Source organism: Salmo trutta, unplaced genomic scaffold (assembly GCF_901001165.1).
Source record: "Salmo trutta unplaced genomic scaffold, fSalTru1.1, whole genome shotgun sequence".
NCBI lineage: Eukaryota > Metazoa > Chordata > Actinopteri > Salmoniformes > Salmonidae > Salmo > Salmo trutta.
This window is the reverse complement of record NW_021822911.1, coordinates 345541-412908: the sequence shown is the minus strand read 5'-3', so window position 1 is coordinate 412908 and position 67368 is coordinate 345541. Positions and strand designations below refer to the sequence as shown.

General features: G+C 42.0%; 1 protein-coding gene and 2 long non-coding RNA genes across 3 annotated transcripts; 1 reads left to right on the top strand and 2 right to left on the bottom strand.

Annotated features, from left to right (window-relative positions):
• Window positions 1-7261: 7261 nt before the first annotated feature.
• Window positions 7262-32572, bottom strand: LOC115186395 (NLR family CARD domain-containing protein 3-like; the record flags this gene model as incomplete). Its single annotated transcript, XM_029746040.1, has 5 exons — window positions 7262-7830; window positions 11240-11363; window positions 16740-16913; window positions 30181-31972; window positions 32353-32572. Coding segments are annotated over 5 exons (2826 nt in total), but the record flags the coding sequence as incomplete, so codon positions are not given.
• Window positions 32573-38158: 5586 nt separating this feature from the next.
• Window positions 38159-38416, bottom strand: LOC115186789 (uncharacterized). Its single transcript, XR_003875912.1, has 2 exons — window positions 38334-38416; window positions 38159-38234 (listed from the first exon to the last, which is right to left on the bottom strand). It is a non-coding gene; the product is annotated as an uncharacterized LOC115186789 (long non-coding RNA).
• Window positions 38417-47893: 9477 nt separating this feature from the next.
• LOC115186788 (uncharacterized) lies at window positions 47894-48113 on the top strand. Its single transcript, XR_003875911.1, has 2 exons — window positions 47894-47925; window positions 48020-48113. It is a non-coding gene; the product is annotated as an uncharacterized LOC115186788 (long non-coding RNA).
• Window positions 48114-67368: the final 19255 nt, after the last annotated feature.

Genomic DNA, 67368 nt, shown 5'->3' with positions numbered 1-67368 from the left:
CCGAACTGGAGGCCACCATGGACGGCAACATTTCAGGTGTGGAGGTGGGTCACCCTTGTATCTCCCAGCACGCGCTGGGCTCTCTCCTCTCTTTCCCTCGGCTGCCTTTTTACTCTTATCAAGTCCAGTCAGGCCTTTTGTGCTTTCCTCCGATCCTTTTTCAATATGTATTGTTGGAAAGCACGCATTCTTGTCCCAGGCAAGGTGTTGAGCTGCCTTATCCAGCCTATGTAGCTGTGAGAATTATAAATAGCAGATATACTGAAAAGGGTGGATAACAAATATTCAGATATATTAAATATAATGTTAAAACAAGTTACCTTCTTTGTTCACGGTCTGTAGAGTTATATACAGCATCGATAAAATTTCTATAGCCTGGCCTATTGAAAACTGTATCCATCTTGAATAAAATTTATTTGCAAACTGAGACTATCCCTGAGACTCTCCCAAACTTCAACAAGTGAAGGTGTGCAGCAACCAATCAGATTAGTGGGCGTTGATTGGGGGGCTGGGGGTGATTGACTCCTCTCGAATGTCTCAGTAGAACTTGCCTGTTTTTTCTGTGCTGCAAACAGTGTGTTTATTGAACTTTAAAGACAGTGTGTGACAATAAATCTAAATGAATTTCAAGGGAGAAAAAGTGCTTGTATTCAATTATTCACACGGAATGTCAAGTGTGAAACAACACAGCATAATACACACATACTTTGTTAACAAGTTAAGAATTTTAAATTAGCTAAAACGTACAAACAATCAATGTCATAAAAAAACAAAACAAAGAACATATGTACAAAAACTACATTACACAGTTTACTGGCCTTTGCTAGCACCATGCTGGGCCCTCATGAGTGCCAGCCACTCCTCAACAGTTTGGCCACCAGAGGTAGCAGCACAGAATCTCACAGTACCGTACATACTATGTCCATATTCTGAAGTTTTAGGCTTGCCACATTTGGAGCACTTATAGCCTTCCTATGGCTTGTGCGCTCTGACTGTAATGCCAGACTCCAACTTCTTCTTCCTCCTCCATTCGGTGGTCCTGGATACCTTGGGTCCAGCAGGAGGAGGGGGAAGAGGAGTGGAGGTCGAGGGCAGCTCTTGGGAGACTGGCGTTGTAGGGAGGGAGGTGGTAGGCAGACTGGGTGGCAGTAGAGGTGGCAGTGGCTGACTAGTGGCTACTCTGCCACGCTGTGTAGCCCGCCCCGTTCTGTCCTCTGGCAGCTGGTAGGTGCTGCTGGTTGATGGGCCTGGCAGCGGTGAAGTGCTCCTGACTGCAGCGTGGAAGGGGCTGACTCCTTCCTCTCTGCAGTCATGCTGTCCCGGGTCTGGTGCAGGGCCACTCTCTCCATAGAGGATATCCACCTGTTGTACCTGTGTGAAAAACATGGAATATGTTAATTGTTATCAGGAACACTGTCAACCAGTGAACTACACATAAAATATACCAACATATTTTTTTAAACTTACCACTGTGTCAAGGTCAGCTTGTTGACCACGAACAGTTGCAGCCTTGTGTGGGTATTCAGGTTTGGGCTGCCCAGCACCATGGTCCTGATCCTCCTGTAGTCCCCCAGGATAGCACCCCACCTGTTGACCCGGTTACCAAGAACCATCTTGCCAGCAGGGTGCTTGTGGCAGGGGCTCCACAAAAATGGCCTCCACTGTCCTGCTGGTGTTGGGCCACTGAGCAGGTCCAGAGCCTTGGCCAAGCAGGGAGCTGAAGGTAGATTAAGTTAACAAAAGGAAACATCACGTTAATGAGAAATACACTCATGTCTTTATGTGTGTAGTGAGTTTAGAACAATGTGTAGTACGCACCGCTTCATACTCTCTTCCCCCTTCACGGTGGAGTTCTTGGAATTTCTAAAGTGCCCCAGCAGCCGCCTTGTCTCTTTCCGGGAGATTTCCCCAGAGAGCCATGATCTCCTCTATTTGCCTGTTCGAGATCCATGGCCCCTCCAGGAGCCTCACCAGACTCTTGGCAAGGAGGACCACGTGCTGGTATCCACTAACCCCATCAGGTCCTATGTACTCCTGGAAATAGAAGAGTCATAGGGAAGGGTTGGATTAATAGTCAGATTAATTGTCATGAATGGAAAGAAACTTGAGAGTGAGCTCTCCTCCCTCAAATACATCAGGAGTCCCGTCTGGGACATCCGGGTCCTTACCGAGGTTGGTCTCCAGCCTCTGGTCACCATGGGTCTGGGAGAAAGAGGTACTCGACCCCAATGAGTTCCCCTTAAACAGAGAGACAACAAAAAAGAGAGTAGTACATAAACAGACTGCACATGTTTTAGTGTGTGTGTATATAATTGTATAATTTATAAATACATACCAGTGTACTTTGCAGGGTGTGATTTGGGATAACTCTTAACTGACTCATCTTGGGGATACCTAGACAGTAGGCTACTATGGGCTCTGGTCAAAAGTAGTGCACTGTAGGGAATGGGATGCTGACTATGTACCCCATGTACCCTCCTCTCTTTCTAGGACCCTATGTTGTCTTTTTAGGAGTCCTGAGGTTCCTTCAAATCTCATTCCACCCTAGTCCCTACCTCCTTGGACAGTGAAGAATGGGCAATATCGTTGCTTCACAATTTCTCTGTTCCAAATTGTTCCAAATGTCTCCTCCAATCAGAGCTTCAGCGTGTTCATAATTGGAGAAAGAGAGCAAAAATTCACCAATGAGGAGCCTAGCTTGTTCCAAAACTTTTTAACCGACTACAGGGGCTACCCGAACTGTGTAATTAAACAACGGCTGTAGATAGCTAGCTACTGTAAACAAGGTTTGCAAAGCTCACAAACTTCATTTGACCGCTGACAACCCTGTAAAACCTTAGCTAACATTTATATCAACTCAAAGTTGGAATTCTATACTATTTAATTGTCTATTTTCCTACTTTTTTTTATGGCATGCGTTTGAAGTGTATGTAGTTGAATGCACTGTATACGTGACAACCTGATTGTCATATGAATTTAACTCAACTGAATTTAACTGCATATGAGTTAATAATCAACCTAATAATCAACCTAACCTTAACCTATTTCTCCTAACTTTCTACGTGTATTGAAGTGGCGTGAATTTATATTTGACTTCATAGCCAGTCACTAGCCAGCTGTTGGCTTGTTGTGTAATTTGGATATATGTATTGCTAAAAGTGACCATTTTCGTTGCAACACAGTTTGATGGCATCGAAAATTCCTAGATGGGGACAGAATACGTGTAAGTTATTTTCCCTTCAGTTTCTACATTCACACAACTCGCCTCCACCACAAGCCTCCGGGATTGCAGTGTTTTCGGTGTTTGTCTTGTCATTCAACAACAAAAATGCAACTAGTAAGCATCTTGCCTCATAGCCTGGAAACTCGATATTGAATTATAGGTCAGGGAAAAAATAAGCCTTTGGAAAGTATAATTACTTTGTTCCCAATACTCTGGTAGTGCATTATGAGAGAACCCCCACATCACTAGCTTCTCTTTATTCAACCTGCCATCTACCCACCTGGGGACTGAGGGTTATGAGAGAACCCCCACATCACTAGCTTCTCTTTATTCAACCTGCCATCTACCCACCTGGGGACTGAGGGTTATGAGAGAACCCCCACATCACTAGCTTCTCTTTATTCAACCTGCCATCTACCCACCTGGGGACTGAGGGTTATGAGAGAACCCCCACATCACTAGCTTCTCTTTATTCAACCTGCCATCTACCCACCTGGGGACTGAGGGTTATGAGAGAACCCCCACATCACTAGCTTCTCTTTATTCAACCTGCCATCTACCCAACTGGGGACTGAGGGTTATGAGAGAACCCCCACATCACTAGCTTCTCTTTATTCAACCTGCCATCTACCCACCTGGGGACTGAGGGTTATGAGAGAACCCCCACATCACTAGCTTCTCTTTATTCAACCTGCCATCTACCCACCTGGGCACTGAGGGTTATGAGAGAACCCCCACATCACTAGCTTCTCTTTATTCAACCTGCCATCTACCCACCTGGGGACTGAGGGTTATGAGAGAACCCCCACATCACTAGCTTCTCTTTATTCAACCTGCCATCTACCCACCTGGGGACTGAGGGTTATGAGAGAACCCCCACATCACTAGCTTCTCTTTATTCAACCTGCCATCTACCCACCTGGGGACTGAGGGTTATGAGAGAACCCCCACATCACTAGCTTCTCTTTATTCAACCTGCCATCTACCCACCTGGGGACTGAGGGTTATGAGAGAACCCCCACACCACTAGCTTCTCTTTATTCAACCTACCATGTACCCACCTGGGGACTGAGGGTTATGAGAGAACCCCCACATCACTAGCTTCTCTTTATTCAACCTGCCATCTACCCACCTGGGGACTGAGGGTTATGAGAGAACCCCCACATCACTAGATTCTCTTTATTCAACCTGCCATCTACCCACCTGGGGACTGAGGGTTATGAGAGAACCCCCACATCACTAGCTTCTCTTTATTCAACCTACCATCTACCCACCTGGGGACTGAGGGTTATGAGAGAACCCCCACATCACTAGCTTCTCTTTATTCAACCTGCCATCTACCCACCTGGGGACTGAGGGTTATGAGAGAACCCCCACATCACTAGCTTCTCTTTATTCAACCTGCCATCTACCCACCTGGGGACTGAGGGTTATGAGAGAACCCCCACATCACTAGCTTCTCTTTATTCAACGTACCATGTACCCACCTGGGGACTGAGGGTTATGAGAGAACCCCCACATCACTAGCTTCTCTTTATTCAACCTGCCATCTACCCACCTGGGGACTGAGGGTTATGAGAGAACCCCCACATCACTAGCTTCTCTTTATTCAACCTGCCATCTACCCACCTGGGGACTGAGGGTTATGAGAGAACCCCCACATCACTAGCTTCTCTTTATTCAACCTGCCATCTACCCACCTGGGGACTGAGGGTTATGAGAGAACCCCCACATCACTAGCTTCTCTATCTTCAACCCGCCATCTACCCACCTGGGGACTGAGGGTTATGAGAGAACCCCCACATCACTAGCTTGCATGTTCTGCAGCCTTGTAAAGATAAGGAGGGGACGACTTGGATTGGCATTTATTGTCATGAATCTTGTTCTGGAGGCAGGTTGGCATTTATTGTCATGAATCTTGCCCTGGAGGCAGGTTGGCATTTATTGTCCTGAATCTTGCCCTGGAGGCAGTTCAGCAAAGTGGTTACTAGCTGGCACAGGCACAAAGTAATACAATCCGATTTTAATCCTAACCTCAACCTCACTGCTAATCCTTCCCTTAAATTAAGACCATAAAACAACATTATTTTCCACAGCCAATTCTGACTTTGCAGCTGACATATCTAGAGGAAATCGCACAGTTCTGCCTCCAGGTCAAGATTCATGACAAACGTCAACATGAGACAGGGAGAAGCAATGTAAAATCAATAACGAAATTGTTTTCACAATTAACATGCTTTTTCTTGTTTCAAGTATGTTTTATTATGAAAAGTACAATATATCCATGTATACTTGTACAACTATGGAGCGTATGTCTACATATAATTGTACAATTGGTTTTTCCAACATAAAAGACAAGAAATGATCACATTGGTATTTTAACGGTGTTATTGTCAGAGTTTAAATGTTTAAACAGAGGATACATCTAAAACAGGATAAAACAAGTGCAGTATGTTGTGAGAATGTTACTTTAACGTCGACTCATAACGTCACACTATAACTTCATGGGAGTCTTGTGGAAAGACTGCATGTTGTTTTGGGTGGATCGAGTGACGTCTTCATCAACATTTTGCAGAATATTCTGGTAATATTTTCACCTCTTGTCGGCTGCAGACATTCATAAGGAGTTCCAGTAGTTTATTTGCCATTTGCAGGTATTAAAAGTAATACATACATTGTAATTCCTTGTTGGATCTCTCTCACATACAGGACAGTACATACCAGAGGAGGCTGCTGAGGGGAGGACGGCTCATAATAATGTCTGGAACAGAGTGAATGAAATGGAACACATGGAAACCACGTGTTTGATACCATTCCACTTATTCCACTCCAGCCATTACAAGCCTGTCCTCCCTAAATAAGGTCCCACCAACCTCCTGTGGTACAAACACAAACAGTAAAATATATCATAAAAAATGCAAAGTGGTAAAAGATCAGAAAATATTACAAGCCTGTCATGTGTGAGTGTCCAGTGTGTGTGTTCAGTGTGTGTGTTTCAGTGTTTGTGTGTCAGTGTGTGTGTGTGTGTTCAGTGTGTGTGTGTGTGTGTGTGTCAGTGTGTGTGTTTGTATGTGTGTGTCTAGAGTGTGTTTGTGTGTGTATCCAGTGTGTTTGTGTGTGTGTATCCAGTGTGTGTGTGTGTGTGTGTATCCAGTCTGTGTGTGTGTATCCAGTGTGTGTGTGTGTGTGTGTGTATCCAGTGTGTGTGTCAAGCGTGTGTGTGTGTCAAGTGTGTGTGTCAAGCGTGTGTGTGTCAAGCATGTGTGTGTTTCCAGTGTGTGTGTTTGTCCAGTGTGTCCAGTGTGTTTCCAGTGTGTTTGTGTGTATATGTGTTTGTCCAGTTTGAGTGGGTGGCCAGTGTGTGTGTGTGTGCCTAGTGTGTGTGTCTGTGTCCAGTGTGTGTGTGTTTCTGTGTGTGTGTGTGTGTCCAATGTGTGTGTGTATGTCCAGAGTGTGTGTTTGTTCAGTGTGTGTGTGTGTGTTGAGAGTGTGTGTTTATGTGTCTGTTCAGTGTGTGTGTGTGTGTGTGTTCAGTGTGTGTGTGTGTCCAGTGTGTGTGTGTAAGTGTGTGTGTGTGTCCAGTGTATGTCCAGTGGATGTCCAGTTTATGTCTGGTTTGTGTGTGTGTGTGTGTGTGTGTATCCAGTATGTGTGTGTGTGTGTGTTTGTGTGTGTCTAGTGTGTGCGTGTGTGTGTATCCAGTATGTGTGTGTGTGTGTGTGTGTGTGTGTGTGTGTGTGTGTGTGTGTGTGTGTTTGTGTGTGTCTAGTGTGTGTGTGTGTGTCCAGTGTGTGTGTCCAGTGTGTGTGTGTGTGTGTCCAGTGTGTGTGTGTCCATTTTGTTTCCAGTGTGTGTGTGTCCAGTGTGTGTGTGTTCAGTGTGTGTGTGTGTGTGTGTCCAGTGTGTGTGTCCATTTTGTTTCCAGTGTGTGTGTGTGTGTCCAGTGTGTGTGTAAGTGTGTCCAGCTTTTGTCCAGTTTGTGTCCCGTGTGTGTGTGTGTGTCCAGTTTGTGTCCAGTGTGCGTGTGTCCAGTTTGTGTCCTGTGTGTGTGTGTGTGTGTGTGTGTGTGTGTGTGTGTGTGTGTCCAGTTATTATTTCAGGGACACTGAGTCACCATCATCCCAAACCTCAAATCCTGGATAGAGGGGCTCAGTGAATGTGGAGGTGAATGTGATCAGGTGGGTCAGTGTGTCAGAGGAGGCTCTATAGAAGGACAGAGTGCCGGCTGGCCAGTCCAGATACACTCCTACTCTGTGGGAGCTGGAGGAGGGGACGTCTATGGTAGTGAGATTATTATTGTGCCTGGCAATGTATCTGTTGTCATCGCAGAACAGACTCCAGGACTGGTCATTGTATCCAAGACAACAGTCATCACCCCTTCCTCTCCTGCTGATTCCTTTATATGTCACTCCTATATCAGCCCCCCCACTCCACTCTACCTCCCAGTAACAGCGCCCAGTCAGACCCTCTCTACACAGCACCTGTCTACTGTCCTCAAATCTCTCTGGGTGATCAGGATACGGCTGCTCCTCTGTCCTACATGTCACCTTTCTGTTCTCCTCAGACAGAGAGAGATGTATGTTTACTGTGTTTAGGTCCAGTGTGAGATCACAGACATCTGATGGATGAAACCAGACACAATATTAGAAATCATCATCATTCACATTAGAATGTTAACTCACTTTTCACTAATTAATTTAATGTAGATGTTTCTAGGTATCAAAAGGAGAAGTTAAGGTCACTTGAGACTTGTTGAATGATCACGTTATACTGTATGGTAATATAATACACACTTATTCACATTAATTACACACACACACACACACACACACACACACACACACACACACACACACACACACACACACACACACACACACACAGTCATAGCAACTCTTTGTAAACGTTGGTGTCCCTGATTTCTGCTTCTGTAGAACTACAGCTGATATTTAATATGACCAAGTCAGTATGATGGTGGTCTTTGACTTAACTTGAATTAAGACTTATTCTTAGTCATATTCTTCACAGCAGTCAACACTCACATTTTCTAAGTCCAGGTTTCATTCTGTTCTCTCCACCATGTTCCACACTGTAGCGGTAAGCAGAAGAACAGACAGTCATTGAGGGATACACCTGAACGAACTCACACACACACACACACACACACACACACACACACACACACACACACACACACACACACACACACACACACACACACACACACACAGTCAGCATATAACTTTGTCCAAGTGGTGGTCAGAATGTTTGTCTTAACCAGCCTGAAAAGTCAAACATGTCTGATATGAACATTGACATAAACCCTCTACATACTTGAGTTTCTCCAGTCTGCAGTGTGGATCCTCCAGTCCAGCAGAGAGCAGTCTGACTCCTGAGTCTCCTGGGTGATTGTAGCTCAGGTCCAGCTCTCTCAGGTGTGAGGGGTTTGACCTCAGAGCTGAGACCAGAGAAGCACAGCCTTCCTCTGTGACTAGACAGCCTGACAGCCTGCAAAGAGTCAAATCATATTAAAATCACACTGCTATTCTTTGGTGGTGAAAATAGTGGCAGTACATTTTTCAACTTTCAACATTTTCAGATATATCAGTGACCTGAAACCTGCCATATCTATTAATAAATGAATGTATCATCATTAAAAATGACAAATGATCAAAGTATTGCTTATAGATAGAAAAATATATAGTACAAATATTTGAGTAGACTGACCAGACCAGTTTAAAATCAGTATCAGTCAAAAGACAGACAGTGAGGAATCAGATTTAGATTGTATTGAGTATACAGTCCACACCATATCTATTTTGACAGTGAAGATAACATTTTAAATGTGGCTCTAAACTCCAACATTTTGGATTTCAGATCAAATGTTTCATATGAGGTGACAGTATATGATGTCACCTTTTATTTGAGGGTATTTTCATACATTTCTGTTTCACCATTTAGACAAATAAAAGCACTTTATGTATCTAGTCCCCCCATTTAAAGAAGTCATATGTTTTCTGACCAATTAAATCATAGTGTATTAAAGCAGTCAAAAGATTAGTATTTGGTTGTAAACTAGTTGGTCACATTTGCAGTTTGTTTTGCCCAATAATAAAATGGTGGATGATGACTGGATAATTTTCTGTCTAAGTGAGTAGATAACATGTTTCTAAACACTACTAAATGAACCCTGATGATAACATGATTAATACAAATCATGAATGAATCATGAATAATAATGAGAGAGAAAGTTAGAGGCTACAACAAAACATGCTAACCTCTCACCATTACCAATAACAGAGGCTACAACAAAACATGCTAACCTCTCACCATTACCAATAACAGAGGCTACAACAAAACATGCTAACCTCTCACCATTACCAATAACAGAGGCTACAACAAAACATGCTAACCTCTCACCATTACCAATAACAGAGGCTACAACAAAACATGCTAACCTCTCACCATTACCAATAACAGAGGCTACAACAAAACATGCTAACCTCTCACCATTACCAATAACAGAGACTACAACAAAACATGCTAATCTCTCACCATTACCAATAACAGAGGCTACAACAAAACATGCTAACCTCTCACCATTACCAATAACAGAGACTACAACAAAACATGCTAACCTCTCACCATTACCAATAACAGAGGCTACAACAAAACATGCTAACCTCTCACCATTACCAATAACAGAGGCTACAACAAAACATGCTAACCTCTCACCATTACCAATAACAGAGGCTACAACAAAACATGCTAACCTCTCACCATTACCAATAACAGAGGCTACAACAAAACATGCTAACCTCTCACCATTACCAATAACAGAGACTACAACAAAACATGCTAATCTCTCACCATTACCAATAACAGAGGCTACAACAAAACATGCTAACCTCTCACCATTACCAATAACAGAGACTACAACAAAACATGCTAACCTCTCACCATTACCAATAACAGAGGCTACAACAAAACATGCTAACCTCTCACCATTACCAATAACAGAGGATACAACAAAACATGCCAACCTCTCACCACTACCAATAACAGAGGCTACAACAAAACATGCTAACCTCTCACCATTACCAATAACAGAGGCTACAACAAAACATGCTAACCTCTCACCATTACCAATAACAGAGACTACAACAAAACATGCTAACCTCTCACCATTACCAATAACAGAGGCTACAACAAAACATGCCAACCTCTCACCACTACCAATAACAGAGGCTACAACAAAACATGCTAACCTCTCACCATTACCAATAACAGAGGCTACAACAAAACATGCTAACCTCTCACCATTACCAATAACAGAGACTACAACAAAACATGCTAACCTCTCACCATTACCAATAACAGAGACTACAACAAAACATGCTAACCTCTCACCATTACCAATAACAGAGACTACAACAGAACATGCTAACCTCTCACCATTACCAATAACAGATGCTACAACAAAACATGCTAACCTCTCACCATTACCAATAACAGAGGATACAACAAAACATGCTAACCTCTCACCATTACCAATAACTGAGGCTACAACAAAACATGTTAACCTCTCACCATTACCAATAACAGAGGATACAACAAAACATGCTAACCTCTCACCATTACCAATAACAGAGGCTACAACAAAACATGCTAACCTCTCACCATTACCAATAACAGAGGCTAAAACAAAACATGCTAACCTCTCACCATTACCAATAACAGAGGATACAACAAAACACGCTAACCTCTCACCATTACCAATAACAGAGGATACAACAAAACATGCTAACCTCTCACCATTACCAATATAACAGAGGCTACAACAAAACATGCTAACCTCTCACCATTACCAATAACAGAGGCTACAACAAAACATGCTAACCTCTCACCACTACCAATAACAGAGACAACAACAAAACACTTGTTGACCAACTACAGGAATACTGACCTCAGAGTCTCCAGTCTGCAGTGGGGATTCCCCAGTCCAGCAGAGAGCAGCTCCACTCCTGAATCCTTCAGGTCATTGTTACTCAGGTCCAGCTCTCTCAGGTGTGAGGGGTTTGACCTGAGAACTGAGGCCAACACTTTACAGGATGTGTCTGTGAGTTTACAGCCAGTGAGTCTGCCAACATAGGAGAAATACAATGACAGACAGGTTGTATTAAAATGATACGCTTAGCTTTCTCTGTTTACGCTGTTACCCGTTTACAAATAATGTGTTGGGTTTGACCTCAGAGCTGAGACCAGAGAAGCACAGCCTTCCTCTGTGACTAGACAGCCTGACAGCCTGCAAAGAGTCAAATCATATTAAAATCACACTGCTATTCTTTGGTGGTGAAAATAGTAGCAGTATATTTCTTCAACATATTCAGATACATCAGTGTCCTGAAACCTTCCATATCTATTCATAAACTAATGTATCACAATATAAATTACAGATTATTAAAGTTTTGCCTGCAGATAGAAACATGTATAGTACAAATATTTGAGTAGACTGACCAGACCAGTTTAAAAGCAGTATCAGTCAAAAGACAGACAGTGAGGTATCAGATTTAGATTGTATTGAGTATACAGTCCACACCATATCTATTTTGACAGTGAAGATAACATTTTAAATATGGCTCTAAACTCCAACATTTTGGATTTCAGATCAAATGTTTCATATGAGGTGACAGTATATAATGTCACCTTTTATTAGAGGATATTTTCATACATATCTGTTTCACCATTTAGAAATGAAAGCACTTTATGTATCTAGTCCCCCTATTTAAAGAAGTCATATGTTTTCTGACCAATTCACTCATAGTGGCTTAAAGTAGTCACAAGTTGAGTATTTGATCCGATATTCCTTGAACGCAGCGACTACATCAAGCTTGTGACTCAAACTCGTTGATTGATTTTGCAGTTTGTTTTGGTTGTGTTTTGGGTTGTGTTTTGCCCAGTATTAAAATGGTGGATGGTGTAATGTCTGCTTCCAGCTCACACTCTCAAACACGTAGATCCCCCCTGAACGCAGCTCACTCTCCAGATCCCAGTCACCTGAATTCTGATCACCTGTTCACACACCTGTATGTCATTATCAAACTCTATTTAGTTCAGTTCTTTGCACCCCCATCATTGTGAAGTGTTGTTTGTTTTGTGACACAAGGCTATTCGGAGTGCTGCATTTCCTGTAATTTACGCCTCCCGTGAATGATAGTTTTTGCCTGCCTCACTAATGATGCCTTTTGCCGTTTCCCTGCCTGTACTGTTGCCTTTTTGGACCCCCTGTGTATGACCTTCTGCCTGCCCCTGGACCCAGCTACCTGCCTCCTCCTGTGGTCCTTTACAATAAACACCTGCTGAGCCCTGCGCTTGAAACCAGCTCTCTGTCTCCCATCGTGTTCATTACAGATGGTGACTGGAGTCATTTTATTTACAAGTGAGTAGATAACATGTTTCTAAACACTATTAAAAGCATCCTGATGATAACATGATTAAGAAAAATCATGAATGAATCATGAATAATAATGAGTGAGAAAGTTACAGAAGCTACAACAAAACATGCTAACCTCTCACCATTACCAATAACAGAGGCTACAACAAAACATGCTAACCTCTCACCATTACCAATAACAGAGACTACAACAAAACATGCTAACCTCTCACCATTACCAATAACAGAGGCTACAACAAAACATGCTAACCTCTCACCATTACCAATAACAGAGGATACAACAAAACATGCTAACCTCTCACCATTACCAATAACAGAGGCTACAACAAAACATGCTAACCTCAGACCATTATCAATAACAGAGGCTACAACAAAACATGCTAACCTCTCACCATTAACAATTTATTTATTTATTTCACCATTATTTAACCAGGTAGGCAGGTTGAGAACAAGTTCTCATTTACAATTGCGACCTGGCCAAGAAAAAGCAAAGCAGTTCGACACATATAACAACACAGAGTTACACATGGAGTTAAACAAATGTAACCCTCTCACCAGGCTTGAATATGACTCTCACAATATTAACATATGTAGAGTATCTCAGCAGCATGGGATGTTAGGTGAGAAGGACATCTCCAATAAGAATTCCTATTGTAAACTATCTAGGGTTATGACAATAGGGTATTAACTTCAGATTAAATGATTATAGGTTTCTGTTATTGAATCAGGATAAACCATCCCATGCATTAAATTGAAACAATTATGTATCAAACAAGGGTATTACACAAACATACAGTCAATAATACAGTAGAAAAATAAGTCTATATACAATGTGAGCAAATGAAGTGAAATAAGGGAGGTAAAGGCAAAAAAAGGCCATGGTGGCAAAGTAAATACAATACAGCAAGTAAAACACTGGAATGGTAGATATGCAGTGGAAGAAAGTGCAAAGTAGAAATAATGGGGTGCAAAGGAGCTAAATAAATAAATACAGTAGGGGAAGAGGTAGTTGGGCTAAATTATAGATGGGCTATATACAGGTGCAGTAATCTGTGAGCTGCTCTGACAGCTGGTGCTTAAAGCTAGTGAGGGAGATAAGTGTTTCCAGTTTTAGAGATTATTGTAGTTCGTTCCAGTCATTGGCAGCAGAGAACTGGAAGAAGAGGCGGTCGAAGAAGGAATTGGCTTTGGGGGTGACCAGGGAGATATACCTGCTGGAGCGCGTGCTACAGGTGGGTGCTACTATGGTGACCAGTGAGCTGAGATAAGGGGGGACTTTACCTAGCAGGGTCTTGTAGATGACCTGGAGCCAGTGGGTTTGGCGACGAGTATGAAGCGAGGGCCAGACAACGAGAGCGTACAGGTCGCAGTTGTGGGTAGTACAGTGGGGGGAAAAAGTATTTGATCCCCTGCTGATTTTGTACGTTTGCCCACTTACAAAGAAATGATCAGTCTATAATTTTAATGGTAGGTTTATTTGAACAGTGAGAGACAGAATAACAGCAAAAAAATCCAGAAAAACGCATGTCAAAAATGTTATACAATTATTTGCATTTTAATGAGGAAAATAAGTATTTGACCCCTCTGCAAAACATGACTTAGTACTTGGTGGCAAAACCCTTGTTGGCAATCAGAGGTCAGACGTTTCTTGTAGTTGGCCACCAGGTTTGCACACATCTCAGGAGAGATTTTGTCCCACTCCTCTTTGCAGATCTTCTCCAAGTCATTAAGGTTGAGGCTGACGTTTGGCAACTCGAACCTTCAGCTCCCTCTACAGATTTTCTATGGGATTAAGGTCTGGAGACTGGCTAGGCCACTCCAGGACCTTAATGTGCTTCTTCTTGAGCCACTCCTTTGTTGCCTTGGCCGTGTGTTTTGGGTCATTGTCATGCTGGAATACCCATCAACAACCCATTTTCAATGCCCTGGCTGAGGGAAGGAGGTTCTCACCCAAGATTTGACGGTACATGGCCCCGTCTATCGTCCCTTTGATGCAGTGAAGTTGTCCTGTCCCCTTAGCAGAAAAACACCCCCAAAGCATAATGTTTCCACCTCCATGTTTGACGGTGGAGATGGTGTTCTTGGGGTCATAGGCAGCATTCCTCCTCCTCCAAACACGGCGAGTTGAGTTGATGTCAAAGAGCTCCATTTTGGTCTCATCTGACCACAACACTTTCACCAGTTGTCCTCTGAGTCATTCAGATGTTCATTGGCAAACTTCAGACGGGCATGTATATGTGCTTAATTGAGCAGGGGCACCTTGCGGGCGCTGCAGGATTTCAGTCCTTCACGGAGTAGTGTGTTACCAATTATTTTCTTGGTGACTATGGTCCCAGCTGCCTTGAGATCATTGACAAGATCCTCCCGTGGAGTTCTGGGCTGATTCCTCACCGTTCTCATGATCATTGCAACTCCACGAGGTGAGATCTTGCATGGAGCCCCAGGCCGAGGGATATTGACAGTTCTTTTGTGTTTCTTCCATTTGCGAATAATCGCACCAAATGTTGTCACCTTCTCACCAAGCTGCTTGGCGATGGTCTTGTAGCCCATTCCAGCCTTGTGTAGGTCTACAATCTTGTCCCTGACATCCTTGGAGAGCTCTTTGGTCTTGGCCATGGTGGAGAGTTTGGAATCTGATTGATTGCTTCTGTGGACAGGTGTCTTTTATACAGGTAACAAGCTGAGATTAGGAGCACTCCCTTTAAGAGTGTGCTCCTAATCCTAGTTCGTTACCTGTATAAAAGACACCTGGGAGCCAGAAATCTTTCTGATTGAGAGGGGGTCAAATACTTATGTCAGAAATGTTATAAATTGATTTGCATTTTAATGAGGGAAATGAGTTTTTCTGGATGTTTTTGTAGTTATTCTGTCTCTCACTGTTCAAATAAACCTACCATTAAAATTATAGACTGATCCTTTCTTTGTCAGTGGGCAAACGTACAAAATCAGCAGGGGATTAAATACTTTTTCCCCCCACTGTATATGGCGCTTTGGTGACAAAACAGATGGCACTGTGATAGACTGCATTCAATTTATTGAGTAGGGTATTGGAGGCTATTTTGTAAATGACATCGTTTGGCAGCATGAGTGAAGGATGCTATGTTGCGAAATAGGAAGCCAATTCTAGATTTCACTTTGGATTGGAGATGCTTATAGTGAGTCTGGAAGGAGAGTTTACAGTCTAACCAGACACCTAGGTATTTGTAGTTGTCCACATATTCTAAGTCAGAACCGTCCAGAGTAGTGATGCTGGACAGGCGGGCAGGTGCAGGCAGCGATCGGTTGAAGAGCATGCATTTAGTTTTACTTGTATTTAAAAGCAGTTGGAGGCCACAGAAGGAGCGTTGTATGGCATTGAAGCTCGTCTGGAGGGTTGTTAACAGTGTCCAAAGAAGGGCCAGAAGTATACAGAATAATACCAATATCAGAGGGGGTCTGATCTTTGTGCCTCTGTAAATTTCTCATTCATCATCATTAACGATTCATTCATGATTATTCATAATCATGGTAGCATCCACATTAATGTACAAGTGTTCAGAAACATCTTCTATTCTTACTGACAATACAAGTGAAGTGACTCCAAAATGACAGGACATTATTCACCATTCAGTTTCTATTAGGAAAAACATAATCCAAAACACAACCAAGACAAACTGCAAATGCATTCAACAAGTTTGTAGAATCACAAGCTTGATGTAATCACTGCAGGCATGGAACATGGGACTAAATACTAAACTTATGGCTACTTTAATACAATATAAGTGAATTTGTCTGAATATGTACAACTTTTTCAAATGGGAGAACTAAATACATAAAGTGCTTTCCTTTCTTAACAGTAACACAGCTATGTATGAAAATACCCTCAAATTAAAGGTGACATTCTGTACTGTCAACTAATATGAAACATTCTATGTCAAATCCAAAATGCTGGAGCATAGCACCACATTTAAAACTGTAAGCTTCACTGTCCAAACACATATGGTGTGGACTATGTGTGTCTGGTAAACACATGTGGATCTGTTGAACAGTTATCACTTGTTGACCAACTACAGGAATACTGACCTCAGAGTCTCCAGTCTGCAGTGGGGTTTCCCCAGTCCAGCAGAGAGCAGCTTCACTCCTGAATCCTTCAGGTCATTGTTACTCAGGTCCAGCTCTCTCAGGTGTGAGGGGTTTGACCTCAGAGCTGAGACCAGAGAATCACAGCCTTCCTCTGTGACTCCACAGCCTGACAGCCTGCAAAGAGTCAAATCATTAAAATCACACTGCTATGCTTTGGTGGTGAAAATAGTGGCAGTATCATTTTTCAACATATTCAGATATCAGTGTCCTGAAACCTGCCATATCTATTCGTAAATTAATGTATCATCATTAAAAATGACAAATGATCAAAGTATTGCCTGCAGATAGAAACATGTAAAGGACAAATATTTGAGTAGACTGACCAGACCAGTTTAAAAAGCAGTATCAGTCAGAAGACAGACAGTGAGGTATCAGATTTAGATTGTATTGAGTATACAGTCCACACCATATCTATTTTGACAGTGAAGCAAACATTTTAAATGTGGCTCTAAACTCCAACATTTCAGATCAAATGTTTCATATGAGGTGACAGTATATAATGTCACCTTTTATTAGAGGATATTTTAATACATACAGTTGAAGTCAGAAGTTTACATACACCTTAGCCAAATGCATTTAAACTCAATTTTTACAATTCCTGACATTTAATCCTAGTAAAAATCCCTGTCTTAGGTCAGTTAGGATCACCACTTTATTTTAAGAATTTGAAATGTCAGAATAATAGTGGAGAGAATGATTTATTTCAGCTTTTATTTCTTTCATCCCATTCCCAGTGGGTCAGAAGTTTACATACACTCAATTAGTATTTGGTAGCATTGCCTTTAAATGGTTTAACTTGGGTTAAATGTTTCGGGTAGCCTTCCACAAGCTTCCCACAATAAGTTGGATGAATTTTGGCCCATTCCTCCTGACAGAGCTGGTGTAACTGAGTCAGGTTTGTAGGGCTCCTTGCTCACACACGCTTTTTCAATTCTGGCCACAAATGTTCTATAGGATTGAGGTCAGGCTTTTGTTATGGCCACTCCAATACCTTGACTTTGTTGTCCTTAATCCATTTTGCCACCACTTTGGAAGTATGCTTGGGGTCATTGTCCATTTGGAAGACCCATTTGTGACCAAGCTTTAACTTCCTGACTGATGTCTTGAGATGTTGCTTCAATATATCCACAATTTTCCTGCCTCATGATTCCATCTATTTTGTGAAGTGCACCAGTCCCTCCTGCAGCAAAGCACCCCCACAACATGATGCTGCCACCGCCGTGCTTCACAGTTGGGATGGTATGACGGCAGTGTGGTCCCATGGTGTTTAGACTTGCGTACTATTGATTGAACAGATGAACGTGTTACCTTCAGGCATTTGGAAATTGCTCCCAAGGATGAAGCAGACTTGTGGAGGTCTACAATTTTTTTTTTCTGAGATTTTGGCTGATTCCTTTTCATTTTCCCATGATGTCAAGCAAAGAGGCACTGAGTTTGAAGGTAGGCCTTGAAATACATCCAAATTATGTCAATTAGTCTATCAGATGCTTCTAAAGCCATGACATCATTTTCTGGAATTTTCCAAGCTGTTTAAAGGCACAGTCAACTTAGTGTATGTAAACTTCTGACCCACTGGAATAGTGATACAGTGAATTATAAGTGAAATAATCTGTCTGTAAACAATTGTTTCAAAAATTACTTGTGTCATGCACAAAGTAGATGTCCTAACCGACTTGCCAAAACTATAGTTTGTTAACAAGACATTTGTGGAGTGGTTGAAAAACACGTTTTAATGACTCCAACCTAAGTGTATGTACACTTCCGACTTCAACTGTATGTGTTTCACAATTAAAAACGACATTCTGATGATGCCATGATTAAGAAAAATCATGAATGAATCATAATGAGTGAGAAAGTTACAGAGGCTACAACAAAACATGCTAACCTCTCACCATTACCAATAACAGAGGCTACAACAAAACATGCTAACCTCTCACCATTACCAATAACAGAGGCTACAACAAAACATGCTAACCTCTCACCATTACCAATAACAGAGACTACAACAAAACATGCTAACCTCTCACCATTACCAATAACAGAGACTACAACAAAACATGCTAACCTCTCATCATTACCAATAACAGAGGATACAACAAAACATGCTAACCTCTCACCATTACCAATAACAGAGACTACAACAACAAAACATGCTAACCTCTCACCATTACCAATTTATTTCACCTTTGTTTTAAAAGAAATACAAAAATAATAATCCCCAATGAGTCGTGCACAACCCGTGTCCAAATTAAGCACTTCACATTGTGGTTACTCACGACTTGGTAGATATTCCCTCAGCGAAGTATGGCAATTCCATGCAGGTTTCCTCACCAAGTCCAAGGCAGCACAGCTCCCCATGCAGACAGTCCTCCTTAGTAACCGATATCCCCATGGCAACACAGCTACCCATGCAGACAGTCCTCCTTAGTAACCGATATCGCCATGGCAACACAGCTACCCATGCAGACAGTACTCCTTAGCCGTAACCGATATCCCCATGGCAACACGAACTCGTTAAGCTTCCCAATCAATTATCTCTCGGTGTCACACGATGCTAGGCTAACCTCTAGGCTGGCTAATACCTCCACGACGAGACGGTAGCTTCAGTCTTTACTAAGTTTTAACTAAATTATAACAACTCTTTTATTAAATAAAACATGTATTTCCCTTCATGTCTTAGTAGCTATGGGTTTTGTTGTAGTTCTGTCGTCTTCTTTTATAATTTTTCTTCACCAACCGTCCTGAGGTAAAACGTCCATCCTTTCACCAACGTCTTTTTCCCTCCCGTTAACCAGGTCAACTCCCATTGGCCACAACTTAACAAGCGACCTTATTGGTCAAAACTTAAACTTCAAAGTAAAACAAACTATTCACTTATACATTAAATAAATATTTCTTCAAAAAGCATAATGCATTAACAACATTACAGCTTAGGAGCAATTCAATCATCTTTTAAATATAATACCAATTAATTATAACAAATAAACTCAATACTTGGTTCAAACAAGGGTATTACACAAACATACAGTAGAAAAATAAGTCTATATACAATGTGAGCAAATGAGGTGAAATAAGGGAGGTAAAGGCAAAAAAAGGCCATGGTGGCAAAGTAAATACAATATAGCAAGTAAAACACTGGAATGGTAGATATGCAGTGGAAGAAAGTGCAAAGTAGAAATAATGGGGTGCAAAGGAGCTAAATAAATAAATACAGTAGGGGAAGAAGTAGTTGGGCTAAATTATAGATGGGCTATGTACAGGTGCAGTAATCTGTGAGCTGCTCTGACAGCTGGTGCTTAAAGCTATTGAGGGAGATAAGTTTTTCCAGTTTTAGAGATTTTTGTATTTGGTTCCAGTCATTGGCAGCAGAGAACTGGAAGAAGAGGCGGCCGAAGGAGGAATTGGCTTTGGGGGTGACCAGAGAGATATACCTGCTGGAGTGCGTGCTACAGGTGGGTGCTGCTATGGTGACCAGCGAGATGAGATAAGGGGGGACTTTACCTAGCAGGGTCTTGTAGATGACCTGGAGCCAGTGGGTTTGGCGACGAGTATGAAGCGAGGGCCAGACAACGAGAGCGTACAGGTTGCAGTGGTGGGTAGTACAGTGGGGGAAAAAAGTATTTGATCCCCTGCTGATTTTGTATGTTTGCCCACTTACAAAGAAATGATCAGTCTATAATTTTAATGGTAGGTTTATTTGAACAGTGAGAGACAGAATAACAGCAAAAAAATCCTGAAAAACGCATGTCAAAAATGTTATACAATTATTTGCATTTTAATGAGGGAAATAAGTATTTGACCCCTCTGCAAAACATGACTTAGTACTTGGTGGCAAAACCCTTGTTGGCAATCATAGAGGTTAGACGTTTCTTGTAGTTGGCCACCAGGTTTGCACACATCTCAGGAGGGATTTTGTCCCACTCCTCTTTGCAGATCTTCTCCAAGTCATTAAGGTTTCAAGGCTGACGTTTGGCAACTCGAACCTTCAGCTCCCTCCACAGATTTTCTATGGGATTAAGGTCTGGAGACTGGCTAGGCCACTCCAGGACCTTAATGTGCTTCTTCTTGAGCCACTCCTTTGTTGCCTTGGCCGTGTGTTTTGGGTCATTGTCATGCTGGAATACCCATCCACAACCCATTTTCAATGCCCTGGCTGAGGGAAGGAGGTTCTCACCCAAGATTTGACGATACATGGCCCCGTCCATCGTCCCTGTGATGCAGTGAAGTTGTCCTGTCCCCTTAGCAGAAAAACACCCCCAAAGCATAATGTTTCCACCTCCATGTTTGACGGTGGGGATGGTGTTCTTGGGGTCATAGGCAGCATTCCTCCTCCTCCAAACACGGCGAGTTGATGCCAAAGAGCTCCATTTTGGTCTCATCTGAACACAACACTTTCACCAGTTGTCCTCTGAGTCATTCAGATGTTCATTGGCAAACTTCAGACGGGCATGTATATGTATTCTTGAGCAGGGGGACCTTGCGGGCGCTGCAGGATTTCAGTCCTTCACGGCGTTGTGTGTTACCAATTGTTTTCTTGGTGACGATGGTCCCAGCTGCCTTAAGATCATTGACAAGATCCTCCCGTGTAGTTCTGGGCTGATTCCTCACCGTTCAAATGATCATTGCAACTCCACGAGGTGAGATCTTGCATGGAGCCCCAGGCCGAGGGATATTGACAGTTCTTTTGTAATTCTTCCATTTGCAAATAATCGCACCAAATGTTGTCACCTTCTCACCAAGCTGCTTGGCGATGGTCGTGTAGCCCATTCCAGCCTTGTGTAGGTCTACAATCTTGTCCCTGACATCCTTGGAGAGCTCTTTGGTCTTGGCCATGGTGGAGAGTTTGGAATCTGATTGATTGATTGCTTCTGTGGACAGGTGTCTTTTTTACAGGTAACAAGTTGCGGTTAGGAGCACTCCCTTTAAGAGTGTGCTCCTAATCTCAGCTCGTTACCTGTATAAAAGACACTTGAGAGCCAGAAATCTTTCTGATTGAGAGGGGGTCAAATACTTATTTCCCTCATTAAAATGCAAATCAATTTATAACATTTATGACATGAGTTTTTCTGGATGTTTTTGTTGTTATTCTGTCTCTCACTGTTCAAATAAACCTACCATTCAAATTATAGACTGATCCTTTCTTTGTCAGTGGGCAAATGTATAAAATCAGCAGGGGATCAAATACTTTTTTCCCCCACTGTATATGGGGCTTTGGTGACAAAACGGATGGCACTGTGATAGACTGCATCCAATTTATTGAGTAGGGTATTGGAGGCTATTTAGTAAATGACATCGCCGAAGTCGAGGATCGGTAGGATAGTCAGTTTTATAAGGGTATGTTTGGCAGCATGAGTGAAGGATGCTTTGTTGCGAAATAGGAAGCCGATTCTAGATTTAACTTTGGATTGGAGATGCTTATAGTGAGTCTGGAAGGAGAGTTTACAGTCTAACCAGACACCTAGGTATTTGTAGTTGTCCACATATTCTAAGTCAGAACCGCCCAGAGTAGTGATGCTGGACGGGTGGGCAGGTGCAGGCAGCGATCGGTTGAAGAGCATGCATTTAGTTTTACTTGTATTTAAGAGCAGTTGGAGGCCACGGAAGGAGAGCTGTATGGCATTGAAGCTCATCTGGAGGTTAGTTAATACAGTGTCCAAAGAAGGGCCAGAAGTATACACAATAATACCAATAACAGAGGGGGTCTGATCTTTGTGCCTCTGTAAATTTCTCATTCATCATCATTAACGATTCATTCATGATTATTCATAATCATGGTAGCATCCACATTAATGTACAAGTGTTCAGAAACATCTTCTATTCTTACTGACAATACAAGTGAAGTGACTCCAAAATGACAGGGCATTATTCACCATTTAGTTTCTATTAGGAAAAACATAATCCAAAACACAACCAAGACAAACTGCAAATGCATTCAACAAGTTTGTAGAATCACAAGCTTGATGTAATCACTGCAGGCATGGAACATGGTACTAAATACTAAACTTATGGCTACTTTAATACAATATAAGTGAATTTGTCTGAATATGTACAACTTTTTCAAATGGGAGAACTAAATACATAAAGTGCTTTCCTTTCTTAACAGTAACACAGCTATGTATGAAAATACCCTCAAATTAAAGGTGACATTCTGTACTGTCACCTAATATGAAACATTCTATCTCAAATCCAAAATGCTGGAGCATAGCACCACATTTAAAACTGTAAGCTTCACTGTCCAAACACATATGGTGTGGACTATGTGTGTCTGGTAAACACATGTGGATCTGGTGAACAGTTATCACTTGTTGACCAACTACAGGAATACTGACCTCAGAGTCTCCAGTTTACAGTGGCGATTCCCCAGTCCAGCAGAGAGCAGCTTCACTCCTGAATCCTTCAGGTCATTGTTACTCAGGTCCAGCTCTCTCAGGTGTGAGGGGTTTGACCTCAGAGCTGAGACCAGAGAATCACAGCCTTCCTCTGTGACTCCACAGCCTGACAACCTGCAAACAGTCAAATCATATTAAAATCACACTGCTATGCTTTGGTGGTGAAAATAGTGGCAGTATCATTTTTCAACATATTCAGATATCAGTGTCCTGAAACCTTCCATATCTATTCGTAAATGAATGTATCATCATTAAAAATGACAAATTATCAAAGTTTTGCCTGCAGATAGAAACATGTAAAGGACAAATATTTGAGTAGACTGACCAGACCAGTTTAAAAGCAGTATCAGTCAGAAGACAGACAGTGAGGTATCAGATTTAGATTGTATTGAGTATACAGTCCACACCATATCTATTTTGACAGTGAAGATAACATTTTAAATGTGGCTCTAAACTCCAACATTTTGGATTTCAGATCAAATGTTTCATATGAGGTGACAGTATATAATGTCACCTTTTATTTGAGGGTATTTTAATACATACAGTTGAAGTCAGAAGTTTACATACACCTTAGCCAAATGCATTTAAACTCAATTTTTTCAATTCCTGACATTTAATCCTAGTAAAAATTCCCTGGTTTAGGTCAGTTAGGATTACCACTTTATTTTAAGAATGTGAAATGTCAGAATAATAGTAGAGAGAATGATTTATTTCAGCTTTTATTTCTTTCATCCCATTCCCAGTGGGTCAGAAGTTTACATACACTCAATTAGTATTTGGTAGCATTGCCTTTAAATGGTTTAAATTGGGTTAAATGTTTCGGGTAGCCTTCCACAAGCTTCCCACAATAAGTTGGATGAATTTTGGCCCATTCCTCCTGACAGAGCTGGTGTAACTGAGTCAGGTTTGTAGGGCTCCTTGCTCACACACGCTTTTTCAATTCTGGCCACAAATGTTCTATAGGATTGAGGTCAGGCTTTTGTTATGGCCACTCCAATACCTTGACTTTGTTGTCCTTAATCCATTTTGCCACCACTTTGGAAGTATGCTTGGGGTCATTGTCCATTTGGAAGACCCATTTGTGACCAAGCCTTAACTTCCTGACTGATGTCATGAGATGTTGCTTCAATATATCCACAATTTTCCTGCCTCATGATTCCATCTATTTTGTGAAGTGCACCAGTCCCTCCTGCAGCAAAGCACCCCCACAACATGATGCTGCCACCGCCGTGCTTCACAGTTGGGATGGTATGACGGCAGTGTGGTCCCATGGTGTTTAGACTTGCGTACTATTGTTTGAACAGATGAATGTGTTACCTTCAGGCATTTGGAAATTGCTCCCAAGGATGAAGCAGACTTGTGGAGGTCTACAATTTTTTTTTCTGAGATTTTGGCTGATTCCTTTTCATTTTCCCATGATGTCAAGCAAAGAGGCACTGAGTTTGAAGGTAGGCCTTGAAATACATCCAAATTATGTCAATTAGTCTATCCTATGCTTCTAAAGCCATGACATCATTTTCTGGAATTTTCCAAGCTGTTTAAAGGCACAGTCAACTTAGTGCATTTAAACTTCTGACCCACTGGAATTGTGATACAGTGAATTATAAGTGAAATAATCTGTCTGTAAACAATTGTTTCAAAAATTACTTGTGTCATGCACAAAGTAGATGTCATAACCGACTTGCCAAAACTATATAGTTTGTTACCAAGAAATTTGTGGAGAGGTTCAAAAACACGTTTTAATGACTCCAACCTAAGTGTCTGTACACTTCCGACTTCAACTGTATGTGTTTCACAATTAAAAACGAAAATCTGATGATGCCATGATTAATAAGAATCATGAATGAATCATAATGAGTGAGAAAGTTACAGAGGCCACAACAAAACATGCTAACCTCTCACCTTTACCAATAACAGAGCCTACAACAAAACATGCTAATCTCTCACCATTACCAATAACAGAGGCTACAAAACATGCTAACCTCTCACCATTACCAATAACAGAGGCTACAACAAAACATGCTAACCTCTCACCATTACCAATAACAGAGGCTACAACAAAACATGCTAACCTCTCACCATTACCAATAACAGAGACTACAACAAAACATGCTAACCTCTCACCATTACCAATAACAGAGGATACAACAAAACATACTAACCTCTCACCATCACCAATAACAGAGACTACAACAAAACATACTAACCTCTCACCATTACCAATAACAGAGGCTACAACAAAACATGCTAACCTCTTACCATTACCAATAACAGAGGCTACAACAAAACATGCTAACCTCTCACCATTACCAATAACAGAGACTACAACAAAACATGCTAACCTCTCACCATTACCAATAAGAGACTACAACAAAACATGCTAACCTCTCACCATTACCAATAACAGAGGATACAACAAAACATGCTAATCTCTCACCATTACCAATAACAGAGGATACAACAAAACATGCTAACCTCTCACCATTACCAATAACAGAGGCTACAACAAAACATGCTAACCTCTCACCATTACCAATAAGAGGCTACAACAAAACATGCTAACCTCTCACCATTACCAATAAGAGACTACAACAAAACATGCTAAACTCTCACCATTACCAATAAGAGACTACAACAAAACATGCTAACCTCTCACCATTACCAATAACAGAGGATACAACAAAACATGCTAACCTCTCACCATTACCAATAACAGAGGATACAACAAAACATGCTAACCTCTCACCATTACCAATAACAAGAGGCTACAACAAAACATGCTAACCTCTCACCATTACCAATAAGAGGATACAACAAAACATGCTAACCTCTCACCATTACCAATAACAGAGGCTACAACAAAACATGCTAACCTCTCACCATTATCAATAACAGAGGCTACAACAAAACATGCTAACCTCTCACCATTACCAATAACAGAGCCTACAACAAAACATGCTAACCTCTCACCATTACCAATAACAGAGGCTACAACAAAACATGCTAACCTCTCACCATTACCAATAACAGAGGATACAACAAAACATACTAACCTCTCACCATCACCAATAACAGAGACTACAACAAAACATGCTAACCTCTCACCATTACCAATAACAGAGGCTACAAGAAAACATGCTAATCTCTCACCATTACCAATAACAGAGACTACAACAAAACATTCTAACCTCTCACCATTACCAATAAGAGACTACAACAAAACATGCTAACCTCTCACCATCACCAATAACAGAGACTACAACAAAACATGCTAACCTCTCACCATTACCAATAACAGAGGCTACAAGAAAACATGCTAATCTCTCACCATTACCAATAACAGAGACTACAACAAAACATGCTAACCTCTCACCATTACCAATAAGAGACTACAACAAAACATGCTAACCTCTCACCATTACCAATAAGAGGCTACAACAAAACATGCTAACCTCTCACCATTACCAATAAGAGACTACAACAAAACATGCTAACCTCTCACCATTACCAATAAGAGGCTACAACAAAACATGCTAACCTCTCACCATTACCAATAAGAGACTACAACAAAACATGCTAACCTCTCACCATTACCAATAACAAGAGGCTACAACAAAACATGCTACCCTCTCACCATTACCAATAACAGAGGCTACAACAAAACATGCTAACCTCTCACCATTACCAATAAGAGGCTACAACAAAACATGCTAACCTCTCACCATTACCAATAAGAGACTACAACAAAACATGCTAACCTCTCACCATTACCAATAACAGAGGCTACAACAAAACATGCTAACCTCTCACCATTACCAATAAGAGGATACATCAAAACATGCTAACCTCTCACCATTACCAATAACAGAGGCTACAACAAAACATGCTAACCTCTCACCATTATCAATAACAGAGGCTACAACAAAACATGCTAACCTCTCACCATTACCAATAACAGAGCCTACAACAAAACATGCTAACCTCTTACCATTACCAATAACAGAGGCTACAACAAAACATGCTAACCTCTCACCATCACCAATAACAGAGACTACAACAAAACATGCTAACCTCTCACCATTACCAATAACAGGGGCTACAACAAAACATGCTAACCTCTCACCATTACCAATAACAGAGGATACAACAAAACATACTAACCTCTCACCATCACCAATAACAGAGACTACAACAAAACATGCTAACCTCTCACCATTACCAATAACAGAGGCTACAAGAAAACATGCTAATCTCTCACCATTACCAATAACAGAGACTACAACAAAACATGCTAACCTCTCACCATTACCAATAAGAGACTACAACAAAACATGCTAACCTCTCACCATTACCAATAAGAGGCTACAACAAAACATGCTAACCTCTCACCATTACCAATAAGAGACTACAACAAAACATGCTAACCTCTCACCATTACCAATAACAGAGGCTACAAGAAAACATGCTAATCTCTCACCATTACCAATAACAGAGACTACAACAAAACATGCTAACCTCTCACCATTACCAATAAGAGACTACAACAAAACATGCTAACCTCTCACCATTACCAATAACAGAGGATACAACAAAACATGCTAACCTCTCACCATTACCAATAACAGAGGATACAACAAAACATGCTAACCTCTCACCATTACCAATAACAAGAGGCTACAACAAAACATGCTACCCTCTCACCATTACCAATAACAGAGGATACAACAAAACATGCTAACCTCTCACCATTACCAATAACAGAGGCTACAACAAAACATGCTAACCTCTCACCATTATCAATAACAGAGGCTACAACAAAACATGCTAACCTCTCACCATTACCAATAACAGAGCCTACAACAAAACATGCTAATCTCTCACCATTACCAATAACAGAGGCTACAACAAAACATGCTAACCTCTCACCATTACCAATAACAGAGGCTACAACAAAACATGCTAACCTCTCACCATTACCAATAACAGAGGCTACAACAAAACATGCTAACCTCTCACCATTACCAATAACAGAGACTACAACAAAACATGCTAACCTCTCACCATTACCAATAACAGAGCCTACAACAAAACATGCTAATCTCTCACCATTACCAATAACAGAGGCTACAACAAAACATGCTAACCTCTCACCATTACCAATAACAGAGGCTACAACAAAACATGCTAACCTCTCACCATTACCAATAACAGAGGCTACAACAAAACATGCTAACCTCTCACCATTACCAATAACAGAGGCTACAACAAAACATGCTAACCTCTCACCATTACCAATAACAGAGGCTACAACAAAACATGCTAACCTCTCACCATTACCAATAACAGAGGATACAACAAAACATGCTAACCTCTCACCATTACCAAAAACAGAGGCTACAACAAAACATGCTAACCTCTCACCATTACCAATAACAGAGGATACAACAAAACATGCTAACCTCTCACCATTACCAATAACAGAGGCTACAACAAAACATGCTAACCTCTCACCATTACCAATAACAGAGGCTACAACAAAACATGCTAACCTCTCACCATTACCAATAACAGAGGCTACAACAAAACATGCTAACCTCTCACCATTACCAATAACAGAGGTGGTTTGATCTTTGTGCCTCCGTTTCTCATTTATCATCATTCACGATTCATTCATGGTTATTCATAATCATGGTAGCATCCACATGAATGTAGAAGTCACTGACAATACAAGTGAAGTGACTCCAAAATGACAGGACATTATTTACTATTCAGTATCTATTAGGAAAAACATCAAACTGCAAATGAATTCAACAAGTTAGTAGAATCACAAGCTTGATGTAATCACTGCAGGTGTCAGGAACCCCGCTTCCTGAGTCTGTTTCTGCCTGACTGTTTTTTGTTTGGTGTCTAAGGGTGTGTTCAGAAACCTGTCTGGTTGCCAGGCGACGAAGTTAGGCGGGAGTCCTAGTGATTACCCGCACCTGCATCTCATCAACCTTCTGCACACCTGGTCCTGATCATCACCTCTTCATAAGCCCTGAGCTGACATCCCTGCTGGATCGTTAGCAACGAACAGTATGTTGTGTCAGCCACATGTTTCCTGAGCTAGTCTTGTTGTTTTGTTCTTGTTACTGGTTACTCACCCCTGTTTACTCTGTCTACAGATGTTAATTCATTCAACTCCCTTGCCTGGCCGTCGGTGGATACAGTGACATCATTGAATCCACCCATCTACTCTCATCAACTCACCTCCGCTCTGTCTCCTGGATCACTCAAAGTACACATCAAGACCACCAATAAATACTCACCTTCATTTTACTCACCTTGTCCTGGTCTGCTTCTGGGTTCTGTCTTAGAGAAACGTGACAGCAGGCATGGAATATGGGACAACATGCTAAACTTATGACTACTTTAATACACTATAAGTAATATGTCCGAATAATTTAGACTTCTTCAAATGGGAGAACTACATGCATAAAGAACTTTCATATCTGATAATACTGACCTCAGAGTCTCCAGTTTACAGTGGGGATCCTCCAGTACAGCAGAGAGCAGCTCCACGCCTGAATCCTTCAGGTCATTGTTACTCAGGTCCAGCTCTCTCAGGTGTGAGGGGTTTGACGTCAGAGCTGAGACCAGAGAAGCACAGCCTTCCTCTGTGACTAGACAGCCTGACAGCCTGCAAGGAGTCAAATCATATTAAAATCACACTGCTATTCTTTGGAGACAAAGAGATCATGACTTCAAACACATTGTTAATTTAGTGTAGAAGGACAATGGCAGATGCATTTGGTTAATTATCCCAAACAACATATAGATTCTTCTTCTGTCTCCTAGAATTGTATGGTCATATTGTTATACTAATGTGAAAATCAATGCATTTATTCAATGTTTTCAATATAATATTATACACATATTATAATACATATTTTTCTTTAACCTGAATATTTCTTCCTGATGATTAGTTCTTATATGTCATTTTATGTACTCACAGAACAGCTCTGGAGGCTTTGACCACTGGCAGCAGCCTCAGAAGACCTTCCTCTGATCTGGAGTATTTCTTCAGGTCAAACACATCCAGCTCCTTTTCTGAAGTCAGCAACACAAAGACCAGAGCTGACCAATGTGCAGGTGACAGGCTGGGTTCTGAGAGACTTCCTGATCTCAGGAAGCTTTGGATCTCCTCCACTAGAGAATGGTCATTCAGTTCATTCAGACAGTGGAACAGATTGATGCTCCTCTCTGGAGAGGGATTCTTCCTGATCTTCTCCTTGATGTACTTGACTGTTTCTTCATGGGTCTTTGAGCTACTTCTTGTCTTTGTCAGTAGACCTCGGAAGTGCTTCTGATTGGACTTCAGTGAGAGACCCAGAAGGAAGCGGAGGAAAAGGTCCAGGTTTCCCGTCTCACTGTGTAAGGCTTTATCCACAGCACTCTTGTAGAAAGAAACTTCAGACTTGTATCTGAACAGCGCAGAAAGGTTCCTGGACGTTGATTGCGGTTCGGCCATTAGATTCTCATTGTTGTTGATGAATGAGAGGAACACATATACAGCAGCCAGAAACTCCTGAATGCTCAGATGAACAAAGCAGTACACCTTGTCCTGGTACAGCGAAAATTCCTCTTTAAAGAGCTGTGTGCACAATCCTGAGTATACCGAGGCTTCATTGACATCAATGCCAGCCTCTTTCAGGTCTTCTTCATAGAAAATCAGATTGCCATTCACAAGCTGTTGAAAAGCCAGTTTTCCCAGTGACAGAATGCTCTCTTTATTCCAGTGTGGACCTGTCTCTTCTTTCCCAAGATACTTTTCATTCTTCTGTTTGGTATAAAACTCCACAAGGTGTGTGTACATCTCAGTCAGAGTCTTGGGCATCTCTTCTCTCTTATGTTTCAGCAGGTTTTCAAGGACTGTTGCAGAAATCCAACAGAAGACTGGAATGTGGCACATGATGTGGAGGCTCCTTGATGTCTTTATGTGTGAGATGATTCTGCTGGCCAGGTCCTCATCACTGAATCTCTTCCTGAAGTACTCCTCCTTCTGTGGGTCATTGAACCCTCGTACCTCTGTCACCTGGTCAACACACCCTGAAGGGATCTTATTGGCTGCTGCAGGTCGGGTAGTTATCCAGAGGAGAGCAGAGGGAAGCAGATTTCCCTTGATGAGATTTGTCAGCAGAACATCCACTGAGGTTGACTCTGTGACGTCACAACAGATCTTGTTATTCTGGAAGTCTAGGGGCAGTCGGCACTCATCCAGACCATCAAATATGAACACAACTTTGTACTTGTTGTAGATGGAGATTCCTGATTGTTTGGTTTCCATTGAGAAGTGATAGAGAAGTTCATTAAAAGTGTGTTTGTCCTCTTTCATCAAATTCAGCTCCCGGAAAGGGAATGAAAATACAAATTGGACATCCTGATTTGCTTTTCCTTCAGCCCAGTCCAGAATGAACTTCTGCACAGAGACTGTTTTTCCAATGCCAGCGACTCCCTTTGTCAGCACAGTTCTGATACGTTTGTCTTGTCCAGTTAAGGGTTTGAAGATGTCGTTACATTTGATTGCAGTCTCTGGTCTTGCTTGTTTCCTGGTTGTTGTCTCAATCTGTCTCAGCTCATGTTCATTATTGACCTCTCCTGTTCCACCCTCTGTGATGTAGAGCTCTGTGTAGATCTTATTGAGAAGTGTTGGGTTTCCTTGTTTAGCGATACCCTCAAATACACATTGAAACTTCTTCTTTAGATTACATTTGAGTTCACGTTGGCAAATCACAGCAAGCTCATCTGAATGAAGAAATAACACAGAGGATATTAATATTACGTCTGTTTTAATGCCTACAGTATTATAGGACTGTTATAACATTTTAAATTATAATCATTTATTCTCTTATCTGACTGTATAAATGTATAAATGTTTTCATAATGCATTACAGACTGGTGTGACTGATTATATTATTATTGGTATTATTGATGGTATTATTAATGTTGTCTCTCTGTCTCTCTAAATTAATCACCACAACACATCCCTGCTGCTACTTGATGAGGTCACTAAGTGTTGTGTTAAGGCTACAATATCTTGAGTTACACAGCTATTTTAGCTGTACTTTAGCTACAGCTTTTAAATGTTTTAAAACAGCATTCAACATGAGGCAGACAGATCTTACAGTTCTCCAGTGTGTCAGCGAGCTCCTTCTGGTTCATTTTCCTCAGGATGTGCAGTGTGATCTTCAGAGCCCCCTCTCTGGCACTGCTCTCCTGCTTCTCATCTTCAGCATCCACCACTTCCTCATCCTGCTTCTGACTCTCAAAGCCTTCTGGGAGTTCAGGACTAAGAATCCTCTTGAACATCTTCAGCTCGTTCTTCACAAATGTCATCATTTTCTCTTCAAGCAACTGAAATAAATCAAGTAAATAAGTTAAGCAAGAGAATAAATGCTTTCTCATTAACACATTAATGAATGATTGACAGATCAACTTTACTTGAGGTAATCTAAAACAAATGTACATAACAGGATCACATACACTGAATATAGAGTCCAGGTCTGTTTGATGACTCTGGGAAGACTGACCACTGAGAATCTCTGACTCTGATCTCTCCTGTTGGTTTCTGTGGACAAAACATGAGATTACATCTCCTCATCCAGGGGGCGCGCGTACGCACGCGCGCACACACACACACACACACACACACACACACACACACACACACACACACACACACACACACACACACACACACACACACACACACACACACACACACACACACACACACACACACACACACACACACTGTTTTAGGACTATGAAAATGGACTAAAGGATTAGCCTATGGATTATGAAAACAACAAAAAGAAATGTGAAAATGGGAGAGGAGAAATGACTAGAGACAGTGTTGTTTAACTCACTGACCATGACCCATGAGTTCTTCTTACCTTTGTTCAGTAGAAAAGTCTCCCTCTCTAAACCGTATAGGAAGTTCCATAGACCAGTCACTCTTCATGGACACACAGCTGGGAACAGGGGAGGCTGGTCTCTCCTGCTTGATTGGTCTTCAACACAACAGAGACAAACATTACATCTCTCATCTACTCTGATCTCAGATGGGAAACATAAGAAGAGTTTCATTCCAAAATGCAACATATCACTTTACAGAAATGAGCTTTTATTGTTTAAAGAAATTATGTATTAATTATTACATCTCTCATAGACAAGGATTTGTTTAAAATCTATCACTTGATGATTTCATTTCAGAGAGACAAAAATCATGTTTTTTATGCAAAATGCTATATATCTGCCTCACTCTCAAATGTGACCGACCGGCTCAATTTGGTAATTAACTAAATAACTACATATATAGTGATTTTGGTTTATGTCAGTTTAATTGTTTGTTATGGTATAAGTTGTTATTTTATGATTGTAAGTGATAAAATTAACTAGTAATTCTCAGTAATTACTACTTTAGTAAGGAATAACACATTTTTCAGCACTACTGCAGTTGTTACATAATTCCAATAGATGGCAGCATAAGACCACAATGACATTTCAGAATATAAGTTTAGTTTTCTCCCTGGATACACCACCACTCCCCGCGCTTCCTGCAGAACCCCTGCAGTACCTCCACAGACCCCGGATTGAGAACCCCTGATTTAGCAGATGCTCTTATCCAGAGAGATTTACAGTAACTGCATTCACCTTAAGATAGCTATTTATTTAGGAAATAAACTTAATTCATTATTCATAAAATTGTCATCTTACCTCTTAGCTTTGGTGTCATGTCCCCCAGAGAGATGCATTTTGGAGGCAGGGCCCCCCTCCTCTCTCTCCCCAGAGAGACTCATTTTAGAGGCAGGGCCCCCCTCCTCTCTCTCCCCAGAGAGACTCATTTTAGAGGCAGGGCCCCCCTCCTCTCTCTCCCCAGAGAGACTCATTTTAGAGCACTGACCCCTAAACAGAGATCCAGCATGTTGGTTGTGGTCAACACAGTGACAACTAAACAGAGATCCAGCATGTTGGTTGTGGTTAACACAGTGACAACTAAACAGAGATCCAGCATGTTGGTTGTGGTTAACACAGTAACAACTAAACAGAGATCCAGCATGTTGGTTGTGGTTAACACAGTGACAACTAAACAGAGATCCAGCATATTGGTTGTGGTTAACACAGTGACAACTAAACAGAGATCCAGCATGTTGGTTGTGGTTAACACAGTGACAACTAAACAGAGATCCAGCATGTTGGTTGTGGTTAACACAGTGACCCCTAAACAGAGATCCAGCATGTTGGTTGTGGTTAACACAGTGACAACTAAACAGAGATCCAGCATGTTGGTTGTGGTTAACACAGTGACAACTAAACAGAGATCCAGCATGTTGGTTGTGGTTAACAAAGTGACAACTAAACAGAGATCCAGCATGTTGGTTGTGGTTAACACAGTGACAACTAAACAGAGATCCAGCATGTTGGTTGTGGTTAACACAGTGACAACTAAACAGAGATCCAGCATGTTGGTTGTGGTTAACACAGTGACAACTAAACATAGATCCAGCATGTTGGTTGTGGTTAACACAGTGACAACTAATTCTTGATTGTCAATTGTTCTCATGTATTAATTATCTCTTTGAGAAATAAAACATTTACTAACAGACATAGAAACAGTCAGGTGATTTAATGCATCACATGAACATGTTGTTGTGACATTTCATCTCCATGGTAACTGTCAATAATAATAATAAGTCACGGTTTGTTAAGGTAGTTATAGACAGAACAACAACAACAATAATAATAATAACAATAATAATAATAATAATAATAATAATAATAATAACAATAATAATAATAATAATAATAAGTCCCTGCTTGTTAAGGTAGTTATAGACAGAACAACAACAATAATAATAATAACAATAATAATAATAATAATAAATAATAATAATAATAATAATAATAATAATAATAAGTCACTGTTTGTTAAGGTAGTTATAGACAGTGCAGCAACACAAGGCCATGTCTCACACGTATTTGTATTCACTAACAGTAGGATATTTATTGTCTTTCAATCTGTTCTTTTCTAAACGTATCTGAGAATATAGACAGAAGGGCTAAAACGGACATGATTGATCTGAGGGGGAAATCATTATATTATGTAAAGTAGGCTAGGTTATAATGTATAATAGCAGTTTGTTAGTGATATGCAGATCAAGGTCTATACCTCGGCTATAACCTACATATCATAGATGACCAGTCTAAACCTGTTCAGATCAACATAATGTTATAGTCCTACCAGTAGCAGGACAGAGAATGTACTGTATATAACCTACATATCATAGATGACCAGCCTAAACCTGTTCAGATCAACATAATGTTATAGTCCTACCAGTAGCAGGACAGAGAATGTACTGTATATAACCTACATATCATAGATGACCAGTCTAAACCTGTTCAGATCAACATAATGTTATAGTCCTACCAGTAGCAGGACAGAGAATGTAGTCGAGGCCTGATATGTTTTACTACATTTTCATTTTCAACAGAGACCATCAGGTTACACTCCAACCACAGCTGTAACTAACCTGATTTATCTTATAAACCAACTAATTATCTTAATCAGGTGACTAGTTTTGAATAGGAATGAAAACCTACAGGATGGTATCTCTCCAGGAACAGGATCGGAGAGCCCTGTTTTAGAAGATGCATAAAATCCATCCTCCAATTTGTTCTGACTATTCAGCTTCAGCTAACCGTGCTAAAATCTTATTAGAAATCAGTATTTTTTTGTAACAGTAACGTTACCATTTACCTGGTAATTAAATATAATTTATTTAGAATTGATCAGAATAATGTTTATTGTATTCTCAAATTGAAAGTGCTCCCTCGCGCTCCTCAGCACTACACCCGTGGTGATAAGAGATCATAGATCAAACCTACTCTTGACTATTAAATGTCTGACTACGACCTAACTTATAGTAGTGTGTAAGTAGCTTCTAGACTTACCAGTCTGCTCGTCTTTCCTTCAAATCAATACTTTTACCCGACTTCTAATGTTGCTGAGAAATTGCGCCACAGTTTCAACATCCCTTTTGTACATCAGCCCACAAACTTCCTTTCAACTTCATGAGGAAATGACATAACAGAATTCCTAAACCCAGAGACCAACATCCCGAGTCTACCGGGACCGCTGGGGAAGCAGACTGTAGGAAGTAGACCGATGCTGTGATTTGGGGTTAGAGAAGTCAGAAGTGAAACATTCCTCCTTAGTTGTACATTTTCTCTAAATCTAAAGGCAAAACCCAGATTCCAGCCAATGTCTTAAGTATTTGAACATGTTATTACTCCAACTTCGTGAAAGAGACAAACTGACACGTTATTATTTTAGTCAAAAACGACTTTAAATCGAAGGAATGTCTTTGGTTTGACGCTCTGCACATGCGCAGTTCGGCGTGAAGCGACCGTTAGACCCGACGGTGTGTTTCTACCATCAGTTTAGCAAACCAACGTCTCCATGACATGTGCGTATGTGTCTAGTTAGTATAAATGTATGTGTCTATGGTTTGACGGCCTGCACATGCGCAGTTCTACATACTTTTGTATATCTAGTGTGTGTGTATATATATATATATATATATATATATATATATACACTAGATATACAAAAGTATGTAGACACCCCTTCAAATTTGTGGATTCGACTATTTCAGACACCTGTTGCTGACAAGTGTATAAAATCGAGCACACAGCCATGCAATCTCCATAGACAAACATTAGCAGTAGAATGGCCTTACTGAAAAGCTCAGTGACTTTCAACGTGGCACCGTCATAGGATGCCACCTTTCCACAAAGTCAGTTCATCACATTTCTGCCCTGCTAGAGATTCCCTGGTCAACTGTAAATGCAGTTATTTTGAAGTGGAAACATCTTGGAGAAACAACGGCTCAAGCGTGAAGTGGTAGGCCACACAAACTCACAGAACGGGGCAGCCAAGTGCTGAAGCGCGTTATCTGGAGTAATGAATCACGCTTCAGCATCTGGCAGTCCGACTGTCACGTCTGGGATTGGCGGATGCCAGGAGAACACTACCTGCCCCAACGTATACTGCCAACTGTAAAGTTTGGTGGAGGAGGAATAATGGTCTGGGGCTGTTTTTCTATGGTTCGGGCTAGTCTCCTTAGTTCCAGTGAAGGGAAATCGTAACGCTACAACATACAATTACATTCTAGATGATTCTGTGCTGGCAACTGTGGCAACATTTTGGGGAAGGCCCATTCCTATTTCTGATTGACAATGTCCCTGTGCACAAAGCGAGGTCCATACAGAAATTGTTTGTCGAGATTGGTGTGGAAGAAATTGACTGTCCTTCACAGAGCCCTGACCTCAACCCCGTTGAACACCTTTGGGATGAATTGGAACATCAACTGCGAGCCAGGCCTAATCACCCAACATCAGTGCCCGACCTCCCTAATGCTCTTGTGGCTGAATGGAAGCAAGTCCCCGCAGCAATGTTCCAACATCTAGTGGAAAGCCTTCCCAGAAGAGTGGCGGCTGTTATAGCAGTAATGTTCCAACATCTAGTGGAAAGCCTTCCCAGAAGAGTGGCGGCTGTTATAGCAGCAAAGGGGGGACCAACTCCATATTAATGCCCTTGATTTTGGAATGAGATGGTCGGTGAGCAGTTGTCCACATACATTTGGTCATGTAGTGTATATTTGATGCTGTTTGTAAAAATCATGCCACCATTTTAGTTATAGTTATAACATACTGTAGTCTAAAACCATTTTAGTTACAGTATAACATACTGTAGTCTAAAACCATTTTAGTTACAGTATAACATACTGTAGTCTAAAACCTTTAACTGGTACATTTGGGAACAGGACATAATGTCATATTTTCCAAATGGTTTCATTATCAGAAATGACCAACTTCATGACATGACACTTACTTGGGTGACTTCCTCATGTCTCCTTTTCCATTAAATTCGTAATCTATGCTGGAGATCCCCCTTAACAAAGCCTTGCCTTAGTCTATCCAGTGGACAAGCCTTCTGCCATGCCTGGATATTTTCAGAAAAAAGTACCAACACTTCAAAATTAAATATCACTTGGGATAATCTTCCAAAGACATTGACTTTTATTCAAATAACAGATTGTACCTGTCCAGCTCCAGGTTCCCCAGAAGGACCAGACACCACCATCTCCTCAGACCAGGCTGAAGGACCAGACACCACCATCTCCTCAGACCAGGCTGAAGGACCAGACACCACCATCTCCTCAGACCAGGCTGAAGGACCAGACACCACCATCTCCTCAGACCAGGCTGAAGGACCACACACCACCATCTCCTCAGACCAGGCTGAAGGACCACACACCACCATCAACTCAGACCAGGTATATCAGGCTGAAGGACGAGAACAGTCACAATGTATTTCCAATTGCTCATTTTGAGCATCTGTAAATACTAAATTAATACCTTTTCTGCATTTGACATAATACCACTTACGATCGAGTAATCAAATGGAGTGTCTGTGGCAAAATATCATGTGTACTGGAAAGAAAACACATAATGAATAAAACACAATGTTAATTATTCATTATAAATGTATGTTAGTGAAACATATTGTAAAGGGTGCGTGTTGGTGGCAGGGAAGTCAGGTGCAGGAGAACGAACTTGGTATAAACGGAATCGTTTAATAAGTGCTCACAAATTCCGAAAACCAACATATACAAAATAAAGGAAGTGGGTACCAAACCCGTCGCACACCAGAGCATAAATGCACCATTACATACAACAAACAATCACCGACAAGGACATGAGGGGAAACAGAGGGTTAAATACACAACATGTAATTGATGGGATTGGAACCAGGTGTGATGGAAGACAAGACAAAACCAATGGAAAATGAAAAGTGGATCAGTGATGGCTAGAAGGCCGGTGACGTCGACTGCCGAACACCGCCCGAACAAGGAGAGGGACCGACTTCGGCGGAAGTCGTGACAATAATGAATAAACAATGTTAATAACTCATTATTAATGTAGGTTAGTAAAACATAATGTTAATTACTCATTATAAATGTCTGTTAGTAAAACATAATGTTAATTACTCATTATAAATGTAGGTTAGTAAAACATAATGTTAATTACTCATTATAAATGTATGTTAGTAAAAAATGATGATACTAGAACAGTGAAATCTGACCATGAGCATAAAGACACCACAATCACTGCTTTATGGTTTCAGGAAGTCCCTGTTTCAAGAGATAACGTTACAGTTACAAAATATGCAACAAAATATTTGAAATCAAATAATAACATTGAATGCAAAAAACACTCAATGCTAACTATTACCTTTAATAAAGTTCAGGTCACTTGTTTCAGTACATGTCCCAGTGACAAGCTGTTTCGCCAGTTCACTGAGAAACCAAGAGACCAAAAGTCATGTTATTAAATATAATCATATAAAAACTGTAGCCTCTATGAAGAACACAATGTCCAACACAGATGGGGGCATGATGGCAGGTAGCCTAGTGGTTAGAGTGTTGGGACAGTAACCAAAAGGTTGCTAGATTGAATCCCCAAGCAGACAAGGTAAAAATCTGTTGTTATGCCCCTGAACAAGGCAGTTAACCCACTGTTCCTAGGCCGTCATTGTAAATAAGAATTTGGTCTTTTAACTGACTTGCCTAGTTCACTGACTTGTCTAGTTTAAATAAAGGTTAAATAAAAAAAATGCTTAGACCTGTCAATTTGATTGATCTGAGTTAACTTATATATAGATACCTCAAGATGACAAATGTATAGCTAGCAACTTCTAGATGACCAACTACCTAGAGGGTTAACGGTTTTTGAAAAATGGTTGTTCATAGCTAAATCCTTCCAGTCATGTAATAGAAGCGAACTGGTGCCTTCCTTGAATAGTGAATTTCTGACCCCTACGAATGTTGTGCTTCTTGTCGAGATCATTGGTGCCTTCATAGTACTTTGCCTGGTTGGAAAGATAAAATAACATCTCCTCGAGAGATGCCATTTAAGTGCAAGCTAACGTTACATACAAAATGAAAGCTACAAAAACAATTAGCTAGCTAGCTAGCTAACGTTGGCTAAACATAACTGTCTGGCTAGCTTACTAGGCAGGCTGATCTAAGCCTTCTAAAATATTGTTAAATAGGAATAAATAATTTAAGCTGTTTTTGGATTTAGATTGCTAGCTAACGTTACTTACATTGAGTTGATTAGATTCGAATCTGGCTGTTTTCCTGCCTTTTGTTATAACTAGCAAAGTGCAAAGAAGTCTTAATTCAGGTTGGGCGTGAGTTTCTGCTTGAATTTGGTTAAAAGGACAGTGAATTTGTTCAAACTTTGAGAACTTGCTACCAAGCTCGTGTGTATCAGACACACATCGTGTTTTCTCTTAGACACTATTCTGAACTGAAGACATGTGTTACCACATTGTTTAATCTTACATCTAGACGTTCCGCTAGCGGAACACCTGCTCCAATATCCAATGATGGGCGTGGCGCGAAATACAAACTCCTCTAAAATCCGAAAACTTCAATTTTTCAAACATATGACTATTTTACACCATTTTAAAGACAAGACTCTCGTAAATCTAACCACACTGTCCGATTTCAAAAAGGCTTTACAACGAAAGCAAAACATTAGATTATGTTATACATTACATGCATGTTTTGTTCAATCAAGTTCATATTTATATCAAAAACCAGCTTTTTACATTAGCATGTGACGTTCAGAACTAGCATTCCCACCGAACACTTCCGGTGAATTTACTAAATTACTCACGATAAACGTTCACAAAAAAACATAACAATTATTTTAAGAATTATAGATACCGAACTCCTTTATGCAATCGCTATGTCCGATTTTAAAATAGCTTTTTGGTGAAAGCATATTTTGCAATATTCTGAGTAGATAGCCCGGCCATCACAGGCTAGCTATTTTGACACCCACCAAGTTTGGTACTCACCAAACTCAGATTTACTATAAGAAAAATTGGATTATCTTTGCTGTTCTTCGTCAGAATGCACTCCCAGGACTTCTACTTCAATAACAAATGTTGGTTTGGTTCCAAATGTTGGTTTGGTTCTTGAACACGTTTTGTTGTGCGTTCAAGACACTATCCGAAGGGTAACGAAGGGTGATGCGCCCGGCGCGTATCGTGACAAAAAATGTCAAAATATTCCATTACCGTACTTCGAAGCATGTCAAACGCTGTTTAAAATAAATTTTTATGCGATTTTTCTTGTTAAAAAGCGATAATATTCCGACTGGTAGTCGTTGTTTTCGTTTAAAGACTGAAAATGTAAACATGGAGTCGTCTCGTGCAAATGCGCTACTGTCTTTCAGCCATGGGCTGCAGAGTCATCATTCAACGTTCTGGCGCCTTCTGAGAGCCTATGGGAGCCTTAGAAAGTGTCACGTTACAGCAGAGATCCTTTGTTTTGGATAGAGATGACAAAGAAGGCCAAGAAATGGTCAGACAGGGTACTTCCTGTACAGAATCTTCTCAGGTTTTGGCCTGCCATTTGAGTTCTGTTATACTCACAGACATCATTCAAACAGTTTTAGAAACTTTGGGGTATTTTCTATCCAAAGCTACTAATTATATGCATATTCTAGTTTCTGGGCAGGAGTAATAATCAGATTAAATCGGGTACGTTTTTTATCCGGCCGTGAAAATACTGCCTCCTATCCATAACAAGTTAAGCCTATTGGTGATAGTCATATACTCTGTGTAATTCTGTAATGTATAATATATTTAATGTACAGTACACTGTAATTGTTTGAGTGTCAATTCTTTCATCCAATTAGTTAAATAGAGTAACTGCATTCCTCATTTTACAGAGTAATTATTTGATTGACCAAATGCTTATAATTTAGAAGGTCTATTGGTATTTGTTATTTCTGTCTGTCTGGACCTCTAGGTACCACAGGGTTCAATTCTTGGGCCAACTCTTTTCTCTGTATACATAAATGATGTCGCTCTTGCTGCTGGTGAATCTCTGATCCACCTCTACGCAGACGACACCGTTCTGTATACTTCTGGCCCTTCTTTGGACACTGTGTTAACAACCTTCCAGACAAGCTTCAATGCTATTCAACTCTCCTTCCGTGGTCTCCAACTGCTCCTAAACACAAGTAAAACTAAATGCATGCTCTTCAACCGATCGCTGCCTGCACCTGCCCGCCTGTCCAGCATCACTTCTCTGGACGGTTCTAACTTAGAATTTGTGGACAACTACAAATACCTAGGTGTCTGGTTAGACTGTAAACTCTCCTTCCAGACTCACATCAATCATCTCCAATCCAAAGTGAAATCTAGAATTGGCTTCCTATTTCGCAACAAAGCATCCTTCACTCATGCTGCCAAACATACCCTCGTAAAACTGACCATCCTACCAATCCTCGACTTCGGCGATGTCATTTACAAAATAGCCTCCAATACCCTACTCAACAAGCTGGATGCAGTCTATCACAGTGCCATCCGTTTTGTCACCAAAGCCCCATATACTACCCACCACTGCGACCTGTACGCTCTCGTTGGCTGGCCTTCGCTTCATAATCGTCGCCAAACACATTGGCTCCAGGTCATCTACAAGACCCTGCTAGGTAAAGTCCCCCCTTATCTCCGCTCACTGGTCACCATAGCAGCACCCACCTGTAGCACGCGCTCCAGCAGGTATATCTCTCTGGTCACCCCTAAAGCCAACTCCTCCTTTGGTCGTCTCTCCTTCCAGTTCTCTGCTGCCAATGACTGGAACGAACTACAAAAATCTCTGAAACTGGAAACACTTATCTCCCTCACTAGCTTTAAGCACCAGCTGTCAGAGCAGCTCACAGATCACTGCACCTGTACATAGCCCATCTATAATTTAGCCTAAACTACTACCTCTTCCCCTACTGTATTTATTTATTTTATTTATTTTGCTCTTTTGCACCATATTATTTATATTTTAACTTTGAACTTTCTTCAAACTACAAATCCACCATTCCAGTGTTTTACTTGCTATATTGTAATTACTTCGCTACCATGGCATTTTTTGCCTTTACCTCCCTTATCTCACATCATTTGCTCACATTGTATATAGTCTTATTTTTTTCTACTGCATCATTGATTGTATGTTGTTTTACTCCATGTGTAACTCTGTGTTTTTGTATGTTGTCGAACTGCTTTGCTTTATCTTGGCCAGGTCGCAATTGTAAATGAGAACTTGTTCTCAACTTGCCTACCTGGTTAAATAAAGGTGAAATAAAATAAATAAATACAAATTTACACTTTACAGTTCACATACTGTAGCATATTCTTGGATGCCACCTTGACATCTCTGATCTGCTTGCCTCCATTAATTAATGCTAGAACATTGGTTGCCAGGATTAGCTCTTTGTATCTAGTCTCTTAATAATTGCATAACGGTGCAAGTCATAAATGTTCATTATATTCATACTTAGTCGGTGATGCAATGATTCGCTGTCTTGCTAGATTCACCAGAGGGCCTGTTGCATTTTTTTTTACAGAAAACCACGGCAATATAGGTCTACTCTCAGGAAAAAAGGTGCTATCTAGAACCTAAAAGGATTCTTCCGCTGTCCCCATAGAAGAAGCCTTTTTGTTTCCAGGTAGAACCCCTTTTCGGGGCCTTGGAGATCTCTTTTGTGTTCCATTCCACAGATGGTTCTACATGGAACCCAAAAAGGTTGTTACTCGAACCAAAATGGGTTCTTTAAAGGGTTCTCCTCTCGGGACTGCCGTATAACCCTTTGAAATCGCTTTTTCTAAGAGTGTACTCAGCAAGTTCAACTTGTTCAATTTATACCATTTCATTCTCTACTCCAACATCTGCCTGGTATTCAAAATAAAATGCAATATAGCAGCACCACCTTTGAACATTTTCGTCAACCTCTGCTCAGACTTAAATAGCAGTGTCCCAAAAACCTCCTCCAGGGGTGAATGAAGCATCATCAAATGGTCCACCACCTTCTGCCAAACTGCCTTCTCATACAAAGCAATAAAGACATGGAATGGCCTCACCTGTACATGGATCAAGTCAAATCAGACGTGCGCACACTGAATTTGATCTAATAGGCAACAGTGAAATTTTTTTATGTAACAGAATACACACTAAAAAACACATTACATTTCAATCGGTGCAATAATTTAGCTTGGATTACTTTGATTAGATTGAGTTTGTGTCTTTTACAAGTCAAATGTACACTAGCCTACTCCCCAATCGACACAGTAAATAATATTGCCTACGTGCTTTCGACAATACGTTATCAACTCATGATCAACAAAAAATAATTATTTTCAAAATTAACCTAATTTGACTTATAAACATAGTAGGCCTAAATATTTCCTAACGATATAACAACTTAAATATAGCCTACTTACTCCTCAATACTGACAGTTGTGGCTGCTTTGTGTGATGTATTGTTGTCTCTACCTTCTTGACCTTTGTGCTGTTGATTGTGCCCAATAATGTTTGTACCATGTTTTGTGTTGCTACCATGTTGTGTTGCTACCATTTTGTTGTTATGTTGTGTTGTCATGTGTTGCTGCCGTGCTATGTTATTGTCTTAGGTCTCTCTTTATGTAGTGTTGTGTTGTCTCTCTTGTTGTGATGTGTGTTTTGTCCTATATTTATATTGTATTTATTGAATTTTTTAAATCCCAGGCCCCCGTCCCCACAGGAGCCTTTTGCGTTTTGGTAGGCCGTCATTGTAAATAACACTTTGTTCTTAACTGACTTGCCTAAAATAAAGGTTAAATTATAAATAATAAAAATGGAAATTGGATCAAGGACATCTTGGTAGTTATTTTCATCATCTGAGGCAGACACTTGAAAATCGCTTCTGTCGCTTGTAAAAAAATGTAATGAATGTCTATCACCGCCAAGCTCTTAAATACCGTGCCAGTCTCTCACTCTATGAACGGTCACCGCTATCCGGATTCCTTGGGGGGGGGGGGGGGATGCATGAAATGAAATGTATGCAAATGACTAGAATGTAAATGATGGACACCTCGCTACTGTTGGAACTTCTTCTTCTCTTTTTAATGAATTCACACTGAGAAATTATCCGGCCCAAAATATGCTGGATGTTTGTTTTGTTTTAGTCGTCTAGCAGATGCTCTTATCCAGAGTGACTTACAGTAGTGAATGCATACATTTCATGCATTTTTTTATTTTTTTCACAAACTGGCCACCCATGGGAATGATGGAACCCACAACCCTGGCGTTGCAAACACCATGCTGGCGTACACCATGCTGGCGTACACCATGCTGGCGTACACCATGCTGGCGTACACCATGCTGGCGTACACCATGCTGGCGTACACCATGCTGGCGTTGTAAACACCATGCTCTACCAACTGAGCCACAGGGAAGGCCAGTATGTATAACACACCATGCTGGCGTTGCAAACACCATGCTGGCGTTGTAAACACCATGCTCTACCAACTGAGCCACAGGGAAGGCCAGTATGTATAACACACCATGCTGGTGTTGTAAACACCATGCTCTACCAACTGAGCCACGGGGAAGGCCAGTATGTATAACACACCATGCTGGTGTTGTAAACACCATGCTCTACCAACTGAGCCACAGGGAAGGCCAGTATATATAACACACCATGCTGGTGTTGTGAACACCATGCTCTACCAACTGAGCCACGGGGAAGGCAATGTGTTTGTTCATTTTTTTTTACTTCAGTGAGCGAGTGCGTGCTGTGGGAAAATGTGACACAACTATAATTTGATCAGGAATTGAAATGTTAATTAGACCTTGAGGGAGAGGAAATGTGAATACTGCCTATGTAAGAGAGCTTTTGGGGAAAGAAATTGCATGGCGACAGTCTGGGGTTGAGAGGAGAGTAGGTGTTGTTGGAACAGGAAATAAGCAGCAGCTTGTTTGTCAGCAGTTAGGAGTTTACTGAGGAAATGTGTTTTGTATACTTAGAAAAACAGTGAATATTGGAAAAGGAACAGTATTTTCTACCCAGAGAACTAGTATCTGCTCACTTAAAATACATCAAATAGAATATAAAAAGCCAAACAATGAGCCATCTGGAGCTCTGTACTGTTGGGGCCTTTGTAGAGATTGTTTGCTTACAGTCCTACTGTGCTCTGAGACTAAGATAAACATCTGCCAGGATGGTAGGGGTTCTCTTTCCTTTTCATTCTCACTCTAGGATAGGGGTTCTCATTCATTCTCTGTCTGTCTGTCTGTCTGTCTGTCTGTCTGTCTGTCTGTCTGTCTGTCTGTCTGTCTGTCTGTCTGTCTGTCTGTCTGTCTGTCTCTCTGTCTGTCTGTCTGTCTGTCTGTCTGTCTGTCTGTCTGTCTGTCTGTCTGTCTGTCTGTCTGTCTGTCTCCAAAAAGAGAAGTTTGTCTTTGGGAAGAAAAAAGGAAAACACTGAAGGGAGGATAGCAGAGGGCAACTGTGGAGAAACGCTCTTTCAACAAAGGTGAGACCAATTTCCCTGAAATGGTTCAAGTCAGTTTTGCCTTGTGTTGTAGTACCAGGTTGAGGACATAGAGGCCAGTGTTACCTCTATCTCTCTCTGTCTCTCCTAGTCTTCCTGGCCTACAATCCCCAGTCTCCCCAGCCTACAATCCCCAGTCTACAATCCCCTGTCTCCCCAGCCTACAATCCCCAGTCTACAATCCCCAGTCTACAATCCCCAGTCTCCCCAGACCTACAATCCCCAGTCCCCCCAGCCTACAATCCCCAGTCCCCCCAGCCTACAATCACCAGTCTCCCCAGCCTACAATACCCAGTCCCTCCAGCCTACAATCCCCAGTCTCCCCAGCCTACAATCCCCAGGCCTCCCCGGCCTACAAACCCCAGTCACCCCAGCCTACTATCCCCAGTCCCCCCAGCCTACAATCCCCAGTCTCCCCAGCCTACAATCCCCAGTCTCCCCAGCATACAATCCCCAGTCCCCCCAGCCTATAATCCCCAGTCCCCCCAGCCTACAATCCCCAGTCCCCCCAGCCTATAATCCCCAGTCCCCCCAGCCTACAATCCCCAGTCCCCCCAGCCTATAACCCCCAGTCCCCTCGGCCTACAATCCCCAGTCTCCCCAGCCTACAATCCCCAGCCTATAATCCCCAGTCCCCCCAGCCTACAATCCCCAGTCCCCCCAGCCTATAACCCCCAGTCCCCCCGGCCTACAATCCCCAGTCTCCCCAGCCTACAATCCCCAGCCTACAATCCCCAGTCTCCCCAGCCTACAATCCCCAGTCTCCCCAGCCTACAATCCCCAGTCCCCCCAGCCTACAATCCCCAGTCTCCCCAGCCTACAATCCCCAGGCTCCCCAGCCTACAATCCCCAGTCCCCCCAGCCTACAATCCCCAGTCCCCCCGGCCTACAATCCCCAGTCCCCCCAGCCTACAATCCCCAGTCTCCCCAGCCTACAATCCCCAGTCCCCCCAGCCTACAATCCCCAGTCTTCCCTCCCAGCTGAGGGTGGAAGCAGTCTATGTGCCCCAGTGATCAGCAATAAGGAAGTAGGAGGTAACATCAACATCACTCAGAACAACGGTAAAAACACAACTCTTCCACTTTCTTTACATGCTGTGAGGAAAAGGTTTCCTCTGACACATTATTATATTCATACTTTATTCAATCAAGTCACCTTCAGAACTGTAGGAGAAGATAATATATTTTCCTATTTTGTTCCATTTCTAGATGACTCCTCCCAGGTTGCACAATGCAGTGACACGCTAAAAGGGTAAGTTGTCAAACGTTTTACTTTGAGCGCGTGTGATGTGGTGTGGGTGTAAATTAATAGTTTTTTTGGTTAAACCATCTCTCTTTTTCCACAGTGAGTTGCGTGGTGGTCTGTCTCCAGTATCCAGAGAGACCCAGAGCGCATCAAGGAACACACACTACCACCACAATATGAAGATAAAGACAAAACAAAGAAGACAAAATACATAATGAATGATAAATACATATGCTTAATGCATTATTATGATGCATGACATAGGAGCTAATAGGTTATTTTGCATTGCGTATTATGCAGATGAATGCACATATAATGTATTATGAAGAAGGTATTCATAGGAGGTGTTACCATAGGAGGTGTTACCATAGGAGGTGTTACCATAGGAGGTGTTACCATAGGAGGTGTTTCCATAGGAGGTGTTACCATAGGAGGTGTTACCATAGGAGGTGTTACCATAGCCATAGGAGGTGTTACCATAGGAGGTGTTACCATAGGAGGTGTTACCATAGGAGGTGTTTCCATAGGAGGTGTTACCATAGGAGGTGTTACCATAGGAGGTGTTACCATAGGAGGTGTTATCATAGGAGGTGTTACCATAGGAGGTGTTACCATAGGAGGTGTTACCATAGGAGGTGTTACTATAGGAGGTGTTACCATAGGAGGTGTTACCATAGCCATAGGAGGTGTTACCATAGCCATAGGAGGTGTTACCATAGGAGGTGTTACCATAGGAGGTGTTACCATAGGAGTTGTTACCATAGCCATAGGAGGTGTTACCATAGGAGGTGTTACCATAGGAGGTGTTACCATAGGAGGTGTTACCATAGGAGGTGTTACCATAGGAGGTGTTACCATAGGAGGTGTTACCATAGGTGGTGTTACCATAGGAGGTGTTACCATAGCCATAGGTGGTGTTACCATAGGAGGTGTTACTATAGGAGGTGTTACCATAGGATGTGTTACCATAGGAGGTGTTACCATAGCCATAGGAGGTGTTACCATAGGAGGTGTTACCATAGGAGGTGTTACCATAGGAGGTGTTACCATAGGAGGTGTTACCATAGCCATAGGTGGTGTTACCATAGGAAGTGTTACCATAGGAGGTGTTACCATAGCCATAGGAGGTGTTACCATAGGAGGTGTTACCATAGGAGGTGTTACCATAGGAGGTGTTACCACAGGAGGTGTTACCATAGGTGTTACTATAGGAGGTGTTACCATAGGAGGTGTTACCATAAGAGGTGTTACCATAGGAGGTGTTACCATAGCCATAGGAGGTGTTACCATAGGAGGTGTTACCATAGGAGGTGTTCCATAGGAGGTGTTTCCATAGCCATAGGAGGTGTTACCATAGGAGGTGTTACCATAGGAGGTGTTACCATAGGAGCTGTTACCATAGGAGGTGTTACCATAGGAGGTGTTACCATAGGAGGTGATACCATAGGAGGTGTTACTATAGGTGGTGTTACCATAGGAGGTGTTACCATAGGAGGTGTTACCATAGGAGGTGTTACCATAGCCATAGGAGGTGTTGCCATAGGTGGTGTTACCATAGGAGGTGTTACCATAGCCATAGGAGGTGTTACCATAGGAGGTGTTACCATAGGAGGTGTTACCATAGGAGGTGTTACTATAGGTGGTGTTACCATAGGAGGTGTTACCATAGGAGGTGTTACCATAGGATATGTTACCATAGGAGGTGTTACCATAGGAGGTGATACCATAGGAGGTGTTACCATAGGATATGTTACCATTGGAGGTGTTACCATAGGAGGTGTTACTATAGGAGGTGTTGCTATAGGAGGTGTTACCATAGGAGGTGTTACCATAGCCATAGGAGGTGTTACCATAGGAGGTGTTACCATAGGAGGTGTTACCATAGGAGGTGTTACCATAGCCATAGGAGGTGTTACCATAGGAGGTGTTACCATAGGAGGTGTTACCATAGCCATAGGAGGTGTTACCATAGCCATAGGAGGTGTTACCATAGGAGGTGTTACCATAGGAGGGGTTACCATAGGAGGTGTTACCATAGGAGGTGTTACCATAGGAGGTGTTACCATAGGAGATGTTACTATAGGAGGTGTTACCATAGGAGGTGTTACCATAGGAGGTGTTACCATAGGAGGTGTTACCATAGGAGGTGTTACCATAGCCATAGGAGGTGTTACTGTAGGAGGTGTTACCATAGGAGGTGTTACCATAGCCATAGGAGGTGTTACCGTAGGAGGTGTTACCATAGGAGGTGTTGCCATAGGAGGTGTTGCCATAGGAGGTGTTACCATAGGAGTTGTTACCATAGGAGGTGTTGCCATAGGTGGTGTTACCATAGGAGGTGTTACCATAGCCATAGGAGATGTTACTATAGGAGGTGTTACCATAGGAGGTGTTACCATAGCCATAGGAGGTGTTACCATAGGAGGTGTTACCATAGCCATAGGAGGTGTTACCATAGGAGGTGTTATCATAGGAGGTGTTACCATAGCCATAGGTGGTGTTTCCATAGGAGGTGTTACCATAGGAGGTGTTACCATAGGAGGTGTTACCATAGGAGGTGTTACCATAGGAGGTGTTGATATAGGAGGTGTTACCATAGGAGGTGTTACCATAGCCATAGGTGGTGTTACCATAGGAGGTGTTACCATAGGAGGTGTTACCACAGGATGTGTTACCATAGGAGGTGTTACCATAGGAGGTGTTACCGTAGGAGGTGTTACCATAGGAGGTGTTACCATAGGAGGTGTTACTATAGGTGGTGTTACCATAGGAGGTGTTACCATAGGAGGTGTTACCATAGGAGGTGTTACCATAGCCATAGGAGGTGTTACCATAGGAGGTGTTACCATAGCCATAGGAGGTGTTGCCATAGGTGGTGTTACCATAGGAGGTGTTACCATAGGAGGTGTTACCATAGGAGGTGTTTCCATAGGAGGTGTTACTATAGGAGGTGTTACCATAGGAGGTGTTACCATAGCCATAGGAGGTGTTACCATAGCCATAGGAGGTGTTACCATAGGAGGTGTTACCATAGGAGGTGTTACCATAGGAGTTGTTACCATAGCCATAGGAGGTGTTACCATAGGAGGTGTTACCATAGCCATAGGAGGTGTTACCATAGGAGGTGTTACCATAGGAGGTGTTACCATAGGAGGTGTTACCACAGGAGGAGTTACCATAGGAGGTGTTACCATAGGAGGTGTTACCATAGGAGGTGTTACCATAGGAGGTGTTACCATAGGAGGTGTTACCATAGGTGGTGTTTCCATAGGAGGTGTTACCATAGCCATAGGTGGTGTTACCATAGGAGGTGTTACTATAGGAGGTGTTACCTTAGGATGTGTTACCATAGGAGGTGTTACCATAGCCATAGGAGGTGTTACCATAGGAGGTGTTACCATAGGAGGTGTTACCATAGGAGGTGTTACCATAGGAGGTGTTACCATAGCCATAGGTGGTGTTACCATAGGAGGTGTTACCATAGGAGGTGTTACCATAGCCATAGGAGGTGTTACCATAGGAGGTGTTACCATAGGAGGTGTTACCATAGGAGGTGTTACCACAGGAGGTGTTACCATAGGTGTTACTATAGGAGGTGTTACCATAGGAGGTGTTACCATAAGAGGTGTTACCATAGGAGGTGTTACCATAGGAGGTGTTACCATAGCCATAGGAGGTGTTACCATAGGAGGTGTTACCATAGGAGGTGTTCAGTAGGAGTAGTTTCCATAGCCATAGGAGGTGTTACCATAGGAGGTGTTACCATAGGAGGTGTTACCATAGGAGCTGTTACCATAGCCATAGGAGGTGTTACTGTAGGAGGTGTTACCATAGGAGGTGTTACCATAGCCATAGGAGGTGTTGCCATAGGTGGTGTTACCATAGGAGGTGTTACCATAGCCATAGGAGGTGTTACCATAGGAGGTGTTACCATAGGAGGTGTTACCATAGGAGGTGTTACTATAGGTGGTGTTACCATAGGAGGTGTTACCATAGGAGGTGTTACCATAGGATATGTTACCATAGGAGGTGTTACCATAGGAGGTGTTACCATAGGAGGTGTTACCATAGGATATGTTACCATTGGAGGTGTTACCATAGGAGGTGTTACTATAGGAGGTGTTGCTATAGGAGGTGTTACCATAGGAGGTGTTACCATAGGAGGTGTTACCATAGGAGCTGTTACCATAGCCATAGGAGGTGTTACTGTAGGAGGTGTTACCATAGGAGGTGTTACCTTAGCCATAGGAGGTGTTACTGTAGGATGTGTTACCATAGGAAGTGTTACCATAGGAGGTGTTACCATAGGAGGTGTTACCATAGGAGGTGTTACTATAGGTGGTGTTACCATAGGAGGTGTTACCATAGGAGGTGTTACCATAGGAGGTGTTACCATAGCCATAGGATGTGTTGCCATAGGTGGTGTTACCATAGGAGGTGTTACCATAGCCATAGGAGGTGTTACCATAGGAGGTGTTACCATAGGAGGTGTTACCATAGGAGGTGTTACTATAGGTGGTGTTACCATAGGAGGTGTTACCATAGGAGGTGTTACCATAGGATATGTTACCATAGGAGGTGTTACCATAGGAGGTGTTACCATAGGAGGTGTTACCATAGGATATGTTACCATTGGAGGTGTTACCATAGGAGGTGTTACTATAGGAGGTGTTGCTATAGGAGGTGTTACCATAGGAGGTGTTACCATAGCCATAGGAGGTGTTACCATAGCCATAGGAGGTGTTACCATTGGAGGTGTTACCATAGGAGGTGTTACCATAGCCATAGGAGGTGTTACCATAGGAGGTGTTACCATAGGAGGTGTTACCATAGCCATAGGAGGTGTTACCATAGCCATAGGAGGTGTTACCATAGGAGGTGTTACCATAGGAGGAGTTACCATAGGAGGTGTTACCATAGCCATAGGAGGTGTTACCACAGGAGGTGTTACCATAGCCATAGGAGGTGTTTCTGTAGGATGTGTTACCATAGGAGGTGTTACCATAGGAGGTGTTACCATAGCCATAGGAGGTGTTACCATAGGAGGTGTTACCATAGGAGGTGTTACCATAGCCATAGGAGGTGTTACTGTAGGAGGTGTTACCATAGGAGGTGTTACCATAGCCATAGGAGGTGTTACTGTAGGATGTGTTACCATAGGAAGTGTTACCATAGGAGGTGTTACCATAGGAGGTGTTACCATAGGAGGTGTTACCATAGGAGGTGTTACCATAGGAGGTGTTACTATAGGTGGTGTTACCATAGGAGGTGTTACCATAGGAGGTGTTACCATAGGAGGTGTTACCATAGCCATAGGAGGTGTTACCATAGGAGGTGTTACCATAGCCATAGGAGGTGTTGCCATAGGTGGTGTTACCATAGGAGGTGTTACCATAGCCATATGAGGTGTTACCATAGGAGGTGTTACCATAGGAGCTGTTACCATAGGAGGTGTTACTATAGGTGGTGTTACCATAGGAGGTGTTACCATAGGAGGTGTTACCATAGGATATGTTACCATAGGAGGTGTTACCATAGGAGGTGTTACCATAGGAGGTGTTACCATAGGATATGTTACCATAGGAGGTGTTACCATAGGAGGTGTTACTATAGGAGGTGTTGCTATAGGAGGTGTTACCATAGGAGGTGTTTCCATAGCCATAGGAGGTGTTACCATTTGAGGTGTTACCATAGGAGGTGTTACCATAGGAGGTGTTACCATAGCCATAGGAGGTGTTACCATAGGAGGTGTTACCATAGGAGGTGTTACCATAGCCATAGGAGGTGTTACCATAGCCATAGGAGGTGTTACCATAGGAGGTGTTACCATATGAGGGGTTACCATAGGAGGTGTTACCATAGGAGGTGTTACCATAGGAGGTGTTACCATAGGAGATGTTACTATAGGAGGTGTTACCATAGGAGGTGTTACCATAGGATGTGTTACCATAGGAGGTGTTACCATAGGAGGTGTTACCATAGCCATAGGAGGTGTTACTGTAGGAGGTGTTACCATAGGAGGTGTTACCATAGCCATAGGAGGTGTTACCATAGGAGGTGTTACCATAGCCATAGGAGGTGTTACCATAGGAGGTGTTACCATAGCCATAGGAGGTGTTACCATAGTTGGTGTTATCATAGGAGGTGTTACCATAGCCATAGGTGGTGTTACCATAGGAGGTGTTACCATAGGAGGTGTTGCCATAGGTGGTGTTACCATAGGAGGTGTTACCATAGCCATAGGAGATGTTACTATAGGAGGTGTTACCATAGGAGGTGTTACCATAGCCATAGGAGGTGTTACCATAGGAGGTGTTACCATAGCCATAGGAGGTGTTACCATAGTTGGTGTTATCATAGGAGGTGTTACCATAGCCATAGGTGGTGTTTCCATAGGAGGTGTTACCATAGGAGGTGTTACCATAGGAGGTGTTACCATAGGAGGTGTTGCTATAGGAGGTGTTACCATAGGAGGTGTTACTATAGGAGGTGTTACCATAGGATGTGTTACCATAGGAGGTGTTACCACAGGAGGTGTTACCATAGGAGGTGTTACCATAGGAGGTGTTACCGTAGGAGGTGTTACCATAACCATAGGAGGTGTTACCATAGGAGGTGTTACCATAGAAGGTGTTACCACAGGAGGTGTTACCACAGGAGGTGTTACCATAGGAGGTGTTACCACAGGAGGTGTTACCATAGCCATAGGAGGCTTTACCATAGGAGGTGTTACCATAGGAGGTGTTACCATATTAGGTGTTACCATAGGAGGTGTTACCATAGCCATAGGAGGTGTTACCATAGGAGGTGTTACCATAGGAGGTGTTACCATAGGAGGTGTTACCATAGCCATAGGAGGTGTTACCATAGGAGGTGTTACCATAGCCATAGGAGGTGTTACCATAGGAGGTGTTACCATAGGAGGTGTTCCATAGGAGGTGTTTCCATAGCCATAGGAGGTGTTACCATAGGAGGTGTTACCATAGGAGGTGTTACCATAGCCATAGGAGGTGTTACTGTAGGAGGTGTTACCACAGGAGGTGTTACCATAGCCATAGGAGGTGTTACTGTAGGATGTGTTACCATAGGAGGTGTTACCATAGAAAGTGTTACCATAGGAGGTGTTACCATAGGAGATGTTACCATAGGAGGTGTTACCATAGGAGGTGTTACCATAGGAGGAGTTACCATAGGAGGTGTTACCATAGCCATAGGAGGTGTTACCACAGGAGGTGTTACCATAGCCATAGGAGGTGTTACTGTAGGATGTGTTACCATAGGAGGTGTTACCATAGGAGGTGTTACCATAGCCATAGGAGGTGTTACCATAGGAGGTGTTACCATAGGAGGTGTTACCATAGGAGGTGTTACCATAGGAGGTGTTTCCATAGGAGGTGTTACCATAGGAGGTGTTACCATAGGAGGTGTTACCATAGGAGGTGTTACCATAGCCATAGGAGGTGTTACCATAGGAGGTGTTACTATAGGAGGTGTTACTATAGGAGGTGTTACCATAGGAGGTGTTACCATAGGAGGTGTTACTATAGGAGGTGTTACCATAGGAGGTGTTACCATAGGAGGTGTTACCATAGGAGGTGTTACCATAGCCATAGGAGGTGTTAAAATAGGAGGTGTTACCATAGGAGGTGTTACCACAGGAGGTGTTACCATAGGAGGTGTTACCATAGGAGGTGTTACCATAGGAGGTATTACCATAGGAGGTGTTACCATAGGAGGTGTTACCATAGCCATAGGAGGTGTTACTGTAGGATGTGTTACCATAGGAAGTGTTACCATAGGAGGTGTTACCATAGCCATAGGAGGTATTACCATAGGAGGTGTTACCATAGCCATAGGAGGTGTTACCACAGGAGGTGTTACCATAGCCATAGGAGGTGTTACTGTAGGATGTGTTACCATAGGAGGTGTTACCATAGGAGGTGTTACCATAGCCATAGGAGGTGTTACCATAGGAGGTGTTACCATAGGAGGTGTTACCATAGGAGGTGTTACCATAGGAGGTGTTACCATAGGAGGTGTTACCATAGGAGGTGTTACCATAGCCATAGGAGGTGTTACCATAGGAGGTGTTACTATAGGAGGTGTTACTATAGGAGGTGTTACCATAGGAGGTGTTACCATAGGAGGTGTTACTATAGGAGGTGTTACCATAGGAGGTGTTACCATAGGAGGTGTTACCATAGGAGGTGTTACCATAGCCATAGGAGGTGTTAAAATAGGAGGTGTTACCATAGGAGGTGTTACCACAGGAGGTGTTACCATAGGAGGTGTTACCATAGGAGGTGTTACCATAGGAGGTATTACCATAGGAGGTGTTACCATAGGAGGTGTTACCATAGCCATAGGAGGTGTTACTGTAGGATGTGTTACCATAGGAAGTGTTACCATAGGAGGTGTTACCATAGCCATAGGAGGTATTACCATAGGAGGTGTTACCATAGCCATAGGAGGTGTTACCATAGGAGGTGTTACCATAGGAGGTGTTACCATAGGAGGTGTTAAAATAGGAGGTGTTACCATAGGAGGTGTTACCACAGGAGGTGTTACCATAGCCATATGAGGTGTTACCATAGGATGTGTTACCATAGGAGGTGTTACCATAGGAGATGTTACCATAGGTGGTGTTACCATAGGAGGTGTTACCACAGGAGGTGTTACCACAGGAGGTGTTACCACAGGAGGTGTTACCATAGGAGGTGTTACCATAGGAGGTGTTACCACAGGAGGTGTTACCATAGGAGGTGTTACCATAGGAGGTGTTACCACAGGAGGTGTTACCATAGGAGGTGTTACCATAGGAGGTGTTACCATAGGAGGATTTACCATAGGAGGTGTTACCCTAGCCATAGGAGGTGTTAACATAGGAGGTGTTACCATAGGAGGTGTTACCATAGGAGGTGTTACCATAGGAGGTGTTACCATAGGAGGTGTTACTATAGGAGGTGTTACCATAGGAGGTGTTACCATAGGAGGTGTTACCATAGCCATAGGAGGTGTTACCATAGGAGGTGTTACCATAGGAGGTGTTACTGTAGGAGATGTTACCATAGGAGGTGTTACTGTAGGAGATGTTACCATAGGAGGTGTTACCATAGGAGGTGTTACCATAGGAGGTGTTACCATAGGAGGTGTTACTGTAGGAGATGTTACCATAGGAGGTGTTACCATAGGAGGTGTTACTGTAGGAGATGTTACCATAGGAGGTGTTACTATAGGAGGTGTTACCATAGGAGATGTTACCATAGGAGGTGTTACTGTAGGAGGTGTTACCATAGCCATAGGAGGTGTTACCATAGGAGGTGTTACCATAGCCATAGGAGGTGTTACCATAGGAGGTGTTACCATAGCCATAGGAGGTGTTTCCATAGGAGGTGTTTCCATAGGAGGTGTTACCATAGCCATTGGTGGTGTTACCATAGGAGGTGTTCCCATAGGAGGTGTTACCATAGCCAAAGGAGGTGTTACCATAGCCATAGGAGGTGTTACCATAGCCATAGGAGGTGTTACCATAGGAGGTGTTACCATAGCCATAGGAGGTGTTACCATAGCCATAGGTGTTGTTACCATAGGAGGTGTTACCATAGGAGGTGTTACCATAGGAGGTGTTACCATAGCCATAGGAGGTGTTAAAGTAGGAGGTGTTACCATAGGAGGTGTTACCATAGCCATAGGAGGTGTTACCATAGGAGGTGTTACCATAGGAGGTGTTACCATAGGAGGTGCTACTATAGGATGTGCTACCATAGGAGGTGTTACCATAGCCATAGGAGGTATTACCATAGGAGGTGTTACCATAGCAATAGGAGGTGTTACCATAGGAGGTGTTACCATAGGAGGTGTTACCATAGGAGGTGTTAAAATAGGAGGTGTTACCATAGGTGTTACCACAGGAGGTGTTACCATAGCCATAGGTTATGTTACCATAGGAGGTGTTACCATAGGAGGTGTTACCATAGGAGGTGTTACCATAGCCATAGGAGGTGTTACCATAGGAGGTGTTACCATAGGAGGTGTTACCATAGGAGGTGTTTCCATAGGAGGTGTTACCATAGGAGGTGTTACCATAGGAGGTGTTACCATAGCCATAGGAGGTGTTACCATAGGAGGTGTTACCATAGGAGGTGTTACTGTAGGAGATGTTACCATAGGAGGTGTTACTGTAGGAGATGTTACCATAGGAGGTGTTACCATAGCCATAGGAGGTGTTACCATAGGAGGTGTTGCCATAGGAGGTGTTACCATAGGAGGTGTTACCATAGGAGGTGTTACCATAGGAGGTGTTACTGTAGGAGATGTTACCATAGGATGTGTTACCATAGGAGGTGTTACTATAGGAGGTGTTACTGTAGGAGGTGTTACCATACGCATACGACACACAATTAATCTTCTCCTTTCCCCTTTCTGAGAACCAAGTAGCGAATTGCATCTCTGCATGTCTGGCAGACATATCAGTGTCGATGACGGATCATCACCTCAAGCTGAACCTCGGCAAGACGGAGCTGCTCTTCCTCCCGGGGAACGATTGCCCGTTCCATGATCTCGCCATCACGGTGGACAACTCCATTGTGTCCTCCTCCCAGAGTGCTAAGAGCCTTGGCGTGACCCTGGACAACACCCTGTCGTTCTCCGCTAACATCAAGGCGGTGACCCGATCCTATAGGTTCATGCTCTACAACATTCGCAGAGTACGACCCTGCCTTACACAGGAAGCTGCGCAGGTCCTAATCCAGGCACTTGTCATCTCCCGTCTGGGTTACTGCAACTCGCTGTTGGCTGGGCTCCCTGCCTGTGCCATTAAACCCCTACAACTCATCCAGAACGCCGCAGCCCGTCTGGTGTTCAACCTTCCCAAGTTCTCTCACGTCACCCTGCTCCTCCGCTCTCTCCACTGGCTTCCAGTTGAAGCTCACATCTGCTACAAGACCATGTGCTTGCCTACGGAGCTGTGAGGGGAACGGCACCTCCGTACCTTCAGGCTCTGATCAGTCCCTACACCCAAACAAGGGCACTGCATTCATCCACCTCTGGCCTGCTGGCCCCCCTACCTCTGCGGAAGCACAGTTCCCGCTCAGCCCAGTCAAAACTGTTCGCTGCTCTGGCACCCCAATGGTGGAACAAGCTCCCTCACGACGCCAGGACAGCGGAGTCAATCACCACCTTCCGAAGACACCTGAAACCCCACCTCTTTAAGGAATACCTGGGATAGGATAAAGTAATCCTTCTAACCCCCCCCCAAAAAAGTGATGACGCTGTTCTCAGAGTGACATACAAAGGAATCAAAAGAAAAGGCAGCGCCAGACATGACTTTGGCATTGGAAGCAATGACAAGTCCTGGTGTATACAGCACAAAATGCATTTTCATCATAATGGCACTGTTATTAAATTCCCCCCCTTTAGGGACCCCTCCAAGCACAGAATAGGAGTGTATCTGGACTGGCCGGCCAGCACCCTGTCCTTCTACACGGTCTCCTCTGACTGGCCGGCCAGCACCCTGTCCTTCTACACGGTCTTCTCTGACTGGCCGGCCAGCACCCTGTCCTTCTACACGGTCTCCTCTGACTGGCCGGCCAGCACCCTGTCCGTCTACACGGTCTTCTCTGACACATTGACCCACATGTACACATTCCACACCACATTCACTGAGCCCCTCTATCCAGCTTTTGGACTAGCCGGCTGTTACCTTTGCTCAGTGTCTTTGTGCCAGGTAGAGTAGCCTTCTCAGTCCTGGAGGAACACCTGGGTCTCCATGACAACAGTCACACAAACACCCTTCGGTTCTAACACGACCGTGTGACTTGATGGCTTTGACAGTGGTCATGACTTCAGATATGGACATTAATAAATCAGTTGTTGTGAGGAGATTACTTTATTATATTCCTGTGACTGTACATCCATGTTTTGTTATGTTAGTGCAGTTCTGTAAAATGCCTTTGACTTTGAATAGGATGCATATTATTGTTAAGTGTGATCAAATAATTTGTAAATATTTGTTTGTTAAACATGTGTTGCATCATACAGTAAACACAACACACACATCTCTGTCTGTGTAGAGTAGGCCAGAGTTTCTCAAGAAAAATAAAGCTTTGGTTTAGACACTCATTTCATTTTAGTATTGACTGATATTGGTCAATGTTGGTGGTGAATATTGAAGTGAATTTGGTGGATTGCCAGATAGAGGTATAAACACACAACCTTCTAGAGCAGATAGAGGTATAAACACACAACCTTCTAGACCAGATAGAGGTACAAACACACAACCTTCTAGACCAGATAGAGGTACAAACACACAACCTTCTAGAGCAGATAGAGGTATAAACACACAACCTTCTAGACCAGATAAAGGTATAAACACACAACCTTCTGGACCAGATAAAGGTATAAACACACAACCTTCTAGACCAGATAGAGGTATAAACACACAACCTTCTAGACCAGATAAAGGTATAAACACACAACCTTCTAGAGCAGATAGAGGTATAAACACACAATTTTCTAGACCAGATAAAGGTATAAACACACAACCTTCTAGACCAGATAGAGGTACAAACACACAACCTTCTAGACCAGATAAAGGTATAAACACACAACCTTCTAGACCAGATAGAGGTACAAACACACAACCTTCTAGACCAGATAAAGGTATAAACACACAACCTTCTAGACCAGATAGAGGTATAAACACACAACCTTCTAGACCAGATAGAGGTATAAACACACAACCTTCTAGACCAGATAGAGGTATAAACACACAACCTTCTAGACCAGATAGAGGTATAAACACACAACCTTCTAGACTAGAAGGAGGTATAAACACACAACCGTCTAGACCAGATAGAGGTATAAACACACAACCTTCTAGACCAGATAGAGGTATAAACACACAACCTTCTAGACCAGATAGAGGTATAAACACACAACCTTCTAGACCAGATAGAGGTATAAACACACAACCTTCTAGACCAGATAAAGGTATAAACACACAACCTTCTGGACCAGATAGAGGTATAAACACACAACCTTCTAGACCAGATAAAGGTACAAACACACAACCTTCTAGACCAGATAGAGGTACAAACACACAACCTTCTAGACCAGATAAAGGTATAAACAAACAACCTTCTAGACCAGATAGAGGTATAAACACACAACCTTCTAGACCAGATAAAGGTATAAACACACAACCTTCTAGACCAGATAGAGGTATAAACACACAACCTTCTAGACCAGATAAAGGTATAAACACACAACCTTCTAGACCAGATAGAGGTACAAACACACAACCTTCTAGACCAGATAAAGGTATAAACACACAACCTTCTAGACCAGATAGAGGTATAAACACACAACCTTCTAGACCAGATAGAGGTATAAACACACAACCTTCTAGACCAGATAGAAGTATAAACACACAACCTTCTAGACCAGATAGAGGTATAAACACACAACCTTCTAGACCAGATAGAGGTACAAACACACAACCTTCTAGACCAGAAGGAGGTATAAACACACAAGCTTCTAGACCAGATAGAGGTACAAACACACAACCTTCTAGACCAGATAAAGGTATAAACACACAACCTTCTAGACCAGATAGAGGTATAAACACACAACCTTCTAGACCAGATAAAGGTATAAACACACAACCTTCTAGACCAGATAGAGGTATAAACACATAACCTTCTAAACTTGATAAAGGAATAAACACACAACACTCTAGACCAGATAGAGGTACAAACACACAACCTTCTAGACCAGATAAAGGTATAAACACACAACCTTCTAGACCAGATAGAGGTATAAACACACAACCTTCTAGACCAGATAGAGGTATAAACACACAACCTTCTAGACCAGATAGAGGTATAAACACACAACCTTCTAGACCAGAAGGAGGTATAAACACACAACCTTCTAGACCAGATAGAGGTATAAACACACAACCTTCTAGACCAGAAGGAGGTATAAACACACAACCTTCTAGACCAGATAATGGTATAAACACACAACCTTCTAGACCAGATAGAGGTATAAACACACAACCTTCTAGACCAGATAAAGGTATAAACACACAACCTTCTAGACCAGATAAAGGTATGAACACACAACCTTCTAGACCAGATAGAGGTATAAACACACAACCTTCTAGACCAGATAGAGGTATAAACACACAACCTTCTAGACCAGATAAAGGTATAAACACACAACCTTCCAGACCAGATAAAGGTATAAACGCACAACCTTCCAGACCAGATAAAGGTATAAACACACAACCTTCTAGACCAGATAGAGGTATAAACACACAACCTTCTAGACCAGATAGAGGTATAAACACACAACCTTCTAGACCAGATAGAGGTATAAACACACAACCTTCTAGACTAGAAGGAGGTATAAACACACAACCGTCTAGACCAGATAGAGGTACAAACACACAACCTTCTAGACCAGATAAAGGTATAAACACACAACCTTCTAGACTAGAAGGAGGTATAAACACACAACCTTCTAGACCAGATAGAGGTATAAACACACAACCTTCTAGACCAGATGGAGATATAAACACACAACCTTCTAGACCAGATAGAGGTATAAACACACAACCTTCTAGACCAGATAAAGGTATAAACACACAACCTTCTAGACCAGATAAAGGTATAAACACACAACCTTCTAGACCAGATAGAGGTATAAACACACAACCTTCTAGACCAGATAGAGGTATAAACACACAACCTTCTAGACCAGAAGGAGGTATAAACACACAAGCTTCTAGACCAGATAGAGGTACAAACACACAACCTTCTAGACCAGATAAAGGTATAAACACACAACCTTCTAGACCAGATAGAGGTATAAACACACAACCTTCTAGACCAGATAAAGGTATAAACACACAACCTTCTAGACCAGATAGAGGTATAAACACATAACCTTCTAAACTTGATAAAGGAATAAACACACAACACTCTAGACCAGATAGAGGTACAAACACACAACCTTCTAGACCAGATAAAGGTATAAACACACAACCTTCAAGACCAGATAGAGGTATAAACACGCAACCTTCTAGACCAGATAGAGGTATAAACACACAACCTTCTAGACCAGATAAAGGTATAAACACACAACCTTCTAGACCAGATAGAGGTATAAACACACAACCTTCTAGACCAGATAGAGGTATAAACACACAACCTTCTAGACCAGATAGAGGTATAAACACACAACCTTCTAGACCAGATAGAGGTATAAACACACAACCTTCTAGACCAGATAGAGGTATAAACACACAACCTTCTAGACCAGAAGGAGGTATAAACACACAACCTTCTAGACCAGATAATGGTATAAACACACAACCTTCTAGACCAGATAGAGGTATAAACACACAACCTTCTAGACCAGATAAAGGTATAAACACACAACCTTCTAGACCAGATAAAGGTATGAACACACAACCTTCTAGACCAGATAGAGGTATAAACACACAACCTTCTAGACCAGATAGAGGTATAAACACACAACCTTCTAGACCAGATAAAGGTATAAACACACAACCTTCCAGACCAGATAAAGGTATAAACGCACAACCTTCCAGACCAGATAAAGGTATAAACACACAACCTTCTAGACCAGATAGAGGTATAAACACACAACCTTCTAGACCAGATAGAGGTATAAACACACAACCTTCTAGACCAGATAGAGGTATAAACACACAACCTTCTAGACTAGAAGGAGGTATAAACACACAACCGTCTAGACCAGATAGAGGTACAAACACACAACCTTCTAGACCAGATAAAGGTATAAACACACAACCTTCTAGACTAGAAGGAGGTATAAACACACAACCTTCTAGACCAGATAGAGGTATAAACACACAACCTTCTAGACCAGATGGAGATATAAACACACAACCTTCTAGACCAGATAGAGGTATAAACACACAACCTTCTAGACCAGATAAAGGTATAAACACACAACCTTCTAGACCAGATAAAGGTATAAACACACAACCTTCTAGACCAGATAGAGGTATAAACACACAACCTTCTAGACCAGATAGAGGTATAAACACACAACCTTCTAGACCAGAAGGAGGTATAAACACACAAGCTTCTAGACCAGATAGAGGTACAAACACACAACCTTCTAGACCAGATAAAGGTATAAACACACAACCTTCTAGACCAGATAGAGGTATAAACACACAACCTTCTAGACCAGATAAAGGTATAAACACACAACCTTCTAGACCAGATAGAGGTATAAACACATAACCTTCTAAACTTGATAAAGGAATAAACACACAACACTCTAGACCAGATAGAGGTACAAACACACAACCTTCTAGACCAGATAAAGGTATAAACACACAACCTTCAAGACCAGATAGAGGTATAAACACGCAACCTTCTAGACCAGATAGAGGTATAAACACACAACCTTCTAGACCAGATAGAGGTATAAACACACAACCTTCTAGACCAGAAGGAGGTATAAACACACAACCTTCTAGACCAGATAAAGGTATAAACACACAACCTTCTAGACCAGATAGAGGTATAAACACACAACCTTCTAGACCAGATAAAGGTATAAACACACAACCTTCTAGACCAGATAAAGGTATGAACACACAACCTTCTAGACCAGATAGAGGTATAAACACACAACCTTCTAGACCAGATAGAGGTATAAACACACAACCTTCTAGACCAGATAAAGGTATAAACACACAACCTTCCAGACCAGATAAAGGTATAAACGCACAACCTTCCAGACCAGATAAAGGTATAAACACACAACCTTCTAGACCAGATAGAGGTATAAACACACAACCTTCTAGACCAGATAGAGGTATAAACACACAACCTTCTAGACCAGATAGAGGTATAAACACACAACCTTCTAGACTAGAAGGAGGTATAAACACACAACCGTCTAGACCAGATAGAGGTACAAACACACAACCTTCTAGACCAGATAAAGGTATAAACACACAACCTTCTAGACTAGAAGGAGGTATAAACACACAACCTTCTAGACCAGATAGAGGTATAAACACACAACCTTCTAGACCAGATGGAGATATAAACACACAACCTTCTAGACCAGATAGAGGTATAAACACACAACCTTCTAGACCAGATAAAGGTATAAACACACAACCTTCTAGACCAGATAAAGGTATAAACACACAACCTTCTAGACCAGATAGAGGTATAAACACACAACCTTCTAGACCAGATAGAGGTATAAACACACAACCTTCTAGACCAGATAGAGGTATAAACACACAACCTTCTAGACCAGATAAAGTTATAAACACACAACCTTCTAGACCAGATAGAGGTATAAACACACAACCTTCTAGACCAGATAGAGGTATAAACACACAACCTTCTAGACCAGATAGAGGTACAAACACACAACCTTCTAGACCAGATAGAGGTATAAACACACAACCTTCTAGACCAGATAGAGGTACAAACACACAACCTTCTAGACCAGATAGAGGTATAAACACACAAGCTTCTAGACCAGATAGAGGTACAAACACACAACCTTCTAGACCAGATAGAGGTATAAACACACAACCTTCTAGACCAGATAGAGGTATAAACACACAACCTTCTAGACCAGATAGAGGTATAAACACACAACCTTCTAGACCAGATAGAGGTACAAACACACAACCTTCTAGACCAGATAAAGGTATAAACACACAACCTTCTAGACCAGATAGAGGTACAAACACACAACCTTCTAGACCAGAAGGAGATATAAACACACAACCTTAATTCCTATTGATTATTTATATACATGACAGGTTAGGAGCAGAAGCAGGGAGACTGAGTAGAGGGAATATAAATGCATATACACTCCTCATATGTATTTTGACAACAAAGCTACAATTGTACATTTGATTCTATACTCCAGCATTTTTGATTTGAGATCAAATATTTAATATGAGGAGACAGTATATAATGTCACCTTTTATTTGAAGGTATTTTCATGCATGTCTGTTTCACAGTTTAGAAATGAAAGCACGTTATGTATCTAGTCCCCCCCATTTGAAGTATTCTGACCAATTCACTTAGAGCAGTGTTTCCCAACTCCGATCCCAGAGTAGTCTACTCCCAACAGGACACTTTTTGTTGTAGCCCCGGAGGTACTCGAGGACCGGAGTTGGGAAACACTGTCTTGGAGTGTATTGAAGTAGTCAAATCTTTAATATTTAGTCCCATATTCCTTACACGCAATGACTACATGAAGTTGGTGACTCTACAATCTCTACAAAGATGCATTTGCAGTTTGTTTTGGTTGTGTTTTGGATTATGTTTTGCTCCATAGGAGCCTGAAATGTAGCCTTTTAGAAGTAGAGCAAAACAAATGACCTACTGCTTTACCACAGACAACAGTAACACATCGGTTATCACAAAATGAGCACAACGTTTGCTACTCAAAATAGTACAAAACCACAACCACTTATGGTTCAATGCAACTGAGATCTTCTAGACTGAAGACAGACAACAATGACAAGACACATTTCTACAAAAATATGCCATTTATTTATTCATATTTCAAGAAAATAAGTGTAAGAGGAGGTAGCCTAGTGGTTAGAGAGTTGGGCCAGTAACCAAAATGTTGATGGATTGAATCCCTGAGCTGACAAAGTAAGAATTTGTCGTTCTGCCCCTGAACTAGGCAGTTCACCCACTGTTCCCCGGTAGGCTGTCGTTGTAAATAAGGATTTGTTCTTAACTAAATTGCCTAGTTAAATAAAGTTAAACTTTCAAAAAAGGAGAGGGGAGTCGGTGAATATGGAGTCTCTGTTGGTTTTGTCTCTCACAATCCAAAGCGGGACACCAGCTTCTCCTGATCATCCAGGTTTTTCTGCACCTTCTTCCTCATGTAGAATATGAGACAGAGGGACAGAAACATGTACATTAACTTAATAATAATAATCATCTGCCATTTAGAAGAGGCTTTTATCCAAAACATACATTTTAAGTACTGGTGGTCCCGGGAATCAAACCCACTATCCTGGCATTGCAAGCGCCATGCACTACAAACTGAACTACATTTAGCAACTTCCATTCAACTAAATGTTTCCATTCAACTACACACTGACTTTGCATTCAACTAAAGTAGGCAAAAACAACCACACATCACAATCATTGCAAGTAAAATGTTCAAAAAACAGCAGCTATCTGAAGGGATATGTTTTCAGACGGATGTTCTAAACATAAAGGAAGGAAGTCACATGTCACATGATTCCAACTGTTTAATACAACCATTGTTGAGAGACTTCCTTTCTTTCTTTGGATACTGTTTACCCTCCGTTGCTCAGCAACTCTACAAACATTTAGCGGTGTGCCTCAGCCCATGCTTTTTAAGGGACTGCTGCTCTGACAGCTT